We start from the raw sequence: 69,848 nt of genomic DNA on the forward strand, positions 1-69,848 counted from the left end.
CTCACAGAGATCCACCTGTCTCTGCCTCCTGAGTGCTGAAAGGAGTGTGCCACCACTGCCCGACTGTTTCTTCTTTTTAAAAACATTTGCAGTGCTAGTGATTTGACCTAGGGCCTGTACACACAATGTAGGTGACCCATCACTGAGCCACACGGCTTAAGCGTCGTGCGGTCTCACTTCACTGTACCCCGATTCTATCTGGGGCAGTCTCTACTGCGGAAAAATCGATCTCTAGCCCCAGCCTGTGACCAGCAGTTCAAGGTTACCCTCAGCTACACAGAGTGAGGTTAGTCTAGGCTACAGGAGACGGTCTTCAGTCTCCCCGCCCCCTGAGGAAAAACACCCTTGTTTTAATCCTCAGCTTTGAATTCTAACCTTTCCAGTTCTCAATGTCATACTTTTTCCTAAACCCTTTCTGTTGTGATTTAGAAAAAGCAGCACGCGAGAGAAAGACACCGTGTGTCAGAGCTCAGATAGAGGGGTTTTTATGGGGGGGGTGAGTGGGAAAAGGGGGAGAGGGGGACCGGCCTCTGGAGACAGGAGCGGCAGGAGAGAAGAGAAAGATTGAGAGTCAGACAGACAGAGACAGAGAAAAAGGGAGAGATGGGAGGTGGGCAGGGCCCTTTCAAAGGGGAACACAGTGAATGCGCACAAGAGGGGCTCTTAGTGGCTGCAGCTGAGGACATACACTGACAGCAAGGGCAGGCCAGTGCAGGTGCCTGAACGCTAATATCCTCCCTTTTTATTTATTATAAAAAGGTGAGGAGTTGGCCAGGTGGTGATGGCGCACACCTTTAATCCCAGCACTCAGGAGGCAGAGGCAGGCTGATCTTTGTGAGTTCGAGGCCAGCCTGGTCTACAGAGTGAGTGCCAGGACAGGCTCCAAAGCTACAGAGAAACCTTGTCTTGAAAAAANCTTTGTGAGTTCGAGGCCAGCCTGGTCTACAGAGTGAGTGCCAGGACAGGCTCCAAAGCTACAGAGAAACCTTGTCTTGAAAAAAAAAAAAATTAAAATAAATAAAAAAAGGTGAGGGGTGAGGAGTTAAAAATGGGCAGCAGGTGAGGCAGGGATGAGGCCCCATATTCTCAAGACGACCTACATCCTGCTGACCTGGAGGCATTGTTCATCTTTGGGGGACCTGGGAAGCTGGGGTGCTGGCCACGTCCTGGAGTATCTGGCTGTTTCACTTCACCAATCGTCTCGGTTGAACTGTCACACGTCACTTGGACCTGGCAAGATGCTGTTTGAGATGGATCCAGGTCGATTCCCTAGGGCTTAAAGCGCCCGATCCTTTCCCATCACCACAGCCTCACCTGGACGTGTCTGATGGTCTTGTGCCTCCAGCTCTGTGGCTAACAGCTGGTAGTCCTGCAACACTAGCTGATCAGGAATGGTCTCCAAAAATCATCCCAATGGGAGCAAGGAGGTGAATAACACAGTTCCCATGGGTGAGGCAGAGAAGACCCAAGGGTCTGCAATTCCTGGTGGGCCATGAATTCAGAGAGGGTCACAGGCAAGGCTGTCCAGTGGGTGGTCAGGCAAAGGGCAGGGACCAAGGGCTCTGAGCCCGAAAGAACCATGGTTACCTGGTACCAGGGCTTAATGAGGTCAAAAAGTGAAAAAGCACACGAGAGATGAGTCCTCGCTCAGGAAATAGCCAGAGGTGGGGAGAAGGGAGAGGCTCACCAATTGTGTGGTTTTGAATGGAGGGACCCAGAGATCCAGAGAAGCGAGACTGTCCTATGTAAACTGGGTTCCAGGATCCTGGTGTACCTCAGACCGCCTGTGGGCAGGAGGAAATGCCAGAAGAACCTTTCCTGGTTAGGGAACCAATATTGTAATTTAGAAAAAGTGGCATACAAGATCAAAAACACTGATAACAACTTATGCTGGAGAGGTTGTGGGGTAAAGGGAACACTCCTGCATTGCTGGTGGGAGTGTAAGCTGGTACAGCCCCTTTGGATGTCAGTATGGCGATTTCTCAGAAAATTAGGAAACAACCTTCTTCAAGATCCAACAATACCAATTTTGGGTATATATCCCAAGGATGCTCAATCATACCACAAGGACATGTGCTCAACTATGTTCATAGCAGCATTGTTTGTCATAGCCAGAACCTGGAAACAACCTAAGTGCCCCTCGACTGAAGAATGGATAAGGAAAATGTGGTACATTTACACAATGGAGTACTACACAGCACAAAAAAATAATAACATCTTGAAATTTGCAGGCAAATGGATGGAGCTAGAAAACATCATATTGAGTGAGGTAACCCAGACACAGAAAGACAATTATCACATGTTCTCACTCATAAGTGGTTTTTAAACATAAAGCAAAGAAAACCAGCCTACAAATCACAATCCCAGAGAACCTAGACAACAATGAGGACTCTAAGAGAGACTTACATAGATCTAATCTACATGGGAAGTAGAAACAGACAAGATCTCCTGAGTAAATTGGGAGCATGGGGACCTTGGGGGAGGATTGAAGAGTAGGGGAGAGGATGGGAGGGGAGCAGAGAAAACTGTAGAGCTCAATAAAATCAATAAAAAAATATTGAGTGATAGATGCTAGATAACAAATAAAACTGAATTCATCAAGTAAAAAAACCAGTTATCTTCATATAATAAATACTGACCATGTTCCCCCCTTTCTCATTCTTCCTAATTCCTTCATGCTTCTCCTAATACAGATCCACACTCTTTCTGTCTCTCCATAGAACAGACACCTAATGATAGTCAAATAAAATTATAGACAAATAAAAAAAAAGAAGAAAAAGTGGCACAGAAGAGAAAGACACCATGTGACAGAGCTCAGGTGGAGGGAAAGTGAATGGGAAGAGGGGGAGAGGGGAGACTGGCCTCTGGAGTGCCAGAAGACAGAAAAGAGAGACAGAGTCAGAGAGAAAGAGGGAGAGATGGGAGGTGGGCAGGGCCCTTTTAAAGGGGAACACAGTGAATGTGCACAGGAGATGCTCTTAGTGGCTGCAGCTGAGGGCATATACCCCAAGGTCAGGCCAGTGCAGATGCCCGAATACTAGCACTAACATCTGGGATTGTCCTTGACTCTCCTTCCCATTTTTATCAAGTATTATGGGTTGCTGTTTAGTTAGCAGCTTAGCAGGAAACAGAACTCCGTATGTACACACGTCTGCTTGCTACTCTATGAAGCAGTAACATCCACGTTCCTGTGGTACAGCCAAGGAAACTGAGGAGTACAGAATGTGCCCAAGGTCCGTAGCAAGTGAAGCCAAAACCTGAGGCAGCTACTTGTTCTGAGACAGGGTCCTGTTATGCAACCTCCTGCCTCAGCCTCCCAAGTGCTAGCATTAGAGGAATGTACCACCATGGTTGGCTTTGAGCCTGTTTAGATTTAAAGGTTTTTAGGTCATGATGCTTTGGGCTCTAAGTGAGAGAAAGTGGCCTTAACAATGGAATAGAAAGCTGATCAGGTCAGCTGCCCCATGCTTACCTTTGGGACATGGCCCTTCTGCCCTATCTGTCCATCCCAGATGCATTGAGGCTTTGCCCCCAGTAAGCTTTCCCAAGGATTCAAGATGCCTGCCGAAGTGTTCCAACATCACACCAAAGATGGCCTAGAAGCAGGAAACCACCTCATTTCCTCTCTTTCTGAGGAGCTGAGACTTCCCCCAGCCCCAGGACCCTTCCCAGCGGCAGCAGAGCCTCTCGGTCTTGTCCCGAGGGCCAGCAGCTCAGCTTTAGAGCCTAGGCCATCTTTTAAAAGCAAAGTTGACTTGTCTGCTGGTCTTCTCCTCATATGAGTCTCCTTCCCCGAACCCCTTGAGTAGGAACACCCCTCCATCACATCTGCTGGGTCCCCACTCGATGACCTTCCTTGTTGGAAGCTGAGGTGTCATGAGCCTGTGAGAGGAAAATCAGTCTTCTCCCCCCCCTCTTTTTTTTTTAAAACAGTCCTGGGTTTCCTGGAACTCGCTTTGTAGACCAGGGTGGCCTTTTTTTTTTTTTTTTTTTTTTTTTTTAAATACTTTTATGGTCTATTTAACTTTATTTTATATTGGTGTGAAGGTGTCAGATCCCCTGCAACTGGATCTTCAGACAGTTGTGAGCTGCCATGTGGGTGCTGGGAACTGAACCCAGGTCCTCTGGAAGAGCAGTCAGTGCTCTTAGCCACTGAGCCATCTCTCCAGCCCCCCCTCCCCCGACCAGGGTGGCTTTGAACTTACAGAGATCCACCTGCCTCTGCCCTGAATGCTACTGCCACCGAAAAGTCAGCCATCTTCACTCATCTCTCTGAGGTCACTGCCCTAGAGCCTCAGTAAGCTCAGGTATTTTAGCCTTCACACTGGAGTCTGGAGAATTTGGGACCAAAGGAAGTTAAGGTCCCTGCTCCATGAGGCTGGGGCCTTCAGGACAGGAGTCGAAGCCTGCCTGGCCTCATGCCCCAGATCTTGCCCCTACTCCACAATTCTGGCTTCATACTTTCCTGACTTAAAAGGTGTCTGTGTCCTGAGACACACATGAGCGGTAGACGCCTTGCCTAGCACGCGCACGGCCTGGGATTTCCAGTCTTGCACTGGAAAAATAAACACCTGTATATGTTGATTTGGGCTTCAGAGTGGACGGGGTAAACAGTGCCACCTGCAGCTGTGAGAGGGGACAGTGACTCAGTCGAACCCAGAGGCCTGTGGAACTCCATTCGTTCTCCTTGAAGCCTCTCTACACAAACTCCAGCTCTTTCCACAAGCCTCCTGGGACACCAGACACCTCTCTTCAGCCAGGGAGAGCCTTAAGCAGGAAGTCTTCGGACACAGAGCCAAATGGTCCCTCTCATCCCCTCACCTCCCACCTAGCAGCTTTCTTGGGGTGTAGTGAAGCAGGTGTACCCCTCAGTTTCTGTCTTGCCTCACGTGACAGGATGGCATTAGTCCCGGGGCAGACCAAGAAGTCTGCTCCTCTCTGGCTCTGCTGGCTTTGCCCAGGCAGTCTCCACACCAGTACCTCCCTTCTCCACCTTCAGCCCCACCCCTTCCTCTGGTTCCATAGCCCTGGACACAGTACACACGGCCCAGAGTCCCCTCCTGGAAGGGAAATAAAAGGAACTGTTCGGGTTCCCATGGCTGTGGTCAACACCGACATCCCAGGACTCAGCCCTCGGAATCCTCACTATATTCCAGGGTAAGCCTTCTTCCCACAGCGCTCTTCTGCCTGCTTTGGGGAACAGGGGTTTGGGGATGGGAGTTGGTTCACTTAGACCCTGGGTCAAGCTGACATCTTGGTTTGAGAATGGGGGTACCTGTGGTGTTGTATGGAAAGGGGAAATGGGGCACGGAATAGCTGGGTCTAACCAAAGTTTGTGTTGTCTTCTCCACGGAAACAGGGTAGAAGCAGGGCGGGAGGATTGCAAACCCAGGCAGGGGGCCTGGAAACGCGCGGGGGGGGGGGCAGTAGCAGCTTTAGTGGTTTAATTCTTACCTAGCATGCACAAGGCTCTAGGTTCAGTCTCCAGTAGGGAAAACAAAGAAACGAAGGAAAACGACCTATAGACTAAAGCTGGGGGTGAGGGGTGGTTGGTACCTGCCTGATCCCAGCAGGGGGTGGGGCGCAGAAGGAACAAAAGGAGTTTGGTCAGCCTGGGCCACAGAGACCCTGTCTAGAAACACACAGAGAGGGAACAAACACTTGCTCCAAGTACAGAACAAGAGCAGGGTTTGTGCCTGTGTCAGGATGACAGTGACAGTCGTGGAGCTAAGGGGCCGGTCCTGTGCTTCAGGTACACAGGACACTGCCCACTGCTTCGGTACAGCATGGGCCAGACCTACGGGCAGGTGACCGGTCAGCTCCTTCGAGGTCCTCCTGGCCTAGCCTGGCCTCCTGCTCACCGCAAGCTTCTGCCTCCCATCCAGTCTCCCAGATCTCCTGGGGTTTCCAGGGGGAGGCTACCTCCCAGGCGCGGGCATGAAAGGCTCAGCTACAGCATAGTCCCTGGGTATACAGGTCTGTATGGCGGCCTGAACGGGGTCCCCTCCCCACAGGGTGTGTCCTGAACACACACACACCATTCTCTCTGCTAGGTTTTATACCGCAGGCACAGTTCATGTTTGCCAAGAACTGCAACCAGGTTTGGGCTGAAGCTATGAATAACTTTACGCAAAGGCAGGGGCAGCAGGAGAGTCATGAGCCGTCAGAGGAGGCCGGGGGAGGAAAAGAGGCCGAGAAAGACCAAGAGGCAGAGGAGCCCGAGCTGAAGCAGGAGGTGGCCCAAGTGAGCTGGGGAAGGCTAGTGATGGGAGCAGGAGCCTGGGGGCACCATGGGGGCTGTAGATACTGGACATGGGGATTGGCTGCCAGCTCTGTCTCCTGGGAGCCTGAACTTACAATCCTATTTTTCTTTCATTAACATCTCTCGTTAGACATCCCCGTACTCCATGGATGACACAGATCCCCAGAAATTCTTCATGTCAGGTGAGTGGACGTGGGTAACGACCAAAGGCATGGGGAGATCCCCAGGATGTCTTGACTCAGCATCTCCCCCTACCCCCAGGCTTCACTGGCTACGTGCCCCGTGCCCGCTTCCTCTTTGGCTCCAGCTTTCCCGTGCTCACCAACCAGGCACTGCAGGAATTTGGGCAGAAGTGCTCAAAGGGCAGAGTGCAGAAGGATCCCAAACCTCTTTCTCCACTCCCCAGGCCCAACTTCCAGAACCTGGGTCTCCTTCCTCACTATGGAGGCTATGTGCCAGGTGAGAGGCTTTGGGAACTCGGATGCGCGTGGAGGTGGGGGTGGGGTGGAGATAAGGAGGATGTCAGGTTCTGTGATTTAACTTTAGAGAGGAAACCGAGGTACTCAGAGAGAGTTGAAAGCAGATTTCAGAGGGCGGTTTTGGAGTCCACACAGCTGGCTGGGAATTAGATGGAATTTTCATGCCTCTGCCTACATATGACAGACTCTCTTGGCCACACAGGGTATAAGTTCCAGTTTGGTGGGACATTTGGGCACCTCACCCATGATGCTCTGGGCCTCAGCACCACTCAGAAACAACTCCTGGCTTAAGTAACAGGATTTCAAGGTCTCTCTTTTTGTCCTATCCTGGCGATCTTTTTGGAAGGAAGAGAGGCAGGTAGGGGGAGGGGCACAAAGAAAACAGTTTGGAGGCTGAGCACCTTTTTATTAATAGGCATAATAAATAAATAAATAAATACATAAACAGAAGCCTGGGCTCCTCCCCCTATTCTGACGACCAGGCACTGGTCACTGTTTACAGCATGGGGGGCTCGGGCCCCAATACTGTTTATCCATCCTCATTGTCACTCGGCCTAGTAAACCCACAACGGCCTCTGGGCCACCTCCCTCCGGAGACTTGTCTACACCCATGGAAGTATTGGCCCAGATGGGCCAGGAAAGATCTTGGCAGCCCAGCACTGTGTCCTCCCCTCCTCTCCTGGGTGGAGGTCTGGACAGAGTCGCCGGGACGTTGAGGAGGAGTAATTAATACTGAGCACGGGGAGCAGGTGCCAGCACAGGGGTACATGGCCCCCGGCTCTCAGTCTACTTTTTGCAGCCAAGCCTAAGGGCTTGGGAAGAACTCTCGGACTCTGAGTCTTGGGGATATCAGGGTCCCTGAGGCCACCAGCATGCATAAGGCCTCAGTTCTGGCTGCTTCCAGGTGGTGAACTTGGAGTTGGAGTCAATGTCACATAGGCCAGAGGTACCAAGCCCGTGTCAGGGCCCCGGCTGCAATGCAGCCAGTCTCCTCCGGCTGGTCCCAGCACCCGCAGGACATCGCCTTTGTGGAAGCTCAGTTGTCCAGGGCCTGTGGCCAGATGGTGGCACAGCGCCTGCACCTCACTGGAGAAACAACGAACGGAGGTCAGAGAAGGCCTCTGAGAAGCCGGTCAAGCTCCCCAATACTTCATTCCCCTGGGCGTACCAAGGAGGTTTGGAGGGCAGGGCTGGAGAGTGTGACTCTTGCAGGTTCTCCCTGGGCTCCGGCTCCCGACGGGACCCCATTGTCTGTGCTACCAGCTGGAACACAGACCTGTCCAGGCTCAGCCAGTCTGAAGGCAGCCTAAGGGGGAAGAGACAGATTCGGGTTTTGCCTGTGTCCAGATTTAGACCAGGCTTGCCACACCACAGTCTATGCCAACGGCTCTCACCTGTTTGCAGGCCGGGCTTCCCGCTGAGCTTTCCGAGACCCAAAGAGGTGTCCCCATTTGATGCCGCCTGAGGAAGACTCCGCGGTCGCGTCTTCATTTTCTGTTGGTGGCGCAACAGGCCCTTCCCTCTCTCGACTCCGCCTCAGCTCAGCTAGCACGGAGTCAGGGGGGCTCCCCATCCAGAAAGGCCAGCCCCTTTCTTGGCCCAGGGCCTCTTCGGGGGCAGGACAGGCCTCAGCCCCCTCTACTACACCTTCCCGTGGCGGTGGAGCCTGAGAAGGCCCTCCACTGCCTACCCCTTTCTTTTTCTCACTGCCAGCGCTGCTACTGCGAGGGAACCGAGAGCCCTCGGTAGCACCATCGATGTACACCTGGGAGCTCTGCATGAGCTGGTACCACCAGCCCGCCTGACCCCCTCGGGTCCACCTGGCGTGCTCGGAGCTCCCCCCGGCCACAGCCGCCTCTTCCGTGTCTTCCTCATCCTCTTCTCCACCTTCTGAGGCGCCCACACCCTTCACCCGCTCCCCAGGGCCCTCCTGGCCTCGGGTCCGGGCCAGCTGCAGTGTCGAGTGTGCAGAGAGCAGCAGGTCCTGGGACACGCGCAGCAGCTCCTTGTGCTGCCGCTGCTGCTGCCCGCTCTGCAGCAGCCGGTGCTGGAACAGCACGTCAAGGCTGAAGGGCAGCAGGGCTAACGGCTGGAGCAGCAGCAGCAGCTCCTCGAAGAGGCCAGGGCACACTGTGTGAGCGGCACGCAGGAAGCCCCAGGGCTGGTAATGGGTCTGGATGATATCTAGGGAAAGAGAGGGTGACGGATTCACGCACAGAAGTGGGACCGGGTCTGAGAGGGACGTGACAAGCTCTGCATGCTTCTGCACAGGCTGCACTCCGCTTCGGTTCACATGAAGCCAGCTGCAGCGTGCAGCTGAAGTGGCAGCTCTGAGGTCAGAGAGAAATGCTGGGGCTCGGGGCCACCCTAGCTGTTAGACCGCTTAAGTCTGCTGGGGCCTCCATGGCTCTGAGTCAAGGAGAAGCCCCAGACTCTGAGAATGAAAGTGTGGGTGGGCCTACCCTCCCATCCTCTCCCCTCCCCCTCTAGCTGGTGAGCCAGAGCAGGCTGTGGCTTTACCTTCATGGTTGTACAGGTGATTAAACCAGAACTCCAGGGACCGGATGCTGGAGAGGGAGAGGGGAAAGGGTTAAGTCTCACGTGAACACAGTCAGACAACGCAAGAGGTCAGATACAGGGAGGAAATACAGATGAACATTTATGGCCGGCTGCTGCCGGTTCACCTGGTAATGTGATTCTGGAAAGTCACTGAGGGTTGGGGAGTGGGGCGGACATGGAATTCGCAAGTCAGTCGTTTCTTCTTGGAATGGGGCAGCAGACATAAGTCAGAGTGACTGCTGAGTGAGGACAGGCTGCTCTGGGCCAAAGGTAGAGACCGGGCTGATACGTGGGACATGCTACTCTATGGCACGCTCTGAGGCAGGATTTAGAAGCAGAGCTGGGATTGAGAGGATAACAGTTTGCACGACCCTGAACACTGAGAAACCAGCTAGTTTCTAAAGAGGCCAGGCCACGGGCCTGTGGGTGCACAGAGGAAGAAAGTGGGGCCTGCTGAGAGGCTGCAGTGAGGTGGGGTAAAGGCATGCTGAGGCCTTGCATGAACACTGCCTCATTCCCGGCAGCCGGCCCTTTAGAGGATGCAGAGCTGTGTGGTGCTGGCTGCTTAGACCCTGTGTCCTACACACTTACTTGAGCAGGCCGAGGATGAAGGCGTTGAAGCGCATAGTGTGGCTGGTAAGTTCTGGGAACTGGCTGACTTTGTTGTAGAGACCATGCAGGACCTTGGTGGATGGGCCTGGGAAAGAGACAGGGTTGGAGATCCATTTCTAGTCTCTGGAGCTCCGAATTCAGCCTGGAGCCCAGAGTCGCAGTCCGGCCCCTACCTAGCTGAGTGGAAGCCTCCACCACACTCCAAGGCGTGTTCTTACGCTGTCCAATGATCACATCTAGCACGAAGGCCTTGAGCCCGTCCTCCAGCACGGCTTGGACCGCAGGGCACAGGTACTTCAGAACCAGGTGGCCCACATTGGGGCTCACAGAGCTGTTCCCCAGCTTTGCCTGCAGATCACAGGGCAACATGAGAAGCCTGACCTGGTTCTCACTTAGCCAGCCCCCCAGTTCCCTCTGGCCAGCTCCATCCCTGGGTACAAACAGCCGAGTGTGCAGGGCACAGCCCAGCTCTTCAGAGCTCCAGCCTACCTTGACCCCAGGATCCCGGCTTGTGCCAAAATGGGCCACGATCAGGTCCACGGCAGTGTTGACAGCTTTCACCAGCCCTGCAGGGAAGGAGCTGGGGTGACTGTGCTGATCTCAAGACTCTGGCCCAGCCAACGGAGGCTGACCCATCTGTATCCACTGTCTGTGCTCTACCCACAGAGGGCTCTCCCCGCCCTCTCTACCCTTTGTGTCTCACTTGCTACAAGGAGCTGCGGCTTCTCCTTTGCCAGCCCTGCCCTTTGCCCACACTTATGCTTGGTTCCTTCCCCAGCATATCCCTAACGTTGCCCAGAGGTCACTGGTCGCTGCTAACAGCGTGTTCCTGTCCTCATCTTCTCAGGTGGCACCAACGTGTGCACCCAGGTGGCCACACCTTCAGCACTTAGGGACCTTTTTGTTTGTTTGGAGTTTTTGAGGTGGTCTCACTGTGTTATCCGGGCTGGCCTTGAACTCAGATCCACCTGCCCCTGCCTCCCACCACACCAGACTCCTGTGAATTTTGAGAAACTATGGATCAGTCTCTCTCATTGCTGAAGGAAGGGCTGGAGCCGATTCTCAGGTTCCTGACATACGACCCTCGCGCAGTACGCCACACAATCTTCTAACACCCTAACACCCACAGACTCCTTCTGGAGGGTTAGCTAGGGCACCAGGCACAGTGCATAGTGAGAGCAGAACTCCTGGACCAGGCTGGTGTTGATACAAACCTTTCTTCTGAAGTACGTCAATCGAAATGGCCTCCGAGCTGCCATCTGGAGACAGACAAAACTCAGCTGGAGGCTTCTCAGTTAAGGAGAAGGGGTCCTGGAGGTCAGGGCAGGTCAGTGGTAATGGCTTTGCTGCCTGACCTGAAAAGGAAAGAAAAACCTTATCCTGAAGCTCTTCCCGAGAGTTCAGCTGGGTGCCCTCCACCCTCTTGACTGACCCCTTTCCAAGCCCATCCCAGCTTGTCCTGGGATACCAGGGACCGCGGTCACGCACCGTTCAGCCGGTAATTCAGATGGCTGGCAGGGCCAAAAGAACCGGGGAACTCAAAGATGGGGTTCCTGCGGGCCAGCCGAGCTTCCTGTGGCCTTCGATCTAGGCTTCCTGACAAACCGGGTGGTCCTAATGGGTTCTTCCTTCTGTATTCCCGCCACTTGAGGGCTTGAGGGGATAGGTGGTTGGCTGGGGACAGAACAGGCGGGAGGCAAAGTTAGGAGACGGCATTTCATATCCACCCAGGGGCCCATATAAAATGCTAGGGTTGAGAAGATGTGGCGAATACGCCAGACGCTGTGGGTGTGACCCGCGCTGAACACAGAAGAAGCCATTCAAAGGAGTGGGAGGATCGGGCTACAGATGAAGCTCATACCATTGTTGGGCCTGGAGGCCATGCTGCCCTCACCACCTCCTCGAGCCAGGCTCTCTGCCCGGGAAAAGCCAGATCTCCAGGAGCCCAGAGGTGGCAAGCTTCCCATGCCATGAAGCCGGTACTCAGTCAAGGTTGGAATCTTCTGGTCCTCCTTCAGTGGCTGCTGGGAGGAGCCAGGCCGCGCGGGAGGACAAGGGTGGCCCCATGCGGGGAGACTTTCTGCTGCTGTGGCCTGCTCTGGAGGAGGGGAGCAGGATGTAGAGGTGGAGGAGTCAGTGCTGGGCCCAAAGGGGCCGGCACTCCGGACAGGGGAGTAGCTTCCCAGGGGTGACGGCCTTGAGGTCTCCGGCTCAGGCCCAGCTTTTCTGGCACCCCTGCCAGAGGTCTGGGGTGTGAATGGCTGTGGCTCTCCTGAGGGAGCTGGGGCTGGGCCTAGAGTGGTGGAGATAACCAGTGAGGCTGGCTGCTGCTGCTGCGGCTGCGCACGGCTGCAGCCTGAGAGACTGTAGAGCTGGGAGAGGCTGTGGAGGGCACGGGCCTTGGCCAGCTGCTTGGGGAAGTGATGCTGGAACACGAAGGGCTGGATAGGCAGCGTGGTCGGCCTCTGCTCCTTGCTGTAGCGAAGCACTGGTCGGCTCTCAGTGCCGCCCCCTGCAGTAACAGGACGGAGAAGGACTGAGCCAGAGGGACACTGAAACCCACGTAAGAGGAAACACCAATGATATCCGATGGAAACATATATGATACCCGATGGAAAGGTGGGCAAGCCTGGGCTGCTGGACCCACACTGGTGGAGGGGCCACTGCTCCTCCTTGTAAGCCCTTCCCTATGTGTTATGGTCTGGACTGCCTTCTGCCTCTCCACTTTCTGAACTCCGAAGGTCTTAAGGTGTGTCAGAGGCCCAGACCTTTCCTCACACTGAACATGCATGCTCTCCTTTGCAAAGGGAGCTGGATTTCAGACTTTCACGCAGATGCCCAAGCTCCCAGCACTAAGTTCATCTCCTTATCTCAGATCATCTTGCCACGGGCTTTGCTTTCATTTTAAACAAAAACAGCCTCACTAGAAAGACAGTCCCCAAACCATGTCCTGGGAGACACTCGGAACCTACGCCATCCACCTATCAGCTTCTCCATGTCCTGGGAGACACTCGGACCCTACCGTCATCCACCTATCAGCTCTGCCCATTTATCCTGATGCCTCCATTCTCTCGATGGTGGAACCACTCACAGACTGTAAGTCGCAGACTCGCTGTCAAGACGCTGCTGACTTCAAGCTCTCACCTGTCTCCATTCAGTTTGCTCACATGCTCCATTTCTGGGCACACACAGCAGCAAGACACTTAGACTTGCAGCTGAGTCAGCCTGCCTATGACGTTCTGCACCCACATTCCCACTTTACCATGATCCCCTAAGAACCTCAGTGTCCATGTGTACTCTTCCTGCACAGGAATGTGCTCCCCAACCCTGGAGCCCCTTCCAGGTCAGTGTGCCTGAGTTGGTCCAGAGCAACGCAGGGGCCCACAGCAGATGCTGCAGGTATCTGAATGAACACTAGATGGCGCCATAACCCTTACAGGACCTAAAACCCTGGGCGTGGCTCAACCACTATAAGAGGCAGGACTTCACAGATCAAGAATTTTTTCCCCTTTTTTCTTTTTTGAGACAGAATCTCACGTAGTTCAGGCTTATTTGGATCTTGCTTTGTAGCCAAGATTGGCCTTGGCTTTCTGATCCTCCTGTCTCCACCTCCAAGTGCTGGTACTATAGGTATGAGCCACCTGCCACACATAGATCAGGACATTTTAAAATTAGAGACATTAAGTCATCGTCCCAGGTTAAGATCACTCAGCTAGGGAATGGCAAGCCAGACTCTGGCTCTGGGGCTGTGTGCTCCACCACATCACACATGCGTGAACCAGGCTGGGCTTGCCGTGCGTCTTTCTTATTTACATCGATGAGTCATGAGGGATGGGAACACAGCCTCGGAGCAGCGGTTCAGAATCATGCTGAGAGGCCACTGTGCCCTCCTCCTTGCTGTGTTAGCCATACGTCATCCAGCCCTTCCCCACAGCACACTCGCGGCCATCCTGCTGTCCCTTCTACCCGAGATCTCATCCCCATACTTCCCGCCCAGCCCCCAGGCCAAGGAGCCCTCTGACCTGGTCTCATTTCCTCTGTAAAACATGGGAAGTTTCTTTCTCCAAGTGCTTGCGCTGTGACTCTTCACAGCGGCACAGCAAAGTGGGGGCCAAATCCCTATTGGTCATTGTATCTCCAGGGTCCAGGAAATGAACAGTTAAATGAATGAATCTCTACTTCTGATTCAGTCCAGTCTCCTCTGTCTCAAAACACCTTTTATAAACCTAGTTTCTTAAAAAATTAATGTATCTTATCTTCCGTGGTTAGTGCTCAAAGAATAAAGATGAGGTTCTCAGGCATAGCTAAACCATAGATTGGGTTGCTCTCTCCTCAAATTCCCACACTAGCCATTTTGACTCTCCTCTCTCCCCACCAGGGGCTGAATCTAGTCCCTGCTGTACTACTAGGCCAAGGGCTGTCCTGACCTTATCCCCCCCCCCTCTTCCTTCAGCCCCATTTTTAAGTACGGCTTTCTCCATTAAGGGTGACTGGGTCTTCTCAGCTTTATTACAACAACAGCTTTATCAGCACCCATTTAAAGGATATCCAGACTGTCTATCTATCTAGTCCTAGTAAAGTGTATCCGGACTGTCTATCTAGTCCTAGTAAAGCGTATCTGGACTATCTATCTAGTCCTAGTAAAGCATACCTGGACTATCTATCTAGTCCTAGTAAAGCATAACTGGACTATCTATCTAGTCCTAGTAAAGCGTATCTGGACTATCTATCTAGTCCTAGTAAAGCGTATCTGGAAAATCTATCTAGTCCTAGTAAAGCATAACTGGACTATCTATCTAGTCCTAGTAAGGCGTATCTGGACTATCTATCTAGTCCTAGTAAAGCATATCTGGACTGTCTATCTAATCCTAGTAAAGCATATCTGGACTATATACCTAGTCCTACCCTCTAAGGAAACACTGTCCTCTGCAGGGGTATATGAAATTGAAGCTAGCCTGGGCTACACGGGGAGATCCTATTTCCAAAACCAAAATCCTCCCTGCTATTCCCAATATATGGTATGAGGCAGAAAAATAAGATTAATTTAGAAGGGAGATCACCTTGAGGAACGGGTGTTAGTTTTCCCCTGGGACCCAAAACAAGTTCTCTCACTTTCCTATGAGAGGGTCTTAAGAAAATCCTAGGCAGAGATCACGCCACATGTCGTGTTCCTGGGAGAAGCAGCCCTAGTTCTAAGCTTAGCTCCTTCTTAAAATGTCGCCTGCAGAGCTCCAGGGGAAGCCAGTGATCAAGCTTTCAAAGCAGGGGTGGGCTGTCCCTGCAATCCCCTAGCAGGCCTGCCAAGTGACCTTTGTGCAGGGCTTTTCGAAACTGCTGACTCATGGGTCTGCAATCAGTTACTGGCCCAAAATCAACTCAAGGAGACTTTACAAATCAAATTTCACTTTGTCCTCTGCTTTATTAGTTTTGTTCTATCAAGATTTGACAAGCTTCTTTACTAAATGTGGACCCCGCTGCTCAGGTTCTGGGGGGGGGGCATTTCAGCTTCTTCCTGGGTCATCCATGCATTGGATGGACTGTCGGTTCAGATTTTAGGAAGGGTGTGCACAGTCAAGAGAACCTGTGGCATTTCACTGGAGATTATGGGACAACGCACGACTTTGATACAAAGGTCGTACAGGGACTGGGGACAGAGCTCAGTTGGTGAGTGCTTGCCTTGGAAGGCAGGAAGCCCTGGCCAGTCCTGAGAACCGAATAAATCTAGAGGCTCATTCCTATGATCCCAGCAGGAGGTGCAGCAGAATCAGAAACTCAAGGTTTTCCTTGGCCACTAGGCTCGAGGCCAATCCGGGGTGGAGAAGGCCCTGCCTTGCTCCTTCCACCATGATGGCTTCAGGACGGACAACCTGTCAGCCAACACCTTTCTCAACGGAACCACCTAACTGACACAATAAAAATACTTAAATTTAAAAAGTATTAAAATTATTTTTTAGTATAGTAAAAATAATGGCTCTTTCCTACCTCTCTCTTTCTCTCCATCTCTTTTTTCATTTTTCCATTTTTGTTTATGTGGTATGTAGTGTACATGCTTGCACACGTATGAGAATGTGTATGAGTATGTATGTGCACATTTGCACATGTATGAGTGATACTGGGAATCACCCTTGATCACTCATCTACCTTATTCACTGAGGCAGGATGGCTCAATCAAACCCAGAGCTCTTGGATAGTCAGTACTGACAGCTAGCTTGTCCTGGGCGTCTCTCTCTGCTGTCTGGGACCGGGGTTACAGGTGGGCTGCCACACTGCTAGGCATTTGTGGCATCTGCAGTTTTGAGGGTGGGGACTGTGATACCTGGCAGGTGCTTTAATCACTAAGCCACCTCTCCAGACTGCCTTTACTTTGAGACAATGTGGCCCTGACGGGCCTGAAACTCACCGTGTGTAACAAGCTGGCACAAGATCCCTGAGCCTCTGCCTCTGAGTGCTGGGATTAAAGGTGTGTGACCACGCCTGGCTAAAGCATGTATTTTAATAATCACTGTATGCGTGCACAAGTGAGGGAGCAGAGGACAACTGAGGAGTTGGTACTTTCCTTTCACCGCTGTCTGTGTTCCAGGGAGTTCACTGAGGTTGCTGAGCGTGGACTCTTAAGTGCCTATACCTGCCTGGCCATCTCACTGGCCCAATCTTGAACTCCTGACTCTCCCGTCTTCACTTCCTAAATGCTAGGATCGCAGGATGTGCCCATCAAGTCCAGCCGCATCCCCGACTGACCGTTAGGGTTGCTCTGCTTAGCCCATAAATCACACTCTGGTCAGACTCTCTTCCTGTTTACTTGGCAAGTCCACACATTCTTCCTGGACGATCAGTTTTAACTGCCACCCCACCCTCACCTCGCCTTGCCCCGCCCAGGGTCTCACTGTGGACCCCAGCTGGGCTGTCAGTAAGTAGAAGAGCTGACTTAGAACTCGCAGAGGTCCACTACCACTCAAGCCAGCAGTCTCTCCCATCAGGAAGGCGCTTCACACTTCCACCCAAACCACCAAGGATCTTTCTAGAAGTGCAAGTCAAAACGTGCCATTAAGCAAATAGAAAACCAGACCAAGAGTAACAACACAGTCACTGTGATGCTAACCCTTGCGGGGCTCTCCCCATCCTAGTGGTTATGCTAAATCAGCCTACTGCAGTTCCTGGAAAGAATCAGATTCTAAGAAAGTACAAAATCTAACCCTAACCTTTCTTCCAGACCGAGCTTCAATGTAAACCGTTCTGTCCTCCCAATCCACCAGTCTAACTGCACTGCTCCGGGCGACTCAAACCTTACACGGCCACCTTGGTACCTGAGTGGCCGCCTTTTGTTTCTGTCCCTCATTGGAAGCCCTCCAGGTCAGGTTACCTCGCTAACACCCCAGGACAGACCGGGGTATACACAATTACTTGAACCCCCAGGACAGACTGGGGTATAAGCAATTATTTGAAAAGCAATCGATAATGAAGGGACTGGCTTAGGGAGCTGAAAGGTCAGGGCAGCAGTCAGTTCTGAAGTTTCTGTTTTCTTTTTCTTAAAGAGGAGGATCTCACCTGTTGCCCATGCTAGCTGGCCTCAAGCAATTCTCCTGCCTCAGTTTCCAGAGGCACATGCCACGTCAGGCTCTAAGTGCAGGGCCGCCATTAATGATCAAAGAGCTGACTTCACCGCTTTCCACTGCGGTCTCCCTGCAGGACATGTCCCTCAGCTGCCCCAAGCACTGTAAGTCCCTGTGTGTCTAACTGGCTACATGCCTTGCCTGTTAGCAATTCCACTTCTGGTTTAAGGGCCTGTACTTCAGCTTCAGGGTTTCCCAGGGTACCAGACTCCAAGTCCTAGTGACCTGTCTATTTGGTATTCTCTTCTTCCTGTCTCCACCCCCGGGGAACGAGGTCCAGGCTGGTATAGAGTGGATGCATAGCCTGGCGTTCTCCGAGTTCCTTACCGTCAGCTCTAGCTCTTGCATCCCTCTGGGTATGGCTGTTGGCTGGGCTCCCTGGGAGAGCAGGTCCGGGATCCATCAGCTGGGCCAAGGGGCCCTGCCCAGCAGCTCTGAGGCTAGGAAGTGGCATCTCGCTGGACTGGGCGCCCTGACAAAGCTGGGTGGACCAGGGTTCTGGGCCAAGGAGGTCCAGGCTTGGCCCCAAGGGCATAGCTGGCAGACTGTGGCTGCATCGAGTGCCTTCATCAAGTGGGCCCACCCTGTCGTGCTGGGCTTCCTGGATGGGCGAGAAGTCCTGGGAGGAGTCTCCAACGCTCACCCGAAGTGGTGGCGAGCCAGAGCCTGGTGCCGTTTTCTTCCGGCCTTTGGCCAATTCAGCAAAAGAGGTAACCCTCCTGGGTGGGGAAGCAGGCCCTGCTAAGGCTGCAGAGCCCTCACTTAAGCGTACTGGGCAACTTAGCATGCGCTCCAGCGAGCCCAGGCGGACAGTAGGGCTGCGCTCCAGGCTCCGGTCATAGCTTCGAGAGCGCTGCCGGCCGGTGCTTAGGTTGGGGGGTGAAGTATTTGTGTACACTTGCCCTTCGAGTACAGTGGGGCCCATGGCAGTTGCTGCTTCCGTCGAGGAAGCCACTCCTCCTTGTTCCTCGGGCAGGATGTCTGGCTTCTGGAAGAGGTAATACTCAGAGGGCTGGCTGGGGTCTGGTTCTGAGCCAGGGCCTGGTGGAGGACTGATCTTGGTGTGTTCTTCAGAGCAGCTGGTGATGGAAGAGCCAGCAGGGCTTGGGGAGGACTGCGAGGACAGGTCACAGGTGACAAGTTTATAGTAATTCTGTGTGGCCACCACAAGGCGGGCCTGGCTCTGGAAGCAGGCTGTGAGGTCAGCCACAGCCGGGCAGGGCTCACAGTGTGGGCGGTAGGAGTTGCAGTTGGCATCGAGCTCGGGGGACGAGGCGTGAGGACAACCACAGCCCTCCTCCCTGTCCCCGGTCTCGGGGTGGTGGGACTCACACGACATTTTCGACTCAGCTGGGGAGGGCTGCAGGTCCAGGTAAAAGGCTCCAGGGTCGGACTGGCTGCAGAAGGAAGAGTCGCTGCAGGACTGAGGGACAGAGTTGAGGGTGGCACGGGAGCTGCCGTGCGTCTTGTTGTAGAGGGCGCTGAAGGTGACTAGCACACCGTCTGAACTGTTGCAGGACGAGTCACTGACGTAGCCCATGGACTGGTCGGCGGCCTCAGACTGACTGGACGCGCTGCTGCAGCGGCAGTGCTGAGCCCCCGAGCCCGGGCGCCCAGGGTTTCTCGGGGATTCGTCTGAACTGAGCTTCCACTCTTGTTCAAAGGAAAAGGCAGAGGTATCACTGGCTCCCTCTCCGCTGCCACTCCCACCGGGTCCCCCACACTCGTCCAGCTCCATGGTCTCAGAGTCCGGCTCTGGCTGGAAGCAGGGGCTGGTGCTGACCTGCTGGGTCCCCAAGGCTGCTGCTGGCTCCCGTTCCTGCCCCTCCACCACGCCAGGCCGACTGCGTGTTGCGCCCCACGGCCTGCGCAGGCCAGGGCCCGATGATGGCAGCTGGAAAGAAGACAGATGGAAGGTGGGCTGGCTGGCGCTGTGCAGGTGGAAGGACTGCTGGGTGGCATTCTCTCCAGGGTTGTCGTCACACAGGTCACCAAGTCCTGTTTCACCCACACCTTCCTGCACCAAGAAGGGATTGTGTCGTTTGGAAGCTCCAGGGCCGCGGCCATCCCGACCCCTACTTTTGATGCTGTCTGAAGACCGTGTAGATGCCCCCGGGGCAGAGTGCAGACTGTTGTACAGCAGGGAGTCAGCTTGTCCCAGGCCCAGCTCCGGCTGGGGTCTTGTGCTCCCGCTGCCTCCGCTTGCCACCCCGCAGCCCTGCCTGTCTGGGACTTGACAGTGCACTAAAGGGATATGGTGGACGATGAGGGTCTCTCCAGTCAGCTTTGGGGGGCTATCCATTCTGGAAAGTTCCAACAAGGGCATCAACAGCACCAGATACTGCCTTGGGAGCCCAGTGGGGCAGAAAACATTTCATCAGGAGAGCTTGGCACCTGGAGAGAGGAAGAGAAAGGGAACCTAACGTCACCTCCCTGGAAATCAGGAACAGGCCTTTCCCCAGATTATTTTCAGATGAACGAGAGTCCAAGAGGAATAAAGGCTCTGGGTTAGGTGGGGTTCTGACAGCCCGGGCCCAGCAACAGAGAGGGCGCTACCACAGACTCTGCCTTGCGCGGGTCCAGGTCCTGGGCCCCTGTCCATTTTAAGGTCACTGTATGTTCAACTGTAACTAAAGGCCAGGCCTCTTTTAATGACACATATGAAGGTATGGGGAACTCAGGGACAACATGTTCCTCCCTCTTTATGAAAAAGTTACCTTTATTTAGTTAGAGAGAGTGTGTGGTTGTGTGTGTGTGCCACAGCATGTGTGTGGAGGTCAGAGGACAACCTGTGGAAGTCTGTTCTCTCCTTCTACCATGTGAACTCAGGGAGTGAACCTGTAGGAAGTGAACCTGTACCAGCTGAGACCTCTCAGGGTTCCCATTCTCTTCTAAGCAGTATATATCGACAAATCACACAGATACACACACACACAGATACACACATACATATAAACACTCACAAATATACACGCATACATGGACATAGATGCACACACAGACATACATAGACATAGACACACACATGCACGTACACACAGACACACGCACACACAGAGACATGATGTGGGATTCCCCTCTGTATACTGTGAATATTTTTTTTACTACCATTGGTTAATAAAAGAAGCTGCTTCAGCCTATAGCAGGGCAGAATATAGCCAGGCTGGAAGAGATCTATATTAAGAGAGTAGGCGGAGTCAGAAGCTGCCAGGAGAAAGATGTGAGCTACCAGCTGGAACCTTTCTAGTAAGCCAAAAGCCTCATGGTAATATATAAAATAATAGAAATGGGTTAAGATGTAAGAGCTAGCTAGAAATATGCTTAAGCTATTGGCCAAACAGTATTGTAATTAATATAGTTTCAGTTTATAGTCGGGCAGTGGTGACACACACCTTTAATCCCAACACCTGGGAGACAGAGGTAGGAGGATCTCTGTGAGTTTGAGACCAGCCTGGTCTACAAGAGCTAGTTCCAGGACAGGTTCAAAACTACAGCGAAACTTTGTCTCCAAAAGCAAAAACAAAACAAATGTCTGTGTATGTGTATATATATAATTTCAGTATGATTATTTTGGGTCTGGGCAGCCCGGAAATGAACAAACAGCATTCAACAGAGACAGGCATGTACACACATTCACATACACATGTGCACACAGGCTCACAGACACACATGCACACACAGAACAGAGACATACATACACATGTAGACACATAGATACACATATGTACACACAGACATAGACACACACATAAGCACACACAGATATTTGCACACAGAGAATATGCATACACATGTAGACACAGACATATGCACAGACATACAGACATGCACACACACAGACATGCACACACAGAGATATGCACACACAGACACAGAAATGCACACACACAGATATACATATACACGCACACACAGATACACACACGGACACATATATGCACACATACAGACATACGTACAGAGATATACACACATGTAGATACACATGCATACACATGGACACACATATGCACACGCAGAGATATACACACTTGTAGACACACACATACACATGGACACATATATGCACACATACAGAAATACGTACACACAGATATACACACATGTAGATACACACGCATACACACGGACACACATATACACAGACATACAGACACGCACAGACACGCACGCACACACAGACATATGCACACCTGCACACAAGATGGAGGGGTGACATGACTGAGAACACCATGCGGGATGTCTGGAGAGTACAAGGCACCGAGAAAAGGACAGCAATGCCTGTACGGCTACAGCACACAAGTTTACACAGAGGAGGAAAACTGGACAGACATCATATGCTCACAGAAATCAGTGGTATTTTACAAGTAATGTATTTTAGAACACACTAAACCAGTGGACCAAAGACTACCAGAGCAGACCCTTTCTCCCCCTCTGACGATGGTGGGCTACACAATCTTCCTGTTCTAATACTGCAATGGAGCTTCATGCACACACACAGGTGGGGGACAGTAGGTGACCTCGCCCTCTTCTACCCCCGCTGCACCAGCCAACCATACTCTTACACCAAACCTGGCAAGCATGGGCCTCATCCAGTCTCCATGCTTGTTTAGGCCAGCGTTTAGAACCTTCAAAGTGCCCCAAATGGCTCTGCTCTTGCAGAGAACCATCACGACTGGGGATCCCCGGGAGTCTCCTCTAGCCAAGTTTTACCTCTGATAAGTTAACATTCCTTCGGTGGTGAGGTCTCTGGTCTCTTGTCCACCCTGTGGAGGAATGACCTCTCAAACTCTGTCCTGAGCTGTCGGATTCAGGCCCCCTCTCTCCTAGACTCCCCATGTCTCATTTCCTCTGATCCGTTCATCTCTCTTCTCTCCCGTTGATTCCTATTCCCCTTTGGTATTCTGGCTCTGAATCCCTTGTTTACTTTCTCTTGCTTAACCATTTAACTGAACCCTTGATGCCACCATTATCTTAAATTTTAGCTAATTTATACCAAAGGGCCAAGCTCTTCATGTGGAATACAGTAAGGGCATAAAGAAAATCAAAGGAAAAATGCCAATGACCAATAACTATATGCATGAGGGACAATTATAGAAAGTTTTAATTAAATATGATTATATATTAAATTATGTATGCTAAATCACATTAAAATGAAGACTTCTAAGAGGAACTCTCCTGTATTGGATTTGTAAGCCCTATTGTGTTGAGTACAATCATCAACATGGATGTGGAAAAGCAAAAACTAGAGAAGGCAAACTAAGTTACAAAATTAAGAGTTATAGAAAAAAATAAGAATAAAAAATCTTTTTTGAGACAGGGTCTCATGTATTACAGGCTGGCCTCCAAATCCATATCTAGCCAAGGATGACCTTGAATTCCTGGTCTTACTGCCTCCACTGACCATGTGCTGGGATTATAAGCAGGTACCACCATGCCCAGTTTCTATGGTGCTAAAGGCCTTTACCCAGGTCTTCATGGATGCTAAGCAAGCATGACCACCTGGGATGCAGTCTCAACTCAAGAGGAAACCTAAAGGTGATGGTTTCTTACTTAACCCAAGATCCTCCTGCTTCAAAGGAAACCACTAAAAAAGTGAGAAGTGAGCCAGGAGGGAGGTCAAGTAGGAAGGTGCCTGCGTTGTGAGCATGGGGACCTGGGGGAGGTCAGGTAGGAAGGAGCTTGCCATGCGAGCTTGGGGACCGAGTCTGAGCCCCAGAATCTGTATTGGAAAGCAAGGCACCCAGCTGTAAAACCACCACTAAAGACAGGAAATGGCTTAGGACTCTCTGTGAGCCAGACTTGCTGATGTGGTAAACCTCACACCACGAAGAGGGCCTGGCTCAGAAAACAAGGTCCTGAGGAATGACCCCTGGGACTGACTTCTGGCCTATGTGTGCTCACTCAGTCACACAAATGTGAAGAGCCAACCCATAGAACGGGAGGAACCCTTTTTAGATCATACTTCTGACAGTGGTTTCTAATAAAAATTTACAAAGAACTCTAACAATTTTTTTTTTATTTTATTTTAAGACAGGGCCTCACTATCTCTGGCTAGCCTTGACTCAAGGTGTCTTTGAACTCACAGAGATCTACCTGCCTTTGCCCACAGAGAACTGGGATTAAAAGTGTGTGCTACCATGGCCAGCACTGAATAGATATATCTCTAAAGAAGACCTATGTGTGGTGAGCAAGATGAAGAGACGGGCAGTCTCATTAGTCATTAGGAAAATAAGAACCCAGTGAGATACCAGTGCACTCCCGCCAGGATGCCCAAACCAAAACACATGGGCAACAAGTATTGATGGCGACATGGAGAACGAGCACCCACCCACTGCCGAGGGCTCAGTAAAATGGCACAGGCCCTTGGGGAAACTGTCAACAGCCCCTCAGAACGTTACATACATTTCCCCACTTCTAGGATTACACTCAAAGGGCAGGAGAGCACACTCACACAGAAGCTGGGAACGTCACAGCTGCGTCGTTCACAGTGACCCAGAGGGTGGCCGGGCTCCAAGACAGCTGATGAATGGAAAAGGAAGATGTAATCTGCCTCCCGTCATTTATAACCCAGCTAAAAATTAGCAACAATGTGGTACGCACACAGTGGACCATCGGGCAACAAGAGGAGCGGAGCACTAGGACATGCTACGTCACAGATGGACCTTTAAAGGTAATACTGCCTCCACTGCCCATGTGCTGGGATTATAAGCAGGTATCCCATGCCCAGTTTATATGGTGCTAAGGCCTTTACCCAGGTCTTCATGGATGCTAAGCAAGCATGACCACCTGGTCAGAGACCAGAACAGGAAACCAACTGATGGAAGGTAGGTTAGGAATCTGTAAGGGCCGGCAGATGGGAAGCAACTGCTTCATGGCAATGGGGGGTCTCTGTGGGGTGGTGAAAGTATATTGCTATCAGACAGTGGTAATGGTTACTCGTTATATAGTGGTGAACATACTGGTGCGGTGGTTTGAAAAAAATGCCCCCCAAAGGGGGTGGCACCATTAGGAGGTGTGGCTTTGTTGGAGGGAGCGTGTTACTGTGGAGGCCGGCTTTGAGGTCTCCTGTATGCTTAAGTCACACCCAGTGTCTCAGTTCACTTCCTGTTGCCTGCAGATCAAGAACTCTTGGCTCCTTCTCCAGCACCATGTCTGTCTGTGCACTGCCATGTGTCCCTCCATGATGATAATGGACTGAATCTCTGAACTGCAAGCCACCCAATTAAATATTTTCCTTTATAAGAGTTGTTGTGGTCATGGTATTGCTTCACAGCAATAAAAACCCCAACTAAGACTGACATGGGATTCCCCTTTGTATGCTGTGATTACCATTGGTTAAATAAAGAAACTGCTTTGAGCCTATAGCAGAGCAGGGCAGAAAAGAGCTAGGTGGGGAAAACTAAATTGAATGCTGGGAGAAAGAAGGCAGAGTTAGAGAGAGGGGTCATGTAACCCTACCATAAGCCACAGCCTCGTGGAGATACACAGATTAATGGAGATGGGTTAATTTAAGATATTAGTTAGCCAGAATATGTTTAAGCTATTGGCCAAACAGTATTGCAAATAATATGGTTTTTGTGTGATTATTTCAGGGCTGAGAAGCTGGGGACAAACAAACAGGCCAGCTCTCTACAACAAATAAGACAACTGGTATATGAATTGTATCTCAATAAGGACACTCCAGGCTAATCAAGGCTACATTGCAAAATCTTGTCTCAAGGGGGCTGAGCAATGCTCAGTGGTTAAGAGCATTGCTTGCTCTTCCAAAGGTCCTGAGTTCAATTCCCGGCCGGCAACGACATGGTGGCTCACAACCATCTGTAATGAGTTCTGGTGCCCTCTTCTGGCCTGCAGACATACACACAGACAGGATATTGTATACATAATAAATAAATATTTAAAAAAAAACCAAAACGCTGACGGTCACTCAGAAAACGACTAAAAAAAAAAAAAAACAAAATCTTATCTCAAAAAAGCAAAATAAAAGACAAAAAACAGTCGGGTGTGGTGGCACATGCCTTTAATCCCAGCACTCGGGAGGCAGAGGCAGGCAGATCTCTGTGAGTTCCAGGCCAGCCTGGTCTACAAGAGCTAGTTCCAGGATAGGCTCCAAAGCTACAGAGAAACCCTGTCTTGAAAAACGAAACCAAACAAAACAAAACCCACAAAAGATTAGGATTCATGTGAAGAGGAGTGAGGAAGAAATGATGCTGCAGAGGAGGGGACTGGGAGGGCTGGAGGGGGTTGGGCATGTTAAGAGAACAAGACAGGGAACGGGGAACAATTGCTTACCGGCATTTTGGGGAATAATGAAGAGGACTTTTTAGGATGTTCTGATATGAGAGACATGACACAGTTTTCTCTTTACTTCTTTCTTCCTATCTCCACATGTATATATATATATATATATATACACAGACACACACATATATACACACACATACACATATATACACACACAACAAATATATATACATAATTATTTGGGGTCATATGTTCATCTGCATGCTATAAGGATAATAAAGATTAAATGTAGGGATAAGTCCCACCCCTTAGGGGGCGGTGTTCGCCTCAGGCTAAAGTTTTCCTATAAATTTGGCGAGCGTGCTCCCAGCGCTGGCTTCTGCTTTCCTGGTCTCCGCGGGAACAGTGGTTCTGTAAGTCTATTCCTCCATTAAAGCTGTCTATATTTTGACAATCTGTCTGCATTCGCTTACGCCGTTACAATTAAATGTTGGGACTACTCTAAAATTCCAATAATGGTCAATTAAAAATTATAAAGCCAGGTGTAGTGTACACTTTTAATCAGGCCCTGCCAGGGCTACAGAGTGAAACCTTGCCCACCCCCAAATGTGTCTGTGTGTGTGAGTGCATGCGTGATTAAAACAGTCCTGTGTTACTAGCTGAGTATGGTGGTGTCCTGTGGTTCCAGCTAGTCAGAAGGCAAAGGAATTTCTCCAACCCAGGATTCGGAGCCAGATTGGGCAATACAGTGAGACCATGGCTCAAGACAATCATAATGTAGAAATATGAGCACTGACTTAAAGGGAAAAATGAAATGTATATACTATGGTGTATACTGTGTGTGTGTGTGTGTGTGTGTGTGTGTGTGTGTGTGTGTAGCTCAGGCTGGCCCTGTCACCACCTCCTGGGAGCTGGGATAAAAGGAGCCCATCACCAAACCTGGCTCCCCTTCAAATTCTCACAGAACACTTTGCTTCGGCTGTGCTGGGGACTAAACCAAGGCCCTAAGGAAGACAGACCAACATCATCACCGACACATACCTGGCTGCACAGAGCACTTTAAACTGGAATATTGCAGCTCACTGGTGGTCACAAAGATTAAAGACAGCAGGGCCATCTTCATTTTAAAAAATAAGGAAGTCCAGTCTAGTGGTACAGATACCTGGCGGGATTTCCAGTTCGAGGCTACCTGGGGTACCACGTGAGTTCAAGGCAGACTGCACAGCACACAGTCTTGCAAAACTCTATTTCAAAATAAAAAGTAAAAAAGAGGGGGAGCAGAGAGATGACTTGGTGGTCAAAAAAATGCTTGTTGTTGTTGCAGAGGGCCCAGGTTCAGTTCCCAGCACCGATGTGGTAGCTCACAACCAACCCAAATTGTAGTCCCAGGGGATCCGACTCTCCTTTGACCTCTGTGGGTACCAGGCACACAGTACACATACATACATACATGCAGGCACAATACTCACACACATAAATACTTTTTTCTTTTTTTTTTAAGTTTTTCAAGACAGGGTTTCTCTGTAGCTTTGGAGCCTGTCCTGGCACTAGCTCTTGTAGACCAGGCTGGCCTCGAACTCACAGAGATCCGCCTGCCTCCAGAGTGCTGGGATTAAAGGTACAGGCCACCAACGCCCAGTAGAAAGTAGAAAGAGAGGCGTGAAGATAACGCTCAGTGCCAGAGGCTCTGCAGATAAACAAACAAACAACACAGTTAAGACGGGATCCAGGAACCCTGACTTTTGAACATTTTGAAAAATCAGTTGATTAAAAAAAAAAAAAAAACAACAGCGGGGAGGTGGTGGCACACGCCTTTAATCCCAGCACTCGGGAGGCAGAGGCAGGTGGATCTCTGTGAGTTCGAGGCCAGCTTGGTCTACAAGAGCTAGTGCCAGGACAGGCTGTCTCGAAAAACTAAAGAAAAAAAAGAAAAGAAAAATCAGTTGAGAATGAAAGGAGAGCCAGGAGTGGTGACAAGCAAACCTACAATCCCAACAGGTCGGGGCAGGAAGGTGGGTTAGGAGTTCAAGGCCAGCAGCAGCTATATAGTCAGTTCAAGCTAACCTGGGCTACAGGAGACTGACTCAAACACAAAGAGGAACAATGTGATGAGGTTTGTGGCTCTGCGTCAAACACCACGGAAACCATGAATGAGCATCTCTGGAAGGGTTGTTCTTTTCAGAGACTCAGAGACGGAGGCGGAGGACGTTCTTACAGAAGATGAGCCTTCTAGCTATACCTAGCTGGGTAGAGAGTGGAGATGTGGAACTTAGATCTCCAGACTCAGGGAAAGCGTCTGTGGGCATTTCCTGGCCCGTCCCTGGGGTGTCTCATGATCTAGCTTAGCACATGCTGTTAGGGTGGTCGTCACTGCGCCTTAAATAAGAGGTGCACACGTGTCGTCTCCGGTTCCATCCTAACATCCCCAGACAGGGATAACATTCTCATTGTGAGCGTTCTTTATTTTAGTTAACTTTTTTTCAAGACAGGGTTTCTCTGTGTAGCCCTGACTGTCCTAGCCTCGCTCTGTAGACCAGGCTGGCCTTGAAACCAGAGATCTGCCTGCCTCTGCCTCCTGAGTGCTGGGACGACAGGCGTCTGCCACCATCGCGCCTGGCAAGTTTTTTTTTTTTTTGGGGGGGTCTCACTTTGTAGCTCTGACTGACCGGCCTAGAACTTGTTATCTAGACCAGGCTGACCTCAAACAGAACCTCACTACTCCTGCCTCTGTCTCCTGAGATAGGAGGAAACCAAGGCCTCAGGGCAGAAGTAGTTTCGCCACAGTAAGTTACACAGTCACAGTCACGCAGTTTAAATGGAATCCAGGCCTGGCTAGTCAGGTTCTCGGTTCTCAAGGTCGTCTACAACACAGTCTCTCAAGCACCTGAGGTCACGCCCTCTTCCTAGAGTTCTCCCCTTTACCCACGTCTGCTTCCTACTTCCCTGGATAGGCCCTCACTTGGGAGTTCACTTACATAGGGACTATCACCTACTCTGAACCCACAGCCCCTTTCATGCTGACGTCCCCACGTTCTCACAATACTGGCCAAGCCTGTATCCTGCCCTTCACACAGCAGTTCCCAGGCTGCCTCATCCTGCCCCAGTCAAGGCTCCCACACTGTCCTTGCTCTGAGCTTACATTCCTCGACACTTCCTGGGAACTACCACTCTCCACTGTGCTCCCAGACTGATTATTTATATACTGCAGAAGCCCCATCTTTTCTAAGTGTCTCAGTTCTCTACCAAGCCGGATGATGGGAACAGAATCTAAGGAGCTCTACCTGGCTGGCAACAGGCCACCGTGGACAAGAGAACTCCAGAAGAAGGTTCCTGTCAGTGCCCATCTGTGTCCTTCTGTTGGCCACTAGTTCCTTGATCTTTTGGTTTCTTCAGAGCCAGCAGGGAGGGCAAAGGCAGGCACAGCTATTCTTTAGTAATCTGACCTTGACCTGAGGTCCTGCTGGGGAAGTCTCCTGGACTGGGCCTTCCCCAGGGCAGGGTGGTGGATTTGAGAGTATTAGTTTAGCTTAAGCCTAGGTTTCTTCCTGCTAGCTAGTGGCTCTGTAGAGGGCTGAGTGTAACCAGCCAGGTCCCTCTCTCCATGCACTGGGAGACATTTTAAACAACATTCCTTCCTATGGCATCCAAACCTGGAGTGAGGCGGCTTCTCCAGCAAAGCAAGGTATGTGTCTATGTGCATACGTGTGTGCATACGTGAGGCAAAGCCACCAGCCTTCTGGGAAAGGATGTGTGGACCCTGCATTGTTTCCAGCATCTGTGGAGGTGTCTCCACCCGCCCAGCCTTTGTGTACAGATCTGACCCCTTCATTCTGACAATTGCAGCTACGGCACTTCATTAGGGATATCCGAAAGGAAGAAAAAGATCTTGTTTCTTGACCAAATAGCACAAACAGCATTAGCTCAAGTCTCTCCTCTCCCCCGCCCATGCATGCAGAAATGAGTTTGTGGCTGCATGCTGCCACTGTCCCTTTCAAGAGACAGATGCTAACGGTGAGCCTGCCTCTGCCTAGCTGCTAGCCCCCTCCCTCGCCAGAGCCATACCTCTGCCAGGAGCCTCGAGCTGGACCTGGTGACTCCCGCCAAGCTGAATCACTGGTCCCCACAGCCGCACAGGGGAATCGGGCTGATTTTCTAAGATCTGCTTTCTGCTATTACAATGGCATCCTAGGTAATGCAGGGAGGCTGCGCAATCTCAGCCTGTCTTCTAGCCGCCACTGCTGCCTCGGCTGCTGGGCTGCGGTGACGTCGCTACCAAGGGGGAGGGAAAGGAGAAGGCAAGCCCACAGTGCAGCCACTCAGCTTCCCGGTCGGTCCCAGAGGCTGGTTAGCCCGGGGGAGGAGGGGAGTAGAGACAGAAGTCAGCCACAGAGGGCAGTAGGTGCTGGAAGATGGAGACTTTCCAGACAGCAGCAAAAAATAGAGAGAGCTGGGCCCAGCTTCTCTCCAGGCTCCGTGTTGGGAGAAGTCTGGGCAGAGCCTGGGAGCTCGCTTCCTTCCTTCCTTCCTTCCCCTCTCAGGCCGCCCCTTTAAGCCCCTCCCTCCCTTTCCTTCTACTGTGAATGACTTGTTTTCCAGCTTTTTCCTTTAGTAAGGCTTCCAGCTGGGTTAGGGTGGAGGCGATTTTGGAAGCCACACCCAAAGGCTATGAGAAAACAAAATAAACCCAAACCCCCAACCACCTATTCTCATTCCCCCAACAGAACAGCAGTCGCCTTTCTTGAAGCCCATCTCAGTCAGGGCTCCCAGACACAGGGCGGCTCTGTTCACAAAAGCACTGGCCCCTGCAGGGGGATTCCCTTGCAGGGGGGCGATGCTTACAGCCAAGGTGGGGTCCAGCTGTCTTCAGAGGGTCTAAGAGCTGACACAGAGGTGGGCCTGTCACATCAGTGTTTGGGGTCCAGGGGGCTTGTAAGGAGAGAGAATCCCTTTAACCAGGAGGAGCCTGCAATAAGCTCCTCCAGAGAAAGGGAGGCTGATTTCTCTCAGATCAGAGAAAAATTTCTGCTCTGACTATAGACCCAGTGAACCCTCCATCTCTTCCTCACTCAGGTTCTCGGCCAGTCTGAGAATGAATGAGCCGTAGTGGTCCATACCTGAGCCCAAAGAAAGGCAAGCTGAGCGCCATCTCTGTCTACTCTATGCTCAGTGACGCATCCTTCAGAATAGCAGCTTTCAGACCAAAACAGTGGCCCACACCTTTAATCCTAGCACTGTGGGGGGGAGGGGCAGAGGTAGGCGGATCTCTGTGAGTTCAAGGCCAGCCTGGTATACCTACTGAATTCCAGGGTGCCCAGAACTGCGCAGAGAGAGACCCTGTCTCTAAAGACCCAACAACCAAACAGCGGCTCTCAAGGTGGGCTTGGTGGCTACCAAGCACCCGTCCTGCCCATTGATTTTCCCTCTCAACGGTTTTCCTTTCTCCTTTCCCCACCTTCCAAAAGTGGGGGCTGAACCAAAGGCTTTGTGTGTGTCAGGCAAGCTCTGTATCCCAGCCTCCTCCCGAGAATCTGTGGATGTAGAACCTATGGGAAGGAGGGCCGGCCATGCTGTCCTCACTCCATGTCCATGGTGAGGACTGGAGACAACGTGGGTCTGGGCCCTAACTCCCTTTTCCTTTTCCCTTGGCTTTCTGGAGGCAGTGTGTCCCTCAGACAGGTCTCCAACTCGCTGTATAGTCAAGGTTGGTCTCAAACATGTGGCCATCCTTCTGCCTCACCCTCCTGAGTGCTGGGATCACAGGTATGTGCTATGACACGATCTCTTTCCTTTCCTTGCTGCTTCCACGCCTCACGAGACCTGTGTATCTCCTGACTCCATCCTGAACTGACCGGATTACAGAGACACAAAGTGGCTGAAGACCCATCTCCACCCTTGACCTGCTTGAGGAACAGCAGTTTCTGAGCCCATGAAGTAGGAAATGACGGAGAAGGGACGGAAGGAGAGAGGGAGGAATTCACAACATTAAGCCATGACTGGTCCTCTCTGGATGGCTGAAAAGGTTTCAGGACTCTTGCCTCTTCTGGAGCTGCTAGAGACCACTGCGGGGCTTTGCTGTAGGTTGTGACGCCATCTGTGATCAGATGCACGGAGTGCTAGCTGATTCCTGCGGGAGCTCTGGGCCCAGGGTTTGTCCCTGACACCCCTGTGGGGCCACGTTGAGCACTGTCTGGCAGCTCTCACATGTTCAGGGCTTCCTTTAGCCCAGCACATCACAGACCACAGTGCCACCACTTCCTAACCTCACTGCACGCCTGGTGCCGGTGAAGGCCGGAGGTGTGGGAGCTCCTAAAACTGCCGCGTGGATGGTGGGAACTGAACTCAGGTCCTCCGGAGAGCAGCTGGAGCTTTTACCCTGAGCCGTCTCTCCAGCCCCTAATGTTTCCTTCTCAAATTTAATCCAGAGCTAAGGAATGCTAGACTTCTGAAGACAGCCCCTAACACAACAAGGAGCCAGGTGTAGTGGTCTAGCATTTGGGAGGCTGAGGCAGGAGAGGCTGTGTTTGTGGTCAGTCTGGATTACACGGCAGGACCCTGTCTAAAGTGACCGAGCAAGAGGACGATGTAATAACACCTTTGACCCTGATCTCCCAACAATCACTCCACTGACCTTTTACCTCAGGGACTTATTTGGAAATAAGGAAGTGCTTTCATTAGCACTGCTCTAGTCAGGCATATCTGACGTCAGCGACAACCCATGTCTCATCCATACTGGATGACTGAATCTAATCACAAAGTTAAGAAATGCTTAATTAAAACAGGTCAGAATAAATTATGATAAACTCTACTCTGCACTCTTCTGATCTTGAAGCATCCTGAGGCAAATTTTTCTTTTACATTTATTGGATGATGATTGATTGACTGTGTGTGTGGACACAAACATGCCACGTACACATATGGAAGTCAAGAGTCCAACTTTTAGGAGTCACTTCTCCTTTACCCTCACGTGAATTCCGGGAATTGAACTCAGGTGGGCAGGCTTGGTGGCAAGCCCCTTTTCCCATGGGACCAACTCACTGCCCATCCGGAGACTCTTAAGATCTGAGTGTGCACGCTGTATGCATGTGTGTGCTGGGTTGGTGGGTACATGCTCACATGTCACGCTGTATGCATGTGTGTGCTGGGTTGGTGGGTACATGCTCACATGTCACCAAGGCTAGCAAAACTAGGCAGTCAGGAAGCCCCAAGGATCTGCCCATTTCTGCCTCCCCGCTGCCGGGATGACAGGCGTGTCCCTGGATTCAGTTTTTACAGAGGTGTTAAGGATCCAACTCATGCCCTCATGTGTACTGGACTAGTACTTCCCTGACAGAGCCACCGTCCAGCCTCCAGGAGCCCACTGTGAGTATCTATGGGACTGCCTTGTGCTAGAGGTGTCGGAAAGGGACCCAGTTTGAGATCACTGTCGCTATGCCTTGCAGGGGGCAGGACAGAACTATGCTGGGGAACATGATACAGTTGGATTTCAGTTGTAATCCCCAAGCCTTAATACACAAAATAGGTTTGCTCTGGTTGAAGATGGGACGCTAAACCCCCGTGCTCCCCAACTTCCTTTTCCCACTGTGGGGAGTCTAAATAGAATTCAAAGGGATTCTACCATTTAAAGAAAAACATTCCAGAAACATCAGGGCAAAGGTAAAGACAGCCCAAACCCAGTTTGCTGAGACTTGAGAGTACCAAGAGTGAGAGGAATGACTGAAGGAAGTCACCTCTGGGCCAGGAGGTGACTCAGTGAAGCTGCCACGCAAGCTCGAGGGCCTGAATTCAGGTCCCTAAAAGGCTGGGCATGAGGGCAGCATGCCTGTAATTCCCGAGCCAGGGAAGAAGGAGGACCCTGGGGCTTGCTGGACAGTCTAGCCTCGTAGGTGAACTCCAGGTTCAGTGGAAAACCCTGTCTCAAAACAGTAAGGTGAAGAAATGACTGAGGAAGACACATGACGTGGACCTCTGGGCTCCGCACGTGTGTGTGCGCGCACACACACACAGACACACACCCACAAATGTACACAAACACAAAAATACTCAAAGAAACCACCTCTTTCTGCACGGCTCCTACATCACCTGTTAATGAAACTGGCTTTCCGGAGCAGAAATAAGCTTCATGCTGCCCGTGAATTTATGAGTGTTCTCTCATAGAAGCCCCTTCCCTGACTCTGGTTCTGGGCCTTCAGAGGCCCTGAGTACTGACAAAGACGCAGCCTTCCCTAGAGGAAAGCCCTTGTCCCTGAGATGCTCAGAGAATTTGGAGATTTAAGAACTGGCATTGATAGTGGATATCAGTGGCCGAGTAACAAGGAAAATAAACAAGCTGCCAGGTGCCTGAGCACACCTGGCCCTGGCCTCAAGCGCCTGCCTCTACAATTGGAATGGAGCCAACACCCACAAGGTCTTCCCTCTGGGCAGTGGAACAGCTCCTAGTTGAACAGGATACTGTTCTTAACTGGTTTCACGTTATTTTGGACTCTAAGCAAGGCCAGCCAGAATGCTGGGAGTGTTCTGGAGGGCTGTCCCAGACAGCCAGCTGCTTCCTTATTAGGCCTCCCTAATATAGTGTCCTCTTTCGAAGCACAGACGTTGTTCTGCTTTGGGCTCCTCACGTGTGCTGCCTCTAACAATCAAAGGCAAGCCCTCTGCCAAAGGCCTGGTGCTGCAGCAGAACCGCAGACCTGCTGTGGCTGCATCGTCTTTTCTCCGAGTCTGTACTTCCTTATGAACCACAATGTGCAGCACCTTTAAAATATCGCTACTGGAAAGAACCCGTGACAGAACTCATGCCGGTTCCCAGCCTCTTAGTCTCGGCCGTGGCTGAGCTCCCGAGGCCCCAGTGCAACAACTGGAGACTGCAGTGCTGGGCAATTACACCAGGCAAAGAGCAAGACGCCGCCAGTGCTGACCAAGAACTGCTCTTTTTTGTTGTTTCTCAAAACAGAATTTCTCTGTATCTCTGGCTGTTCTGGAATTCACTCTGTAGACCAGGCTGGCCTCGACCTCACAGAGATTCGCTTGCCTCTTCCTCCCTGAGTGCAGGGATTAAAGGTATGCACCACCACCACCAGCTAGAATTGCTCTTCTTTATTTCACAAAAACCTGATAGTAAATTGAGCTTGGCTCCAGGGTCTCTTTTTGCAGGGAAGGGATTACACCTAGGAAGACAGCCTTTCCCACTGGTCTAGCCTGGGTGCATTGCTTTCCCATCAGGCCATCACCCTTCCCTAGCTCAGCTTCTAGCAACTGGTCATCTGGAGACCCCTTTCAGGTTCCTTTCAGGTATAATCATAAAGTAAACCGAACCCAAAGGTCCTATGCAGGATGTTAACGGCTAGCCTCCTTCCCACCCTCTTCATTCCAGACTGTAAGGGCACACCCCTCACGCTCAGAGGCTGGCTTGTAATGTCAGTTACATCTCCAGAGATCGAGAGCCCGCTGCAAACCCTATTCCTTCTGCGGGTATGCCAGGTTAGAGGGAGAGAAGGACCTCGGGGAACTTGGCAAGATTCAGGTCCTACCTTGGCAAACAGCTCTTCAGAAGAAGGGGTGGAGAAGGCAGGTGTCAACGAGGCCGCAGGACAGTCTCCCAATGTCTGATGCAGGTGAAGTGAGAGCAAGAAACCACCAAGACTAGAGACAGGAATAGGGTGCTGAGGCCGGAGTGGCCTGCTTTGCTGAGAGGCAGTTTAAAGCACTGATTTGTGGGAGTAAGGCAGCTGGATCAAACAAGGCCCCTCCACCGCTTCAACTGTCCAGTGTGGGCAACACCTTGCTTATCCTTTGGCAGTGCCTTCTGGCTCCTGGGATCTGGGCAGCACAGCCCCAGTGTTCCCTGCTCCCCCTCCTCCCAGACAGTGGACTGAAGCGTGCAGGCTGCCAGACTGCTGGCCAATCGGTTTGTCCAGAGCTGTAAATAAAAGGGCACATATGCAAGAGAAGTGGCTATGAGAAGAATCTAGATTGAATTACACAAACCAGTTGTGGGGCCGGGGTGGGGGTGGGGGAGGTGAGAGAGCGCAGAGGGAAGCTTTTCAAGGAAACCTCCAAGTGCGCCCCTGCCTCAGCGTGATTGCTGTCACAGGCTTCTCTAGGGAACCAGGCTCATCTGGCCAGGCTCTCGGCAGTGGAAGCCCGCCCTGGAGGTGCCTTATTTGCCAGTAGCATTTAGATGGCTAGCTCTCCACGCTCGGGCAGAGCACTGGGACTTTGTAGGGGCAGCAAAGACTTTCTATGCACCAGTAATGGTGTTTGCTTTAGTTAGAAGACCAAGGTTAGCGTAAGTTTTGTCTTGCTCACTTAAACAAACAATTTAACATGCAGGTGTGTGGCATCTGGCTTTGTCCTAAGGATTCAAGAGGTTAGGGTCTGTAATTCACAGAGCAAGGATTTGGTGCTAAGATCAGTTCCAATCTGAAACACAGCCTGCCCGCTATGGAACTCTGGGAAACTCTGGGCTGTAAACTGCTGTGACATTCCCTCAGAGAGTTACAGAGTCTGTCGTACCTGACATCAGTGCTCAGCAATGTCACTATTATTACTCTGTCTCTGGCAGATGACCAGTGTTCTTGTTTCTTTTCTCCTCACCCAGTTTCCAGAGAAATCTAAAGCCTTATGTCTGAGGTATTTGTGGGAAAATTATCTACTAGTCAGAGAACTAAGCGGGCTGCTGATGCACCGCTGTAAACCCAGCATCACAGAGAGGCAGCCATCCTCGGCCACAGAGCAAGGTTGAGGCCCACCTAGACTGAGGGAGACACTGTCAAAACACAAACAGAGTCAAAGGGAATGGAAGGCCGGTCATGTCGTTCCCTGCCTCCTTGAACTGGGCCTGGAAATCCGTGTCCATCAGATCTACACTAGTAGCCTTCTAGAGTCTCAATCTACCTACCAGAGCAAAGACACCAACCACACTATCGCTAGTGTTACCTGCTGTAAGACATGTTCCCAGACTGAAGGTCCTTCTCCTGGGGCCCCAGCTCAGCTCCCAGTAGGTGAAGGGGAGGAACAGCCTGATCCCAAGATGGCAGGAGAGGGCTGCCCAGGCTGGTGTATGCCCAATCACAGCTGCCTGTTTGGCCTACAGGCTAAAAATAGCAACCCTGCTGGCGATGGATTAAGACAGAACTGTACGAGGTGTTTATTTTTACACTCTGGCGTCAGTATCAAGTTCTACTGGTTACTGTCCGAATGTAGGGCAGCTTCCTGCCATAGGAGTGGCCCAGGCTTCTCCAGGTTGCTAAGCTGGGTTCAGAAGCTAGCAAGCTCTGGGGAAAAGAGTTCAGTGTTGACAGACAGGGGAGTGGAACAAGCAGACGCCAGGTGTCCAGGTGTCTAGTCCCAGATCTCTGTGATCACATGGACCTCAGCTTGAAGGCTGCTGCCCACAACATTCTCCTCAGTCGGGTAGGCCGCTTCCAGAAGAGCTAATGGCTGCTCCGGTCAGGACACGTGTCTACATACACTTACAACCTGTCGTGTGAAATGATCTGAGCAAAGTCAAGGGAAGATTCCCACCCAGCATTCCCAAGCTTGGCCTTGTCACAAGTCACAGACTGGCGCACTGTGAGCTGACAGAAAAAGAAAGAGATACTTGGGAGAGTATCGTAGAACACCTGAGACAGAGAACAGGCCAAGACCATCCTCAACTCATCTGCCGTTCCCAGCAGGAACATCATATTTCTTAGAGCTGCACCCCTACAGGACACAGCAGGCTAGAGGCACCCAGAAACCAGCTGTCTGGCCAGAAGCCAGAGCCCACATCACCTCTTCCCAAGAGCCTGCAGAGTGGGGCCCAGTAACCGTGTAAATACAGACCACAGAAAGTGGAGCCCCGAGGCTGTTCCCATCGCCTCCCTGCCTCCCTATAAGTCAGCTCCTGCCAGCCTTCTCTGAGGTCAGGCAGACAGTGCTGGGGGAAGCAGACAGCTGGGCAGCTCATGTAAACAGATGGAGACAGGCCTAAGGAGGGGCTATTCCTCACCGCAGCCGGCTGGAGAATGACAAAAATGTCCCACACATCAGGTAGGAATGCTGAAGTGCAAAACACCAGGCGAGCCCAGAGCAGCAAGGACTCCTTTACCTCCCTGCTGAGGCTGACTCATGGCCAGGGCCACGTGAGTGGCACCAGGAGCCTGGGTGTGAACTCAGTCAATGCATTCTTTTTCTGTCACTCAAGGCTTATCTACCTGGTCATCAGAACAACAATGCAGCCCCAGAGACAACCAGGTTTGATCACCAGTGATAAAGGTCTCTGAGCTCAGCTCCCTCTGGAAGCTGGCACCCTGGGACCATGGCAGGATGCCGGAGCAGAGGGACACTGCTTTCATTCTTGTGTATCCCCTGACGTGCTGGGTCATAAGGGCAGGCTACCTGTCCTCACAAGCTCCAGGTCTGCTACCTGCAAAAGGGTCTCTTCATAGTTCTCGTCTGCTGCTGAAGCAGGAACGGGAAATGTAACTGCTATGAAATAAAGCATTTGGACCAGAGCATTTCAGAACTGTCGTCCATGTGGCCAGGCAGAGCACCGTGGCCCTTCCCAGCTCTCCCCCTTCTAGGTCACAGTGGCCATGCTGGAGAGTGGGTCTGAGCAACAACTCCACGGGAAGGCCACGATTTCCACTGATGTGTAAGAAAGAGGGTCGAAGGCAGAGCAGCAGGGGCTCCGCCGCTCACCCCTGCTCTGTGACTGGCTGACCCAGGACCCTGGGAGGAGGCTGAGCTCCACATGATGCGGTCAGCAGAAGGATCTCCTGGACTCTGTCTAAAAGGCCCCGGGAGGCGACAGGAAGGGAGGACTGAGCGCCAGTGTGCAGCGGGACAAAGGCGGCACTGTACCCAGGCCAGCACGAGCCTTCACTCTTTCTAGTCCCGCAACTCCTCGGTTGGCCAGGTCTCTAGAACGCAGAGGTGGAAAAGAGAAATCTAGTCTTCTCTGACACACGTTAACTGCTACTGGCTTCCCTGAGAGTAGAAGCAGACATCTGAACCTCTCCTGCCAGCTCTAGCGACACCCACCTGCCTCTAGAGAACGGGCCTTCAGGACCAGCAAATCCACCTGAAAAGGGCCAGGAACCAGACTTGGCTCTGAGGGTAATATAGGGATGCAATGGACTCCCGGGTTTTTTTTTTCTTTAAAAACTATTTTATTTTAAATTGACCATTTATAGCTGTATACTTATAAGGTTCAAAGTTTTGTTATGATTTACGAATGCAATGTGGAATAAGTAAATCAAATGAATTAACTGTGATGTCCCTGGTATCCATCCTACCCTGGGAGTTGCATATGGTCTGGACTCCAAATCCCAGCATGCCAGGTCCTGACCCCTCCCTGGGGGAAGGTCAGGACCACTTCCACAGGGTATTTAAATGGGGCACCCAAGGAGGAACACGTGGTCCCAGGTTTTGCAGGTGTTCCTTGGTTTTCTGTTTCCCCTGCCATGCTCTTGGCCACCTGAGAGTGCTGCATTTAATAAAACATGGGCATTTTAATTTGGTTTAATTCGGCCTGATTGGATTTCTATGCACCAGCGGAGAGGAGTTTTCTTAACACTAACATCACCTCAAATATTTGATCATTGTCTGTGGTGAGAACATCTGAAATTCCCTGTCAGAAATACCGAAATATACAATTCTTTATAAATGTAAAAGTCAGCCAGTGGCGGTGCTCGCCTTTAATCCCAGCACGTGGGCGGCAGGGGCAGGTGGATCTCTGTGAGTTCGAGGCCAGCCTGGTCTCAGGTAAGGAACAAATGGCTAACAGCTGAAAACTTCATCCTTATAAGATTACCCATTACTTGTTATGCTACCCACAGAGCTAGTGTTGGTCATAAACACATTTCGGATCTTTACAATAACTATGCAGAGAAGATATTCTAGCCCTACTCTGCAGCCGAGGAAACCAAGGCGGTCTGGGATTAAGTTTATCCAAGATCACAGAGCTGGGAAGAACAGTGCTGGGCTTGGAACTCTGGTCTGACTCACTCCCAAGTCCCCCTGCCTTTACTCAATATCCTCTAATGCCCTCGGCAGAGGGGACCACTGAGTAAATGCCTTCATTTGAGGCTTGATTAGATTTTGTTCTAAAACAACGACGATCTGTTGGTTAGCCCTTTTTAATACTATGGCTATTAGCAAATGACAAGATATTACAAACCACAGGCACAGCAACTTCCCATGGTAGTGAGTGACATCAAGTCAATACAGTTATAGTCACACTTAACCTTGTGGCTTATCTGAACCAATATTTATTTACTCCCCACAAGAATAAAACAAGCTGTAAATATGTTCACCTTTGCCTAGTGGCTAAAGAAGTCTCTTCAAGGGCTTGTAGTCACCTCTGTTATTTTGTAAACACTTTGGGCTGTCTGGATCAGTTCCCTACCTTCCCAAACCCCAAACTGTTAGCTGCCAATCAAATATTCATTCTTACTCTTTTTCAGCTTCGGTCATTTGGCTGGATACAATGTATTTGTACTTCCCCAGCAGGAGTGACCTTGTAGAGGAAGTGTGTAGGCTTTAGGGCAGTCTCTGTAGAATGAGTGGGGTGTGACCTTCCTCTCTTCCCTACCTTAGGGGAGGTGGAGGGGGGAGTTTGTTTATTTGTTTATTTATTTATTTATTTATTTATTGAGACAGGGTTTCTCCGTAGCTTTTGGTTCCTGTCCTGGAACTAGCTCTTGTAGACCAGGCTGGCCTCGAACTCAGAGATCCGCCTGTCTCTGCCTCCCGAGTGCTGGGATTAAAGGCGTGCGCCACCACAGCCGGGCTATAAAAGTTTAGATTAGTGATTCTTTTAAGATTTTTATAAGATCACCTTTTGAGATAAATAATGAAATGATTGATCCTTTCTCTGCAACTGCAAAATGCAGCCTGCCAGCAAAAGAACTGCCTGAGACAAACACCTTGCTCACTTACACTCTGCTAATCTGGAACAAGCTGCTTGGACACGAATATATGTAAATTCTTGGGGATAATTTGTTTTTTACCTGTAATACATAAAATGTTTAATCATGTAAGGGAAATGAGAAACATATTGCTTCTTACTTGTAATCATTAACTTGAAAAATAGAACATAACCAGACTGTCATTTTTATATCGCCTGAAAGGTTTGCTGGGTATATAAGCTGTGGGGGAAATGAAGTGAGTCAGAAGGGGAGCATGGGGAGGAGAACAGAGCAGTAAAGAACAGAGGAGAACAAGCAACAGAAAGAACAATAAAATGAAGAGCTAAGCTTTGTCCTGAGCTCAGAGAAGTCCTCATGTGTCTGTCTGTCAAGCAGTTCTCTTGCTCTGCATCTCCTCTCCAGTTTCTCTGACCTGCTAGGGGCTTGCTGAAGGTCAGCACCCCAGGTAAGTTCCTGATCTGTTGGAGGTGCGTGCGTGCGTGCGTGCGTGCGTGCGTGTGTGTGTGTGTGTGTGTGCGCGCGCGCGCGCGCGCACGCTTCCTCTCTTTTTGCTGGCCCCAGAGAATTAAGTTTTACTCCCTCAGCTAGAGTCAACTGAGCGATTAGTCTGCCAACTCTGTGTCTCCTGTGAGCTGCTGAGGACTGGTCTCTACAGCATCAGGAAACGAAAGACTGGAAGGCCCGGAAGGTCAGAGACTATGGAACGCTAGGCCAGCCAGGGCTGGACTACCGCTGCTGTGGTAGAGAAATAAAGCTTCCATCTTTCCATCTTACCAGAGTCACACATTTTGGGCTTCTGCTACACACACACACACACACACACACACTCACACACTCTACTTTCGATGTCCTACCACATATCTATAATCAAGTCTTACTGATCCCGCCCCCTTTCTCCATCCCTATTCCTACTAAAGCCTAACCTGAAATCATCATTTGACTGAATCTTCACAATGTCTAACTTGAGACCGAGTCAGCTTTTAAAACGAAGTCTATTAGATTACTCCCTTGCCTAAAAACTCTTAACAGAATAACTGACTGCATATTTCAAAACGACTAGCAGGAATGGTTTGGAGCATTTCTAACACAGGGATAAATGTTTAAGAGGAAGGCTATGCCAATTACTCTGACGCGGTCGTTTTATATTACGGAAATACATAGAGACCTCATGCTGTACCCTGTCAACTATACAATTATGCCACTTAAAAATCTTCAAAGATTTCTAAAGTAGCCCAACTTCTCAAAGGTTTACTTGACTCTTCACAATCTCTTTAGCCTCTCTGCCCTGTGGTTTCTCTACTACCTAGAAACTGCTCATTTGTCTGGGTGACTCCATGTAGCCCTCATATTTTCGTAGAGTTTTGTTAATCCTGGATGCATGATAATTCAGATGAACACAGAGCGGATGCTCAACCTCATCGGAGAAATAACACCATGAGCATGCACCTGGGCTTGAGGGCTAGGAACTATTTTAAATATCTCGTGCATTTTTCTTTCCTCTTTGGTTGTATGCTACAGACAGCAGCTGTGTTCTTCATCTTTGTAGCTACCTAACCTAACAGCAGATGTTTAACTTGTGTCCTGAACTTCCACATGCCGGGTAAGAACTCTCTCTCTGAACAAATCCAGCAACGGACTCTTCACTAAGCTAAACTGGAGGGATGGCTTTCTCCAGACGGGCCCGCAGCCATCACAGAGTGGACAATTCATGCAGTCTGACTCCAGCTCCCTTTGCCAGGGTGTGGGGTGCTGGAGGAGAAACGAGAAGTTCGCTGGTTGGCTTCTGGGATACGCAGAGCAGTAACCCAGGGGCTGCTTCACTGCCGGGCCTGGGCCGCAGTGTGAAACCCAGAACAGCGTGTTCTGACGTTCCTTCCTATTTCCGTCTCCCTTCCCACCTCATCCTTTAACCTCACAAGTCTTCAATTTTGCCATTAGCTATTCATGGGGGCTGCTGAGTAGCAAGGAAAGAATGCAGGATGTGTGGCAAAAAGTCCAGTACTAGTCCAGGAACAAATTTTTTTTTTCCTTAAAAGGGCAGGGGAAAATAAAGAGGGCAGTCTATGAAGTTACATAAGACCCGCTGTCCGCACTGGGAGCTAATCCAGCTCCATCTGGAAGAGTCTTCAGGCTGCTTAGAATTTCAAGGAAGGGCTGGGCATGTCCTGCTGGGATGCCCTAGACTGGGGGCCACATCTAGAGGTAGGGAGGTTCTGGCAGGGGAGCATGACTCTTTGCTCCCTCTGCCAACTACAGCCCCACTGGGTTCACTTGGGGACAGAACACTGCACAATCCACTCACGGTCAAACATCACAAGGACAAGCCCCTTTGCCAAAACAAAGTTCATCTGGCATCAGGCTTTTGGTCCCCACTCCAAAAGAAGCAGGATCTTGGAATTCAACAACCCAACCCCACAGCTTACGTGGCAGGGTTTCCTTCCCTGCTCAGGCAGACACACAGCGAATACCTGTGGTCCTAAGGACTCCAATGCCACGCCTACCCCCAAATCAGATAACTCAGTCAGTGTGCCAGGTGCTCTACTGTGTGGACAAACAGACCCGAGGGCTGTCTTCACGAAGCTTCCAGCTCATCAGGCAGACCAGGCGAATGAGCCCGGCTGGGCTGGGCGCGGTGGAGTGGCAGCAGGGTTGCCTAACAAGGGAAAGGCGCGGCTTTATCCCTAACACAGTCCCTACTAAAACGTGAATATACAAACTATCAACTGGGCCTTGGGAAGGCTGAATCATAAGTAAACAGTTAAATTCTAAAAATCACCGGGGATGAATCCAGACAGAGTTCTTGTCTGACATGTGTAAGTTTCTAGGCTCAACTCTTAGTAACAAACACACTCAAATACGATTAAAGTGGGCTGGAGAGATGGCTCAGTGGGTAAGCGCACTGGCTGCTCTTATAGAGGACCTGGGTGTGTTCCTAGCACAGACACAGCAGCTCACAACCATCTGTAACTCCAGTTCCAGGGTGTTATTTGATGCCCTCATCTGGCTCCCACAGACACCAGGCATGCACATACGTACACATATACAACCAAGCACTCACAACTAACCCAAGCAAATCCTCTAAAAGGATACTACTACAGCAGGCAGCTCTGGAGCTGGATAATTCAGTCCCTAACGTGCTTGCTGGGCAAACATAAGGATCTGAGTTTGACCAAATCCACATGAAAAGCCAGCCAACCTGGTGTGCATTTGTAATTACAGCCAGAGAAGTAGAGACAGCTTAGCCTAACTGCCAAGTTCTGGGCCAGAGAGACCCTGTCTCAAAGAGGACAGCACCTGATGAGAAAAGCCCTCAAGGCCGTTCTGCCTCACGCGCGCACACACACACACACAAACACACACAAATGTATGCACCTACACACACCTGTGCGGCTATATGCACACGAATTCTCTGTTTTGTCCAACAGCTAACCAGCCAGTGCTCCTAACCACTGAACCATCTCTCCAGTACTCACACTCTCTGAATTAAAGCCTGCTTATACTGTGTGAACAGATCATTACATACTGTACTAGTCACTGAAACTGTTTGTGCTTAACCTGAAAATGCTGGCTCCACAGTTGCTAGAAGGGATCAACAATCAGGTACTACTGGAGGCCAGAACAGGCATCAGATCCCCTGGACCTGGAGTTACAATGACCGTGAGCCACCATGTGTGTGCTGAGACTCAGGTCCTCTGTAAGAGCAGCCAGTGCTCTTAACCACTGAGCCACCCTTCCAGCCCCCAGACTCGTTTTCTGATGGAGATATTAACACCTTTCTTGCGGGGGACGGACGAGTGAGAGGAGAGAAGGCAAGTACAGCGACTGGCACTTCCTGAGGTCTCGGTAATAACAGCTACACTGAATGCACACCAGGGATCTCCTTTCTGGACTCCAAATCCCTGCTCCCGCCTTCCTGAGACTAATTGACAGTGGGGAAGCAAGTCATTACCACGGCCACTGTTTCCTGCTCCACAGGCAGTGGCATCCCGTTCTTTAACCTCTCTTCGCAGCTCTCTTCTTTGCTCCTCTGTCATGGGGAACATCCCAAGAGAAGGCAGAGAAAGAGGGAACAGCGAATTTGAAGCTATCTACAAATCAAGAGCTCCCCATCCAATAAACATCGCTAGGTACATGACTACCTGAATAGCCTACCGTCAACAGAACACGGTGGGAGAGTCTTCCACATGAACTCAGGGGTTGGCAAGCTTCTCCTTTTAAAAAGCCATATTAGTATGGAGAATACCACACAACGACCATCATCCCCACAGTCCTGCTTTGGAAAGCTTTTGCTTAAAGTGTTGGCATGTGGCTCTACTCCTAACACTTAAAAGGCAGAGGCAGGTGGAGCTCTGGGAGTTTGAGGCCAGCCTGGAGACAGGGCCTTTGGTAAGAAAGAGTCCATTCTACAACGCCTAGGGTCAGAGAGTTGGAACTCACTTCCGTTCCTTCAAGGTTATAGTCAACAGTTCAGGACCAGACCTCGTTTTTCAGGTCAAGGCTCCACCCCACCTTGATTTAGAGCAGAGAGTTCGGTTCTCTCCAGGTTATTGCCAACAGGTGTGGCTAAAAGCCAGACCTGGTATTTCAGGAATTAAGAAGTAGATCTGTTCCTACTCAAACAAAAGTCTAAGGATCCAACTAGGCTCCTACTCCCTTAGGGAGATATCTATGGATTCCACCCAGGGAGTAATGTGCTTACAGAATGTTTTGGTCTACGGTATAAGCATTACTTGTCTTGGTCTGGCAACAGAATATTAAAGTAAAAATGAAGTCCATAATCCTTCAACTGACCTGCTCACTCCTATCATATGAATGCAGCTTTTTTTTTTTTAAATCTTACTTTTAGGGCTGGAGAGATGGCTCAGTGGTTAAGAGTACTGACTGCTCTTCCAGAGGACCCGGGTTCAATTCCCAGCACCCACATGGCAGCTCACAACTGTCTGAAGATCCAGTTGCAGGGGATCTAACACCTTTGTACCAATGCACATAAAAAATAAAGTTAAATAAAAAAACCATAAAATATAAAAAAAAAAAATCTTACTTTTATCTTTTGGGGTCAGGGTATTTAAGCTAACGGAAATTAAACAGAGGAGATTTCAGTATTCACTAGACCACCCTCCCGGTACTACCCCAGGTTTCTGTCTCCTATTTCTCCTATATCTCTGTTCCCTTTGCCTAATAATTCTAATCCTCATGCTCCTACCCTGGAATGTACGCTAGGAGCCCGGCAGAAGTCACCCCAAAAAGGTGGCCTACGTCCGCCTGGTTTAAATTCTGGGTCAGTCAGGACAACATAGAGGATAGAGGACCCTATCTTAAAAACAACAAAACAGAAAGGAAGGAAGGGAAGGGGGAGGAAAGAGAGGAAGGGAGGGAGGGAAACAAAGGGTAGAAAGGAGGGAAGAGAGAGAAAGAGAGAGAGAGACTACTTAGGGACTCCCTCGACCCTCAACAATTCTTGCAGAGGAAGGCTGACGAGAAAGGAACAAGCAAGAGACCTGGTCAGAAATGAGCAGGCGGGAAGCCCTGCAGCAGAGATGTTTAAGTTGAGGCCTGGAGGGAACTTAGATGAAGGCTGACAGCAAGAGTCCAGGCAGAGAAGGAAGAAGTGTGCTTGGCCAGTTAGAAAACAAGATGTAAGGTATTTTCAGAGTTCTGTCAAAGAACTTCGGGGAGAATCAGGAAAATATATAAAAAATTGAGCAAATAAAAAGTACTAAAAGTTACACAAGGTCCACAGTAATAACGATTCACAGGCCAAGTCTCAAGATACTTATTTAATTGGAGCTTATGAAGAAAGTAGATTATTATTTTCTCAAGACAGGATTTCTTTCTGTAGCCCTGGATGTCCTGGAACACGTTTTGTAGACCAGGCTGGCCTCAAACTCACAGAGAGCCCCCTGCCTCTGCCTCCTGAGTGCTGGGATTAAAGGCGTGCGCCACCAGCTCCCCTCAAAGAAGAAGGTAAAGAAGGTAGGTTATTAATGCTATTTTTGCTTCCTATCCCAGTACTTCAGTGACAGAGGCAGGCGGATCTCATTGGGTTCAAGGCCAGCCTGGTCTACAAAGTAAATCCCAGAGAAGTCAGGGCTACATAGTAGACCCTGTCTTGAAAAGAAAAGCAACAATAACAATAACACACACACACACACACACACACACACACACACGCATGTGTCAAACTGAGGCTATAAACCTGGCATGGTGGTCTGAGCCTGTAACCTCAGCACCGAGAAGGGGGAAGCAGAAAGATGAGTCTGACCTGGGCTACATAACGAACAAATAAAAGTAGTGTTTACAGGTGTGGACACAGCTAGCAAAACAGTGAAGAGACCTGAATCAGCAGTTCTGGCTTGGCGTGGTGGACATGACCTGGAGTCTACTGGTGAACGCTCCAAACAACCAAGGGATGGGAAATAACCCAGAGAAGAGAGCAAGGGGGTCTCGGGTGCTGTGACACAAGCTGGTGAGCAGAGGCAGGATGTTCATCAGTTTACAGAACACACTGAGGCCAGCCAGGGTTCCACAGCAAGGCCCTGCTAGAAATACAGCAAAGCAAAACAGAATAGTAGAGGTCACTGGAGCAGGGCAGGTGCAGCAGCGCTGGCTGGGGACTGCTGCTGCGCATGAGAAACCACGCAGGGCCGCTCGACCTAATAACCAAGCTAACTTTTCCATTAAAGGGGACCCCCAACCCCAAATCATCAGAGCGCTGTCCCATTTCTCTATGCAGCTGGCACCGCTGGTTACCCACGATGTCTTTATCTATTTTTCCAGTCAACCCTTGCTCTCCCCTCCCCACTTCTTTGAGACAGAATCTGGTCCTAGAGCCAAGACTGGTCTCAAAAGTACTCCATAGTCCAGGCTGGGCCTGAACTCATGACCCTCCTGCCTCAGCCTCCTAAGTGCTGGAAACACTTGCTACCACCAGCCTTCCATTGTCCTGTTACTGCTCTGATACTGTCTGGACCATCAGTGAACTCCAGGTTAGCAAACACGAGGGACACTTTCAGCTGTATCGATGCTATCGGTTTTTCTAAAATACCAATCATGTTCCTGCCTCGGGGACTTTCATATATGCTCCGAATTCCAGCTGAGCCGCTTTGAGAACTCTCCTCTTACCTGCACATGGATAAAAACAACTTTCCATTTTGGCTTAAGTACACGAAATGTGAAGCTGCTTTTCCTTTTTAAAAAGAACTGTACAGGAAATGAAAGAAAACACAAAAGCATAAAAACATATAAACAGATCAAATACAGATTTCCGGTTTAGTTATATAGCAAATAAGCTTAGTCTTTGGAGCCTTAGGTGGTTCTACTCTAGCAGAGAGTGAGACGGGCCTTACTCTGATTAATCACTGCACGGAATGCATGTGGTCATTCTCACCTCCACCCTCTCTCCCCTCCCTCCCACCTGTCTAGAGTCTCCACCCCATCCTCCCTATCCATCTTTCTCACATTCATGCCATTTGTTTTATTTAATGACGCACTGAGTCTAACCAGGGCCATCTCTGCGTTCCTGAGTTTGGAGCTATCAGAGGGAGCCAGACACACAACTGAAGATCAGTTATCAACCCATGGTTCTTGTCCACAGGACCTTACATAAGAAGATGAACCACACAGCTTACATTCTTGTCTTACATTCTTGAAGATGAGAGACTTTATTAAACCAAGAATTCCAAAAAAGAGAAGTTTTCAGTTTTAAAGATCAAATTACAAACAAACAAACAAACAAACAAACCCAACAGGGTCCTCGGAGAGATGGCTCACTGGTTAAGAGCACTTGCTGCTCTTATGGAGGAGTGAGGTTTGGTTCCCAGAACCAACATGGCAACTGATAACTGTTTGTAGTGATAGTTCCAGGGGTCTGATGCCCTCTTTTGGCCTCCCAAGGCACCAGGCCTGCATATGTACATGTAGGTAAGCCAGTCAAAAACATCAGTCAAAGTAAATAAACAAGTTCTTTAGGTCCTAGTTAGAGCAATAAGACAACAAAAGGAGATCAAGGAAATGAAGAAGTCAAACTCTCACTATTTGCTGATGATATGATAGCTTACGTAAGCGACTCCAAAAATTCTACCAAGGAACTTCTACATCTCAAACACCTTCAGTAAGGTAGCAGGATAAAAGATTAACTCAAAACAATCAGTAGCCCTCCTGTACACAGATGATAAAAGGGCTGAGAAAGAAATCAGAGAAACATCACCCTTCACAAAAGCCACAAACAGCATGAAATATCTCGGAGTAACTCTAACCAAACAAGTGGAAGACTTGTATGGCAAGAACTTTAGATCTTTGAAGAAAGAAATTGAAGAAGACACCAGAAAGTGGAAAGACCTCCCATGCTCTAGGGTAGGTAGAATTAACATAGTAAAAATGGCAATCTTACCAAAAGCAATCTACAGATTCAATACAATGCCCATCAAAATCCCAGCAAAATTCTTCACAGACCTTGAAAGAATGGTACTCAACTTCATATGGAAAAGCCAAAAACCTAGGATAGTCAAAACAACCCTGTACAATGAAAGAACTTCTGGAGTCTTCACAGTCCCTGACTTCAAACTCCACTACAGAGCTACAGTACTGAAAACAGCCTGGTATTGGCATAAGAACAGACAGGAGGACCAATGGAACTGAATAGAAGACCCGGATATCAATCCACACATCTTTGAACACCTGATTTTTGACAAGGAAGCAAAAAATATCAAATGGAAAAAAAGTATATTCAACAAATGGTGCTGGCATAACTGAATATCAACATGTAGAAGAATGAAAATTGACCCATATCTATCACCATGCACAAAACTCAAGTCCAAATTTATCAAAGACCTCAACATAAAGCCAGCCACACTGAACCTTATAGAAGAGAAAGTGGGAAGTACACGTGAGCACATTGGGCACAGGGAAACACTTCCTATAAATATAACCCCAACAGCATAGACACTGAGAGAAACAACTAATAGATGGGACCTCCTGAAACTGAAAAGCTTCTGGAAAGCAAAGTGATGTGGGAGTGTCATATATCAATCTGTTGATTTCATTGGTTAAGCAATAAAGGAACTCCTTGGCCCTGAAAGGTTAAAAGATAGATGGGAGGAGGAAACAGAATAGGATGCTGGGCGGAAGAGGAAGTGAGGTCAGACTCTGCTCTCTGGAGCAGAGACGCCATGCTCAGCTCTCCCAGGCAGATGCACGCAATGAAGCTCCTCCAACCCCGGATGGATGTAGGCTAGAATCTTCCCGGTAAGCGCACCTTGGAGTGCTTACACAGATGATTAGAAATGGGCTAGTCCAGGTGCAAGAATTAGCCTGTAAGGGCTAGAGTTCATGGGCCAAGCAGTTCTTAAATGAATACAGTTTGTGTGTTGTTATTTCGGGCATAAGCTAGCAAGCGGCCGGGGTGTTTGGGGACGCAGCCCCGACGCTCCTATTTCAACAGCAAAGGACATGGTCAACAAGACAAAACGACAGCCTACTGAATGGGAAAAGATCTTCACTAACCCCACATCACTTGTGAGCTGTCTGACAGGTCCTGGGAACTGAACTCTGGTTCTCTGAAAAGGCAACAAGTGCTCTTAATTGCTGGGCCACCTCTCCAGGCCCACAATTTTCAGTCGTTGATTAATGGACCAGTTTTCTTCTAGGTGTCAACTGAGAACTCAGACACCAGATTATCAAATCCACGAGGACTGAGTGTTAGGAGTAAAGACATTTTACTTTGCCAGCTCTGTTCAACAGATACCAGGGGGCCTCACCTGAGAAGGGAGGCCAATAAGTAAAGAAGTAGATGGCATCCAAATTGAAAAAAATTGTAAGTAAAACTATCTTTATCCCCAAATGAAATGATCCCACAATCAGGAAACCCTAAAAATTCCACAAAAAGTATTAGTACAAATTTTTATTGCAGGACACACAATAACACATAAAAAATCAGCTGTGTTTCTACACACTAACCATGAATAAACCAAAATGGAAATCAAGAAACTGATTCCATATATAATAACATCAAAAAGAAAAAAAACACTTATGAAAAAACTTAGTCAAAGAAATAAAAGATCTGTACAATGAGTTCAAAGCCAGTCTGGGTTAAATAGTGAGGCCCTAATTAAATAAAACAAACAAAGAAATTATTAAGAGAAAAACGGCAACTCACGGAATTGAGAAAATTATCTGACAGCAGGCTAGGGCTCATGTGTGTAAAGAACATATAACGTGGCAACAGAAGCCAACCCAGTACAAAGCCAGGTAGGACGTGAGTAGACATTTCTCCAAAGAGGAGCTGAGCATGGCCAGTAAACACACAAACCATGTTCACATCTTCTCATCAGTGGAGTGCAGCCCAAACCACAGGGAGGGAGGAGGGAGACAATTTACAGTGGGAGATGTCTGGAAACGCTATAATAAAACAACACACAGCTGCCTGAGATCAAGGCCTGCTTGGGCTACAAGCTGAGTTCAAGGCCAATCCCGAACAGACCTTGTCTCCATTCTGAAAACAGGGCTTGTGCTGTAGCAATGGCTTTGGACGTGATCCCTGGCATTGTAAAACCGAACAGCGAGACAAACAAACCTACAATGACATTTCTTTATACGCATGAGGACCGTCACTTAAAACCTATAGAATCGCACGAGTTGGCAAGGATATGGAAACACAGGACTCGATATGCACTGGTGGGAGTCAGAAATAGCACAATATTTATGAGAAACTATGCTGGTTCTTATAAAAAATATATCCCATAAAACTATCACAACCCAGCATCTAACTTCTTGGTATAGATCACAAAAAAATTGAAAGAAGAAACTCAAACATGTCTGCACACTCATGTTTTATCCCAGCGTTATTCGTAACAGCGAAGGATGAAAGCAACCCATGGAATGTGGCACGCACTCTCTCCAGTGCACACAGAAAAGTGTGCAGGCGTGCACGCGTGTGTACACACACACATACACACCGAGCATAGTCAGCCTTAAATATGAGAGGAACTTTGATATAAGCTGCAACATGGATCAAACTTGAAAATGTTAGGTAAAAGAAACTTAATTCAAATCACCACGAGTCCATTTACGTGGTGTCTACAGCAGCCAAATTCAGAGGCAGCCTTGTGATGCTGACTCCAGGAGATCACAGGTCGGGGAAGCGGGGCGTTAGTCTTACTGGTACAGAGTCTCAGTTTAGAAGATAAAGGAGTTAGGGAGATGGCTCAGTGGTTAGGAGCACCGGCTGCTCTTCCAGAGGGCCTGGGTTTGATTCCCAGCACCCATATGCCGGCTCTCCATGCTCTGTAATCCAAGTCTCAGGGGATTAGACACCTTCTTCTGGCCTCCACGGGCCCTCTGTATGCATGTGGTACACAGACATACATGTAGGCCAAACACCCATACACATAAAAATAAATAAACCAATAATTTTAAAAGATGAACATTCTAATAAGGGATGGAGATGGCTGTACAACAAAATGCACAAAATTTTTTTTATCACAAGGAAAAGCAGCATAAATCTGATACAGTGGCGATGTGTTATCTATTGGCTAACGCTTTGCTGCTGTGGTAAGAATCCCACGCCCACCCTTCTACCCCAGTGCCCAGGGCCAGCTGTCTTAGCCCAGTGTTAGCACCTGTCCTCCCAAAAGATGCTCCCATGCAAATCAGACTCACTGGATAGAAAGAACAAGATTACAGACCACCCGGGAGTGGGAACCTTCACGGTAACCTGAACACCGCGTTATCTGAGCACTTCACAGAGCCTGGCCTCACCCAAGCACGCACGCGTGACCTCTTTGGTCAAGTGACTTTTAGCAGATGCACAGTCATTGCGCTGAGTAACAGGAAGACAGGAAGAAAAGGGTGAGCTACTGTCCTAAATTTGCAAGCCTGCCCTGAGAGGAAAACAGAACACATAAGCCTCCCCGTGAACTACGGTAGCCAGACTTAGCAAGTAAAATTATAGGGCTCTGTCGTTTATTGGAAATTCAAATTTCACTGGGCTACTATCTTATCTGGTAGTGATCTGAAGTCTGGGGATTGAGGAGAAAATAAAAAATCCAGGCTGTTCTGATCTGGGGTTACTGAGGTCTGCAAGGAGCCCATGCTGGGAAACCTACCGATTTCAAAAAAGAAAGTTAAGGCAGGCTTGACTTCTGAAAGTGATGGTCAAGTTGCATGTGGGGCCCATGCCTTTAATTCCATACCTCAGGAGGCAGAGGCAGTTGGATGTCTTTGAGTTCAAGGCGTGCCAGGGCTATAAAAGCAAAACAAAACAAAACAAAAAAAAACCCAAAAACAAACAACAAAAAGTGTCCTTTGACTTCAATATAAAAACCAGCAGAAAGAAGAAATAAACAACCATGCAAATGCCCAGAGCCAGGCAGCAGGAGGGGCACTAGGGATAGCTAAGCGGCGTCTTCCCATGAAGGCACACACTACCGCTGACATTCTACAGAGCCGCTGAGGGAACTCCTGTGCTATTTATTTATGATTTGTTCGTTTGTTTGTTTCTGGAGATTGAAGCCATTGGCTTGATGCCAGGCAAGTGCTCTGCCAGTGAGTTACACCCCTAGCCCCCTCAGCCTTGCTTGAGCCCGGGTTGGAACTATGAATGCTATCAGGCCCTTCTTAGCTTGTAAACGGCTACCGTTTTCCAGCACTGTTTCAGCACCCGGCAACACTGTCTGCTTTCCTGAAAGCCTGGGCCAACCGTGAACCTGACCAAGGTCCCTCTCTTTTTCAACCTGCCTGCAGCACCTGCTCGCTAGTTAGAGTCAGGTTTAGCGGCTGGGGCTGGCTCTAGAGTTCTTCCCCAGGGGAAGCAGCTAGTCTCCAAGGAAGAGGAACTGTAACCCTGGCAAAGCTCTTTCAAGATTATCTGGGTAGCCTCTAAGGCACCAACCAATAAGAACCTCTGCAGCTCTATGACTGCCTTTAAAACAAAAACAAAAACAAAACCACATAAACAGCAGATACATAGAAGTCCTAATGCAAATGAAACTGGAAGAACGGATGGGAAGGTGATAAATTCTGCACTTCCTAGAATGAAAGGCTGAACTAACCCCCCCAAATGACACCCCCTTTCTTCTTTATGTAACAAGACACACCTTTCCTGTCCCGCAGTCCCTGCATCGGGCTCATGTGTTCATTCATCTCCCCAGTAGGTATTTCACCCGTGCTACTATGTGCCAGGCACTGTGCTGGGGGCTGGAGTAACAAAGATGAGCAGTGTGTGGTCCTCTCAGAGTATGCAGAGCCACCTTGGCAAGCCACTGCTAGTCTATGACAACTGAATCACCTTGTCCTTCATGGCAGGTGAGCGCAGTAACAGGGCAGCAGCAAACTAAAGGTTTCTCCCAGGGAAAACTGGGCGAGAATGAGGGAGGACCGAAGCTGGCGCTGGGCAAGGACCAACTTGGGAACCAGGAGGCAAACGGACGGATGGCGCAGAGGACCCGCTGCGGTCACTGCCGGAGACGACGGCAGCTGTGCTCCCACCGGGAGGACACAGATGTGGGTTCAGCGATGACTGGCACGAGCCAGTCCGGGCGTCTCGGGGAAAGGGGGGACAGTTTGAGGAGACGGTTGGGGGTGGACTCGGGGTGGTGCCCAATGGGCTGGCTGATGCTGGGTTTTTGAGGGTTCCTTGGACCTCGGAACAGCAGGGTCTGCAGCAGAGCCAGGGACCAGAGGATGCGGACGGGAGGCGCGAGGGCAGGGCGGGCAGGCCGAGCGCCCGGCTGTGGGCAGGGTGGGTGGGCAGGCCGAGGCCCCGTCCCGAAGGACCCCTCGCAACGCGGGGACAGTGGGAGTCCAGGGTCCCGCTAGCCCGGGGAGAGGCGCGCCTAGCCCGCTGCTCACCTGTCAGCCACGTCCTTCCGCGCGGGCGGCGGCGTCTCGCGCCTCCCGGCGCCTCCAGGGGTCGCGTGGCAGCCCACGCCGGCGCTCCCCTCCGCTCCCCTCGGCTCGGCGTTGGTAACGCCCGGCGCCCCCTGCAGGCGTGGCGCCGATGGTCCGCTCTGGGCAGCCCGGTGCGGCCCCTCCGCGGAGCGCGTTGGTTTGGCCCGCCAAGCCCGCGGGCGCGCCCACCTCCCCGGCTGCGGCGCTGCGCCCGGCGCGAGTCACGCGCACAGCCTCGCCCGGAGCCAGCAGCCGGGTTGCGGCGCCGCCCTGCGCTCGAGCCGGGGTGGGGTGGGACAGGGAGCGCAGACTGCGGGGCCTCGCGGGCAGGTGCGTGTGGCCTCCGGCCTCGGTCTCGGCAGCGAGAGCCTCACTGGATTCCGGGAGAGCAGCAGTGAAGAAATGTGAAAAACAGAGCAAGGACAAAACGCCAGAGCCTGGCCTCCCTTGAGACCAGTGCACTCGGCCACTGGGGTGTGGTGTGGACGGGGCGGGCACTCTGGCTTCGGGGTTTTCAAAAAATACCCGGTGCACAGTCAGGGGTAAGAAGTCCTGATGAAACTTGGTACCCAGGCTCCTTGAGGGCAGCGCGGGCTGGGCTGGGGAAGGACTCCGGTGCCTCCCTGCTGCTCCGGGCCGGCCGAGCAGGCGGTTGTTCTGTAGGTAGTTAACTGGAAGCCCAGTAAAGCGACAGCCATTCTAGAAATGGCGAGAGCCTGAGACCCTGTCCTTTAGAAGCTCCACCTTTGTAGGGCAGCCAAGACAGCAGATAAAAGTCACAGTGTGTTAATGTATCCTAGCCTCACAGTCACAGAAATGCTGGAGACCGAGTTTAACGAATGGTGTGAATGGTTTGTCGGGCTTGATGCCACATGCTTTTAATCCCACGGGGCAGGCAGGTCTCTGTGAGTGTGAGCTAAGCCTAGTTTATATAGTGTGTTCCAGGACAGACAAGGCTACATACATAGTAAGATCCTCTCCCCCCAAGCAAGCAAACACCAGCAAAAGCAGTTGTAGAGGGACTCGGCATAGAAAAGACAAAGGGTCAAAACAAGGATACTGAGGGGTGAGAAGCGGTGGAGCCCTGGAGGAAACAGTTGGACAGGTTTGGATGATGGAGATTTAGGGCTTTCCTGTAAATGATGGAGAGACAATAAAGTTCTGTCTTGCTTGCTTTTCTGGTTTTTTAAACTTTTATTCATTTATTTATTCATTCATTCATTTATTTATTTTTGTGAAGCAGGTTTTTTGCCCGACCTGGAACTCTATGTAGTGCAGGCTGGCCTCAGACTCACAGAGATCTGCCTGCCTCTCCAGGGCTGGGATTAAAAGTGTGCGCCACCACACCTCGCCCCAAAAAAGTGCTTTATGCAGAAGCAGGCAAGATCAATTAAGACCTTTTGAAGTCAGGTTTGCTTGAGGGTAAAGTGGAGTTGGTTGTTAACTCTTCTAACAGGGGGAGCCATGAGGAGGCACCTAGTGCCTGCAGAAGCCAGAAAAGGGCATTAGATCCCGTGAAACTGGAGTTACAGGTGGTTGTGAGCCAACGTGTGGATCCTAGGAATGGAACCCAGGTCTTTCTGCGTACACGTGGTACACAGACATACATGTAGGCAAAAGCACCCATACACATAAAAATTTAAAAATAATAAAAATAAGAGGCCATGTAGTTTCAGAAGTTGAGGCCTCCATTTTAAAGTGGCCAGCATTTGTCAGAATAATCATCCAGTCCGTAGTCCTCTGCATAGAGAATAAAGCAGACCCAAAGATAGGAACAGTCAAGCACTGTTTCAGTCCAGGAGGGGCTTTCTGAGCTGTAAGGCACTTTCTCAATTAGTGGTCAATGGGGGAGGGCCCAGCCCATGGTGGGTGGTGCTATCCCTGGGCTGGTGGTCCTGGGTTCTGAGGAAGCCAGGGGAAAGCAAGCCAGTAAGCAGCACCCCTCCCAGGCCTCTGCATCAGCTCCTGCCTTCAGGTTCCTGGCCCGGCTTCCTTCAGTGGTGAACAGCAATGTGGAAGTGTAAGCTGAATAAACCCTTTCCTCCCAGTGCGCTTATTGGTTATGGTTTCATAGCAGCAATAGAAACCTCAACTAAGATGGGAATATGTAGCATTAGGGTCCTGGAAGTGACCCTAGACTATTTTCCCTTAACCTGTCTCCACTTAATCAGTATGTTCTGCAGGTTGTACACCTCAAATTCAAATCAAACTGGGAACCCCTGTGTCACCGCCACCTTCGTCCCGCAAGGAATGACGCAACCACCGGAGCTCTTCTCACTGCAGTTTATTCCAGGACTTTATTTACTTTCTCTCTCTCTTCCCCTCTCTCCCCGGGCAAACCTCTCCCAGCCCTTAAGTAGGCATGGGCTGCCAATCCCGGATTGCCAGGTGGGCATTGACTATAGGCCCACGCATATGCAGGCAGCTGATGATCATTGTGTGATCAGGCATAAGTCAGACTTTAGCCATAGGAGTTGATTATACATCTCCATCAGGTGTGGTTCCATGCAGCTAGCTACACCCCTGGAAGAGCAGAGCCTATCACATCGCTCCAGCCCATCACATGACCTTTTACCTCAGGTTGTATAACCGACTTAGTTTCTCAGAGCTCCAGATCTAAACACCAGAGACAGAAGCCACAATGAGTTAAGTCGGCCCCCTGGCCAGGCATGGCTATGGATAGTGGAGTCAGCTGGTGTAACGACAACCACCTATGTCCACTCGTTCATCAGCAACTGTGTGGAAAGGCTAGAAATCAATGGCCTCAATATTCTTGGTTACTAGACAGACAGGTAGTAAGCAAATCAGTGATACTGATAAATTGTTACCTATGTTTTTACATAGCCAATCCTCAGAGGTCTTTGGATCTCTCTTTAAAATATCTCCCTCTGTTTATGGGCGCTGGAGGGATGGCTCAGCTGTTAAGGGCACTGGCTGTTCTTCCAGAGGACCAGGGTTTGATTCCCAGCACTCACAAGGCAGTTCACCTTCCTCTGAAACTCCAGTTCCCTTTCCCCCAGAGATCCAATGCCTTCTTCTGCCTTCATGGGTGCCAGGCATGCACATGGTGTACAGACATGCAGGTAAAACACTCATATGCATAAAATAAAAATAAAGGAAAATTATAAAAAATTGAAGTATACACTCTACCCACTGATTCCTCCCCCCCCCACACACACACTATGGCCTTAGTCCTCAGCCCACTGTACCATACACAGGAAAATAAAATTGCCTCATAGTCTTCCAGATGCCACCTTTGTCCCTGTTCTAATGTTTTTAGCTGTGACTGATGTTTTGTTTTAATGACTGAGCCATCTCTCCAGCCTTGTACCCCTATTCTCTATTAGAGAAGCCTGAGCAAATCTTTTCAGATGGGATTTAAATGGTCCACTCTTCGGAGCACATCTATCTGGCTACCCAGCTCTGCACTGAGCATCACACAGCAGACTGGCTTCCCTTACAAACTTGCTATGTCAGGCTGTCTGCCTCTGCCTCCCGAGTGCTGGGATTCAAAGCATGTACCACCATTCCTGCTCCTGCTCCTTTCCATAGATGCAAAAATTTGTTTATTCATGTGTGTGTGTTTCTGTTTATTTCAAACCAAGATTCTTTTAAAACAAATGCAAGCTTACCTAGTTCGTGGTATTATATCATCAGCAGTAGAAAATGGACATTGGATGATGTTTATGTGCTGGTGTCTACTAGAGTACATGCTCTCTGCTTCAGAAATCTTTGTTTTTTTTTCCCTTATCTGTATCCATAGAATCTAGATCAGCACCCAAATCATGGTGCTCAATGGCTATTTACTGTGTATGTAAATGAATATGATGGACTAGAGAGTGAGTTTCCAGAAGGCTCTGGAACATTCTATATACAAATTGTGCTTTGAGACATGTGGAGCTAAAATAGTAGCTCAAATGGAGCAGATTTATAGATCAAATTAGCAAACTGTAAGAGTGTGCGTCTATTTAACTAGAGCCTTCGAAGAATGGAACCTGTGGAGTGAGGGAGAAAACCATTTAATGGCTAAATATTGTGCTATATGTCTATAATTCCAGGACCCGAGAAACCGAGGCAGAGAACCACAAGTCCCAGGCTGACCTGGGCTATGCTGGTGGGCTCCATCTCAGGGAGATGTAAGAGATATTTGCCTCTGACTATCTCTTTGATCTGAAGTCCACAAAATTTCTAGTACTTTTAGGTAGTAACTGACGTCTGTCACTTCAGCTTCCATTCATTAATTAAGAGACCTAATGAAGCTGGAATCTTCTGTTTGTTTGTTTGTTTTTTTGAGACAGGGCCTCACATACCTTAAGTTGGTCTTGAACTCATAATATAGCTAAGGACGGCCTTTCTGATTTCTTCCCTTTCCCTCACAAGGCTTGATAGTATAGGTGTACAAAGCCTGAATTAATGTTTATAATTCTTATATTTATTTCTTTTATTGTTTTGTATGCTCAAGTGTTTGGCCTGTATGTATGTCTATGCACTAAGTGGGTGCTGGGGATCGAACACAGGTCTTTGGCAATCTTACCACTGTGCCAGCCCCTTGAATTAATTTTTAAAGTTTCAAACTTTGCACGCTTTTCCTTGTTTGGCTCTGCCAGACTGCAGGTGGTCATGCCCAGTGGGAAACACAGTGGAGCTCAGCAGATGCTTGTGCTGACCCACTTACCTCTCCAGAGTTTGAGTAGGGCAATAGAGAGAAACGCTGAAGAAAATTCTTACCAATTCTAGGCCTCAGCAAATACCTATAGCTAGCTTTTCCTCCAGGGCCCCTTTCTGTTGCTCACAAATTTCCCTTTTCACAAATCTCACTGTGTAGCTCTGGCTGGAACTCTCCATGCAGACCTGGAACTCACAGAGATCCATCTGCCTCTGCCTCCTGAGTGCTGGTCGGAGGCCACCACATCTGGCAAGATGCAGAAAATTTGCCTCAAATTCTCCCTTCCTTTTTTATCTAATTCCAAATCCCAAGACAGCCGCACACCCCACCTTCCTTCTTCTGAGGTATTACAATTTCAGATAACTTATCTGATGAGATAAAGCCACTGTGTGTCCTTTGTGTGTGGCCTCCATGTTTTTTGGGGGTAATATTTTGTCCTGGAAATCCATGGGAGCACATAGCAGATACCACTTCCTGCTCTGCCACTGGACAGAGAGTTAATCTTTTCTTGCTTTTTAAAAGACTTTCTAGTGACAAGCAGGGTATCAATATTTTGTGTATTTGTCAGTTGTATCAACAATCTGCCCAAATATTTCCTCATATCCTCCTGAACTTGGATTCAACTGAGGCTGTAACACAAAGTCCATTAACAGTTCTCCCCAAAGAGCTGACATCCAGATTTCTGTCCATTTTCTCAAAGCAGGAAGGGCAATGACGGACTGCAAACTTGCTTGGCACACACACTCCCGAACATGGCACTCAACCCTTGGCTCTTCTTCAGAGACCAAGGCTTGGAGAGCCAAGCCAGGACACACGTAAAGAATCGAGAGAGGGCGCTGACTGCCCAGGAGCTCTGAGGATAACACTGGTCCAAACTCTACTTCTATAGAAGCCTTATGTGGGTGACCATGAGTAACCATGTGCCATAAAAAGAGGCCCCGACACCCCTAAAGAATAACCGGAAACTGCCCACAGAAGCATGAGCTTCATTTCAAAAGGAAAAGGCAAGAAAACAGTAAAAAATATTAAGCATTTGCCTTCTGTAGGATGGTGAGAGTTAAACACAAAATAAAACAGTTCCCCCAGCGAGATCATTCAGGACTAGGTGAAAAGCAGAGAGGCGAGCACATGAACTCTAGACCGACAGCTGGGGAGCCTACATGGGACCCACCTAGATCCTCTGATGTGAGTGACAGTTGTGTAGCTTGATCTGTTTGTGGGACCCTTGGCAGCAGGACCAGGACCTGACCCTGGCGCATGAGGTGGCTTTTTGGAACCTATTTCCTATGGAGGGATGCCTTGCTCAGTCTTGGTGCAGCGGGGAGGAGCTTGATCCTGCCTCAACTTGATATGCCATGGCTTTGTTGACTCCCATGGGAGACCTTACTCTTTCTGAATGGAGATGGAGGAGTGGATTGGGGGGGATAGAAGGAGGCAGGAGGAGGAAATGGAAGGAGATGAGGGAGGGAAACCGTGGTTGGCTAGAGTTGAGAACTGTCTTCTGTCGGTAGGGGATATCATGAGTTAAGATAAGATACTCAGAAAACTTATACCTAGGACTGAACTCTCGGGACATATGCTGAAGATATGTGAACAGGATAGGATTAAGTAGTTAAAAGTGTGTGGTCAGGGTTGGTGGTGGCACACACCATTAATCCCAGCACACAGGAGGCAGAGGCGAGTGGATCTCTGCGAGTTAGAGGTCAGCCTGGTCCACAAAGTGAGTTCCGGGACAGCCAGAGCTATATACAGAGAACCTGTCTTGAAAAGCCCACCTCCAAAAACTAACCAAGCAAACAAACAAACCTTGTGTGAAAATGTGTGGTCAGGCCAAGGCCAACATAGACTTTAGGGGGCAGAAAAGCAGAGCAGAGCTGAAGGAGAGGGCAGGGAATGTGGGACCCACAGGCTGTGCTTCTATTGACAACGCTGCACGATGCTATTGCTCAGATTATGTTGTTGTCACGGGGCCCCCGTAGACTACACACATCTCTCGACTCCTAAATAAGCAATTTATTTCTCCATTCATTTCTCCACAAACTTCTTGGAAACATTTTTTTTCAAGTACATACAATTTCTTCTCAAAATCATTTTATGGAAGACAAATGCTCACCAGCAATGGCTTACATCCCATGCAGAAATTAATCTTTAAATCTCCTGGGTTGTTCCCCTCCTGCTCTGAATGCCTGAATACACCTCAGTTCTTAGATCAAAGGGGTCAGAAAGGGGAAGGCAAAACTTTGCGCTGTCCTATCCAGGCAGGACCCGCCTCCCATTTCTTTCCTTTCTTCTTCTTTTCTGTTTGGTCCAGAAATTCTCCTTTGGCTTCTTCAGACTAAGTCTTCCAGCTCCCTCTTCCTTTGCTACTCAGGGCCAGCCAAACGTTCACCCTGGCACCCTGACTCTTCCAGATAAATCTGAAAACGGTGTCCGGGTGGGGATATGTTCCTGTGGGGTTCTGGGAAGGTTTATAGTTGCTCTGGGTAAGGGAGAGACAGGGCCCAAACTGAGGCCCTTAGGCCCTACCTTCTTTTCTGTTGCCCCTCTTCTCCTCTTCCACATTTGCTTGTCAGGATTACGATATGGAAGGAACGACAGGAGGCTTCAACTTGCTGTTTCTTGAAATGCTGTAACTCTGGCTGATATCTGGGGGCTGGTACCACTTTCCTTGCCTTTCCTGGGTACAGCTTTCTTGGGAATGAAGAAACTGAAGCCCTGGAGTCGCTTTATGCTGGTGTCTAAAGATCCCAATCTCTTTTTACTGAGTTGCATAAATACAAGAAAGGAAGAGCAATGGCTGACTGACTGAGATTTTCCTGAGGCGTCTGCTTTTTACAAGGCCCTCTTGCTTGTTTTGACGGCATTGGATTTCAGTGTCTTGCCAGACGTGATGAGGGCTCCAAAGCCATGCTTGTGGGAGAATGCATAGCCAGAACGTCGAAGGCTTGGGTGTTTTACTTTGGTCTTGACTGGGGGTGGCAGCGGATGTTTCAAGCAGAAATGAATCCTGTTCAAAACCTATATCCAGAGCACGGGGGACAAGGTTTTCAGAACAGAGGCCAAGACAGAGGGGATGGTGAATTTCATCTGTGCAGGGTCCCACTTCCACTCACCTTGTCCACATTGACAGGCCAGAGGAGCAATTTGAGGAAGTTGTATCCAATCACAGGAATCATGCAGAGGACGGTGCTGAGCACAAGACACAGCCACATCTGTGGCTGGTTAAGGATGTTCCTGGCCACACCTGCAAACAGTGAACCCGGAAAGGAGAGGGTGAAGATAGAGTTAGGGGTGGGGAGAAATCAGCCAGAGCACTGCTCCATCTCCAGGCCCAAGAAGGAAGGTACTGATTTCCAGACAGTCTAGGCCCTTAAGAAGTAGTATACATGCGAACAAAGTCATATGTTTTCCCTTTGCACAGCTACTGGGGCAGTAGCTTCCCCTTCCTGGGAAACAGTTGCTTTGGGGGCTGATGCAATTCACATACCTTTGTCTCCCTCTAAAGGCAGGGCTGGACAGAGCAGGAGGAAGGGCGGGCTGTAAGGGCATCCTAGTGCATTCATGCAAAAATGAGTGGAAGGCACTGGAGCCAGCAAGAGAGTTGAGAGGTTAGCATGCCTCCAAGCCTGACGACCTGAGTTCCATCCCTGGGCCCCACTTAATAGAAGGTGAGAACCAACTCCTTCAAGTTGTTATTTCTGTCTCTCACATGCCCAATAAATACATAATGAATGTGATAAAATTTTAAAAAAGAATCGAAAGCTTTGGAGAAGAAAAATGAGTCAGTGGTCTGCCAAGAGGCAGACAGCAAGTACACATGTACAGTCTTTGCACGTGATAAGAGAGCAGAGCAATGTAAGACAGTGAGGCTGTTTGCACTGGAGTTTCAAGTCATTCAATTGAAAATGAACACACACACACACACACACACACACACACACACAACAAAGGCTAGAGAGATGGCTCAGTGGTTAGGAGCACTGGCTGCTCTTCCAGAGGACCTGGGTTCAATTCCCAGCACTCACATGGCAGCTCATGCCTGTCTGTAACTCCAGTTCCAAGGATCTGACAACCTCGCACAGACACACATGCAGGCAAAACACACACCAATGCACATAAAATAAAAATTATAAATCATAAACAAACAAAAAACCTCAAAATTCTGCTAATAATTCTTGCCCTGTTGTTTCAAGAGAGACTTGTGAAGATCAAATAATCTAAGATATTTGAAAACAAAATTGGAAATTCTAAAGTGAACTATTCTCCTAGGAAGGCTTTGCATCCTTTGGAGCAGAGACTCTATCTATTAATACTCTAGCTAAGCACCAAGTATGTAACGCATAGTTTCTCAGTAAACATTAGATTAGCGTTTTATTAGGCCTCCCCCATGCCAAACACCTGCTGGTCAGGGTCTTACCTAGGAACTGGAAGGTGCTGGGGAACATTAGATATAAGCCATCACTACACAGGAAGAGTAAGATGCAAAAGTAGAAACCCAGGCTACCCCAGATGAAGGCATGGCTTATCAGCGTCCAGAAGTTTGTCCTCAGGGCGATCTGAAAAGCACCGGCTCATGGGCAATGCTGTACAACTTGTCGGCCACTTGCACTGGCTAAGCCTGTAATGGAAGTCGCTCCCTGCCCTCTTTCCCTTCCCACCCGGCCCCTTGCCCCCACTCCCAGGGGCCACACCTGCATTGTCATCACCCAGATCAAGGTGGACTGCACGATCAGGGAGAATGACTGGAAGTCGGAGATGTCCTTTCCGTCACTGCGCTCTGAGTTGAAGATGGTGCCCATGGGGACAAAGAACAACACGAAGGAACTGTAGATGCCATGCACTAAACACTTCAGAAACTCCTTCTTGTTGAAATACAGGTTGTGCTGTCCTGGCTCATACAGCTCTGGGTAACACAGACTCCATGTTTCATTCACATCCTGGTAACATCAGAGGGGAAGGAGACCGTCAGGAACTTTCCATCTCCTCAGAGCAGGGGTGTCTTGCCTCCCTCAGTCTGCAGCCAAGCTGCCAAGGCATTTCCTCAGGGAGTGCTTGGGAAGCAGAACCAGAGAACAGGCAGTGACCACAGTCCTCTCTAGGTAAGGACCTGTAGTAGAAGAAAACTCAGAGACAGGAAGTTGGGAAGCACTTGGAGGCACTTAGGACAAAGTGACAAAGGGGGCAGTTTGGCTCAGGGGCAGCTAAAAGGGAGGGCTGGAGTGTGGGAGAGGGGTGGAACTAGGGTATAGGTCTCCAGGTAGAAGTGTTCCTTTTGTTAAGTTTTTATGTCAAGTCAGTGGGCAGAGGCAGGAAAATCACTTAGAATTAGCAAGTCCTTTGGAAGCTGCTCTTCATCTATTGAGACTCTACTGCCCAGAATGAAGGTTGGAGTAGAAGCTTCAGGGAGAAGAGGGTTCAGACCCTTCCTACAGAGGGACTCTCTAAGAGGAACAGAGCCAGCCCTGGCTGGTTCCCTGTGACATAAGGTATCGTGCCCAAAGCCCCACGGCTGGCCTTTAGAACTCTCACTGGGGCCTTCCTGCAGCAGGTGGTCTCATCCTAGTACCTCTGAATAGGCTTCTCCTTTCTCATTTCTTTGCTCTACCAAGTCTTGGCTTAATGGTTCTGTTCCTCTCATTAAATTTTGGAGGATTCCTTCCTCACCCTATGCCTGTCAGGGGATCAGCTCCTTTCCCTGCTCTAGAAATTATTCTCTTCACATTTGACCTTGGAGAGCTCACTCTCGTTTCCCTCCTCATCTGAGTCCAGGGTTTCAGCCCTGTCTAAGAGCCCTGCTCCCGGGTATTACCTTTTCAAAGAGACTCAAGCCGAGGACAGGGAGGGAAGTGTAAATCAGATTGTAGCAGGTGATGAACCAAGTATCGTAAACTGTCTGGAAGAGAACCAAGGAGATTGTTTTTAGATTACTTTCTTCATAAAGCCCAGCTCTACCTCCCAGGTCCAATGCAACCCTCTCCTGGTCCCCTGCCCAGCATGACTGAAATCTAGGTAGAGTCCCAGTCTTTCTTTGATCTTACTCTAGAGCCCACATCTTAGACTGAGGCAAGGCCATGCTGAGCTTCCAAGGTTGACCTGTACTGTCCCTCTGGGTACAGAGAGGACACAGCTAGGCTTCCAGGGAAAGCTAGCCATGGTCCTGAACCTCTAGACCAGTGAAGCTTGAGGTTCCTTTCTTTATCTGCCTGGTGGCTTGCATTGGCTTCTGTGGCCCTGAACATTTACTAACAGGGCAATCACGCTTCTCCAGTTGAGTGTTCCATCTGGAACCTAGGGAGGGCTGCTTTCCTCACTGTCCACGGGAGGTCAGACCACCCCCGCAGACCAAATTGGCCTGACTAGGATTGGGGTGAACCAGTCTACCCCGTCTGCTGACTGGTGTAGACATCTCCTGAGATAACCAGTCCTCGCGTTGTTTTTCTTGGGATTCCTCAAGAGACTCCTGAAAGACTTCTCATAGGACAAAGGGCTCTTCTTATAACATCACAACCTACATTTCCATGCAAGGTTGTGGTTTCATATTCACATGTGACATTAATTTACCAGAGGAACAATTTTGTGTATGTAGGGATTCCTGGGCAGCTGTAGTTCTAAGTACAAGAGACCCAAGAAACTCCTGGAGCTTCTGTCATGACCCAAGAAGCTCCTGGAGGCTTGCCCAGTATTTAGTCTAAGCTGCATGGATGATATATTTGGACTGTTGTCATTATTCATCTACAGACTTGAAATATAACCACTGCACAGTACCTTGGAAGGATGTAGAATGTAACTATTATACTTTATGATTCTGATGATTTAAAAATAAAGATGGCTCTTCCATATTATAATCACAAAATTAAAACCAGTATTTAAAAGTGGAGAAGTCCAGTTCCCAAGGATCTGAAACCCTCTTCTGGCCTTTGAGGACACCAGGCATACGTACACATACATACATGTAGGCAACACATTCAAACATATAAAATAAAAAAATCTAAAAATAGTAAAAGTAGAGAATTGTTAAGATATTATGGACAACAAAAACAAAAATATGACTTTGGATGCTAAGAGAAATCCAGATCCTCCAATTTTTCTTTTTTTTCTTTTTCTTTTTTTTTTATGTTGAGATGTCTAGTTCAGTGTAGCTCCTGGGAGAGTTCTGAAGGTAACAGTCATGATGTGGAAATGTAAGGCTAATGTAGGTTTGGACAGCAGGATTAATACAGGGTGAGGAGAGGGATACAAATATACTACACATATACTACACACACTGAGAAGGAAAACGGTGCCTTCTCTTACCTGTGCGGAGAAGCCATTGAAGAAGGCATACCAGAAGTGCACCAGTGTGAAGGCAAAGTTTTTGTAAAAGAAGTAGCTGAGAAACTTGCACATGCGATTGTACGACCAGCGGCCATGGACCAAGAGGAGGCGCTGAAGGTAGCGGAACTGGCAGAAGGAAAAGTCACTGTTGAGCATGGCCTGCATCCCTTCATGGCCGCTGATGCCAACCCCAATATTGGCAGCTGCAATGAAACCCCAGAGATTCCTAAGACAGGAAGACTGTTTGCTGGGATCTTACCCTGGGAAGTGAAAAGGGAGCGTGGAGATACAAGACTTTTATTTTACATTTGGGACGACTGTTAGACCCAGTTAAAAATGGCACCTTCACAGTAGAGTCTTTTTTGACTGATCGCCCTTTCCCCACATGCTGGGAAGCCCCTTCTCTGCACTCTGTTTTGGGTGCCGTCATTTAAGATTGCTTGGTGGAGCCAGCACTAGAAGGTTGTCCTCTGCCCGTGCCAGCCACCTGAATTCTTTCTTACTAATCAGATAGTTGTGATTTAAATCCCTTGTTATCCACAGAAGCTACTTAAATGAATTAAGAATACAGGGTGAATGCCAATCTAATACAATATTTAATCACCCACATTTATCCAAGGAGCAAAATCCCAGCTATTCAGAGGGATAGGCAATGTATATACTTTGTTAGTGAGAAATAAACTCTCTGGGGGGACTTAAAGTGAATTTTGCTAGAAAAGCAAGATTGTATTTGATAGACCATAAGACACCAAATTTTCTAAAAGTTTTAATTACTCTCACAATTCACTGTTCTGGTCTTTTTCACTGATTTTCTCATGCACATAGCTACATTATTGCTCAATAGGGTTAACTGAAATGTCTTTTTTCTCATTCATTCATTCATCCTCGAGACAGGGTTTCTCTGTGTAGTCCTGGTTGCACTGGAACTCGCTCTGCAGACCAGGCTGGTCCCCAACTCAGAGATCCACCTGCCTCTGCCTCCTGAGTGCTGGTTAAAGGTATGTGCCACTATGCTTAGCCAGGACAACTGAAGTTTCTGAGTCTCAATGCTGAAGCAAGAACACTTTCTAGAACTGAAGTTGAGGCTAGACTACCTGGTGGTGCTTCCTGTATGAGATTTTGTTTATACCTCACAGATCAACACGTTTCTGAACACATACGTGGAATTCAAACCGGAAAATTTCAGCTCTTTGCTTCTACTGGTATGAAGTTCAGTAAATCACCTACTCCCCTCCAGCCAGGGGAGCCCCCGCAGGTTCTAGGGAGCACAACCTTGAGCCCGCAGACTTCAACAGAAAGAAAGAGCCTGACTCCTGCACAGGGGATCTTTCTGTGGAGCTGATGCCATCTCAGATGGATGGCACAGTAGCTACACAGCCTGCTGTGATGCAAGGGTAGGGATGCATGTGTTCCTGTGGGGTTACCGTCACTGCATCAGCGAGCGAGTCTGACCCAGTGCATGCCTGTGGACGTGGACTCAGTTAGAGCACCAGTGCACGGGGTGTGAGTGGGGTTGCACACATCAGTCACACACTTTATACGTCAGGTGGGAGCTGGAGTCAGTGAATTGACAGCAAAAAACCATTTAGAGCAGTTTTGCCCATGGAGGAAGGGAGGGATAGGCCACGGGTGGGGACTACTGCCCACCTCCCCTCACATGCCTTTGATCATGCCGATGTCATTGGCCCCATCCCCGATGGCCAGTGTCACCACCTTCTTGTATCTCTTCACCAGGTCTACCACTTGGGCCTTCTGCAGGGGTGTCATCCGGCAGCAGACTACCCCCTTGCACATGCATGCCGTCCGCAGCAGCTCCAACTCCATGTTCCCTTCTAGAGCATAGGCCTGTAGCGCCAAGACACACTTACTCAAGGTGTTACCCCACAGTCTCTCAGGCGGACCTTCCCTTTGTCCTCTCCTTCCTAGGGCAAGCCTAGCTCCTCAGAAGGTGTGCTACCCCTGACAGGGCCTACTTCTTGAGTTCATTCTAGATGTGAGTTATTCCCTCACATCTGGTTTGGCCTCCAGTGGGAAACCATTTATGGCCTCTCATTGGGTCATTAGGCCAAGTGAATTTGAAGAGTCCTGTTCTGCTTGTTTTCCCCTTTACCCCAAGCAGCAAGCCATGTTAGTAGGAAAAACTTGAATAAAGAATAAAGAAGACTTTTCTTCTTCTCTTTGGCTTCACTTTCTTAGTATACGCTTATCTAGAGTAGCCTGGGGAAAGATGTCTTTCAGGGACTGATACCCCAGGGAGGGCAATAGAGAAGGTTTAGTTTCCTGGAGTTGGGTGGACCTGGGGTAGAGGACTCAGAATAAAGGAGCAGAGAGGTAGTTCTGTGTTGCCCACCAGACTGCAGCCATTGATGACCAAGCCAAAGCTGCCGTTGGGCATCTCGTCGAGCATTCTGAAAGGTATTTTGGTTTTCCTGGCAAGACAAATGTTTATAGGATCTGACTCCAGGAGAGACTCAGGTTTCATCTTGTTCCTTGCAGCCCTGGAAACCAAAAAACTGTGGTCAGAGTCTCATCTGAAGCCATACAGCGTAGGAAGAAAAAGTGTCCAAGGTAAAGTGGACAAGGCAGGTCCCAGGCCTCTGCAGAGCAGCAGACAGTCTTACACTCACCTTCTCCGAGGCCTTTGCTGCAGCCTTTCCACTTCCCCACCCACACTCTAGGTCCTGTAGGCCAAATACTTCTTTATAAAAGTATTTCAGCTATTTGGGCGTTTGTTTGTTTCCCTTTCCTCATTTCTTCTCTGCGCCTTCTGTGGAGGGGGCCACATCTGGGGGCAGGACTCAGGCTGCCTTCCCACGTGTACCTGAGTTCTTGCAGAACTGTTTCCCTGTCTGTGCCTTCCACCACGAACACCCCATCCATTTCATCCTTGAATATCCTACAGGAGTAGGCGATGTTCACAGCAGTCTCTGTGGAAAAGGGAACATGGTTTCATTTTGACTGGTCCTTACAGAGTCTTTAGGGCAAGCTACTTGGACAGGGGTAGCAGGCTCAGAGCCCATCCGTCCATGTTTGCTCTGGATCCATTAAAATAAAATTTGTTTTTCATGAGCCAGGGGAGATTGTAGCCTAACAGTAATAGGTGAGTTTCTACTTGGCATTGCCTTTGGGCTTGTTTATGAGTAGCTAGGATCATCCAGACTTAGTCTTCTCTAAAAGGCCTTTCCTTATTGGTGAGTGTGTATGTGTGTGCCTCAGCACACATGTGGAGGTTGGAGGACAACTTGGAGGAGTCATATGGGTTCCAGGGATTGATGTCAGGAAGTCATAGTCCTAGTGGCAAGCTCC

At 49.5% G+C, this 69,848-nt stretch overlaps 3 protein-coding genes across 8 annotated transcripts in view; 1 reads left to right on the forward strand and 2 right to left on the reverse strand.

The window, feature by feature from the left end:
* Positions 1-4,955: 4,955 nt before the first annotated feature.
* Cimip2b (ciliary microtubule inner protein 2B) lies at positions 4,956-7,076 on the forward strand. Its single transcript, XM_050155956.1, has 6 exons — positions 4,956-5,157; positions 5,753-5,976; positions 6,054-6,244; positions 6,393-6,444; positions 6,524-6,721; positions 6,944-7,076. Exons 1-6 carry the CDS (start codon positions 5,096-5,098, stop codon positions 7,030-7,032), a joined length of 816 nt encoding a protein of 271 aa, XP_050011913.1. The 5' UTR covers positions 4,956-5,095; the 3' UTR covers positions 7,033-7,076.
* A 470-nt stretch (positions 7,077-7,546) lies between these two features.
* Rusc2 (RUN and SH3 domain containing 2) lies at positions 7,547-54,904 on the reverse strand. 6 transcript variants are annotated; one of them, XM_050155953.1, is made up of 13 exons: positions 54,524-54,605; positions 23,977-24,044; positions 17,850-19,916; positions 11,774-12,424; positions 11,401-11,586; positions 11,127-11,267; positions 10,402-10,478; positions 10,086-10,260; positions 9,892-9,997; positions 9,262-9,308; positions 8,136-8,925; positions 7,910-8,047; positions 7,547-7,827 (listed from the first exon to the last, which is right to left on the reverse strand). In XM_050155953.1, the coding sequence occupies exons 3-13, from the start codon at positions 19,846-19,848 to the stop codon at positions 7,626-7,628; spliced, it is 4,512 nt and encodes a 1,503-aa protein (XP_050011910.1). In that variant the 5' UTR covers positions 19,849-19,916; positions 23,977-24,044; positions 54,524-54,605; the 3' UTR covers positions 7,547-7,625. The 6 variants fall into 6 exon arrangements, with proteins under 6 accessions (XP_050011910.1, XP_050011909.1, XP_050011908.1 ...); XM_050155952.1 differs by lacking the exon at positions 54,524-54,605 and adding an exon at positions 29,832-30,264; XM_050155951.1 differs by lacking the exon at positions 23,977-24,044 and having other exon boundaries at positions 54,524-54,671.
* A 6,329-nt stretch (positions 54,905-61,233) lies between these two features.
* The window catches only part of LOC126509797 (phospholipid-transporting ATPase FetA-like), a 74,080-nt gene continuing 65,465 nt past the window's right edge, over positions 61,234-69,848 (reverse strand). Inside the window, exons 20-28 of the mRNA XM_050155907.1 lie at positions 69,364-69,469; positions 68,893-69,040; positions 68,204-68,387; positions 66,522-66,745; positions 65,038-65,121; positions 63,920-64,165; positions 63,646-63,784; positions 62,342-62,472; positions 61,234-62,246 (exon numbers count right to left, since the gene is read on the reverse strand). Coding sequence (XP_050011864.1) covers positions 62,061-62,246; positions 62,342-62,472; positions 63,646-63,784; positions 63,920-64,165; positions 65,038-65,121; positions 66,522-66,745; positions 68,204-68,387; positions 68,893-69,040; positions 69,364-69,469 — 1,448 coding nt within the window. The 3' untranslated portion in view covers positions 61,234-62,060. The remainder of the gene's footprint in view (positions 62,247-62,341; positions 62,473-63,645; positions 63,785-63,919; positions 64,166-65,037; positions 65,122-66,521; positions 66,746-68,203; positions 68,388-68,892; positions 69,041-69,363; positions 69,470-69,848) is intronic.

The sequence above is a fragment of the Alexandromys fortis genome, unplaced genomic scaffold (assembly GCF_014885135.2).
Source record: "Alexandromys fortis isolate MF-2015 unplaced genomic scaffold, M_Fortis_MF-2015_v1.1 scaffold_92, whole genome shotgun sequence".
Lineage (NCBI taxonomy): Eukaryota > Metazoa > Chordata > Mammalia > Rodentia > Cricetidae > Alexandromys > Alexandromys fortis.

Bases quoted from the DNA above. Each gene is read 5' to 3' on its own strand.
- Cimip2b (XM_050155956.1), top strand. From the start codon at position 5,096: ATGGCTGTGGTCAACACCGACATCCCAGGACTCAGCCCTCGGAATCCT. The intron at 6,245-6,392 runs GTGAGCTGGGGA...ATCTCTCGTTAG, and splicing joins TGAAGCAGGAGGTGGCCCAA to ACATCCCCGTACTCCATGGA. The intron at 6,445-6,523 runs GTGAGTGGACGT...CCCTACCCCCAG, and splicing joins CCAGAAATTCTTCATGTCAG to GCTTCACTGGCTACGTGCCC.
- Rusc2 (XM_050155951.1), bottom strand. From the start codon at position 19,848: ATGCCCTTGTTGGAACTTTCCAGAATGGATAGCCCCCCAAAGCTGACT. The intron at 11,587-11,773 runs GTATGAGCTTCA...TTCTGTCCCCAG, and splicing joins GGCCTCCAGGCCCAACAATG to CCAACCACCTATCCCCTCAA. The intron at 9,309-9,891 runs GTAAGTGTGTAG...CTCCCTCTCCAG, and splicing joins TTCATCCTCGGCCTGCTCAA to CATCCGGTCCCTGGAGTTCT.